Here is a 69882-nt window from a genome sequence, read left to right as displayed (position 1 = left end):
TAGCCATCTACTCGCCTTCAACGACATTGTTTTGTTTACACGAATACCTAATGCTAATTATCAAGAATGAATTATAATAACTTATGCACTAGTTGCGTGTAGCCATCTACTCGCCTTCATGAACATTGTCTTGTTTACCCGAAGACCTAATGCTAATTATCAACAATGAACGATAATAACTTATGGAGTAGTGTGAACCACTACTACAAAAATAATTTTGCGAGGCACTGCCCAAACATTAACGCAAACAGTCACTAAATGCAACCGTCTAATAAAATACCTAAGGATTTTTGGAGACAGGACAATTTATTTATAGAGGCGGTCACCATTGCCTGTCTCACAAAATGGATCTATAGAGACATATGTTTTATTTACGCAGGCAGTCGGATATTGCACGCCTCCTAAAATGTATTTACAGAGGCGGAACCCGCCTCCGAAAATGGAGACCATTTTCAGCGGCGGTGCTCTTAAGAGGCCCGTCTCGGAAAATTAACCCGAGGCCCAAATATGCCCACAAGGCCCGTTAGCCATGTTACGTATATATAGCCGAGTTAGGGTTTGGAGGCCTCATCGTCCCTTTTCTCTCCACTGTCTCTCTCGTTCTCTCAGCTCCCATCGGCGGTGTTCTCTCTCTCTCTCTCTCTCTGTGTGTGTGTTCTCTCCCTCTACTCTCTCTTCTCTCCTAGCGGTAGCGGCGGAGGCCTCATGCGTGCACCTGGCGCCGGTGGCCAGAGGCGGCGGCGCTCCTCCCACGCGGTGGATCTGGCTGACGAGCTCCTCCCTCTCCCTTGAGCTCCTTCGGTGGCGGATCTATCCAAGGAGCTCCTCCCTCTCACTCAAGCTCCTCCAGCGGTAGATCTAGCCAAGGAGTTCTCTCTCTCTCTCTCCTTCGAGGTGGCAGCATGGCGGATCTGGCCAAGGAGCAGCATCACCTTTGGTGGTGCTACGGCGAGGAGCAGCACCTCTGTCATGGTTATGATACCCCGGGTATCTCAAGACACTGATTAGTTAGTTGCCCGGACGGCCCACGGTACGCCAGCTAGTATGAGCCCAAACGATCGAGGCATAGTAGAGTTACGCGGGCTAGGCAAGCACTAAAGCATGGGATGGCCATGACCCCTTCCCTCTGCCTTAGCCGCACGCCACGCAACAACTCACGACCTCCCGCCGTCCCGACCCCTAGGAGGAACGGGGAGAGATCGAGTACCACCAAGCGCGCCTGCTTGACAAGAGCAGGCATGCCGCACTGACCCCACAAGGACCGATGGGACAACAGTCCGGTTAGATGCCATTCCTGCGCCACGCAGCGATGACAAGACAACATCGCCAAGCGGTGACGGCCAGTACAGAGACCCACCATCCAAATACGGCTCCGACGAGACATATGTATAATTCCACCCACTACGGGATGGGATCCATGACGGTGGCCTTGACTTAGGAGGCCATCCAAGCCAACAAGGGCCACGACCCCAAAGCTCGGGATCATGGCCATAGGCAGCAAGGCGATCAGCAATCCGAGGGGCAGCTACCAGCTCCTGTACGATGCCCCCAGATGATCAGGAGGCGATGATGAGGCCACAGTGAGACCACGCCGCATAGGATGGCTAGCAAAACACGCACCGTGCCCACAGTGCCACCATGACTAGCACTGTGGCACCACGCTACACCATGCCGCGACATGGGCATAAGCCCATGACAACAGCCACGCCGGGACAAGCACCACAAGACATCGCTACTTGCAAGCCAAGTTAGCTAGGCCCCCTCCCTCAGGCTCATGACCCCTCGATCGGGAGAACCTTCTTCTTTGTATGTGACCTGGCCCCAGGACTCTATATACGGGTAGCCAGGGCACCCTTACCGGAACATCTTCATCTCCAGACTCTCGAAGCTTTCATTTGGGCAGTCCATCTCCTAGCTCTAGCTCTCCTACCTCTTCCACCATTCATGCACCCCCCATTGTAAGAACTTTAGAGCATTCAAGCGAGGAACACGCACTCGATGATCTCTGAGACTAGACGTAGGGCTCCGGCCTGAACCAGTATAACTCCTCGTGTCTTTTGGATGCTACCATCATCTTCCTAGAGCAGCACGACTTTCATATAAATTCACTAGTCGATCTACAAAACACCGACAGTTGGCGCGCCAGGTAGGGGGCAGTCGCGCACTCTCATTGTTGAGAAGGAAGCGATGGCTCCCTGCACCTATGTTAGACTTGCTCTTGGTGCAGCCCCCGTTGGCCGCATCCACTTCGAAAGCCTCGAGTTTGTCGACGTCGACGGGCCAGCACCCGTTAATGGTCTTCTCCCCAGGCCAAGCCCTGCGCTTTGGGGATCTAGACTTCATAGTCGATCACTTGGGTCAGCTATGCCTCAACAAAGGGAATGCGGCCTCGCCACATATCCCAATGCCTGATCATGGATCGGCCGTGCCGGTCCCACGATCGTCGACTCTGATGCCAGGGCAAAGCCGACACATTTTCGACGTGCTGGCGAACGCCTTTGCCCAGCTCTCCGGGAGTGGGCCTATGCCACCAAAGGTGAATTCTGGGACCCCTGCACTACGCTGCCCTCCGACATGAGGGACGCAATCTTACTCTTCGAGTGAGAGCTTGCCAGGCGCAACGGCCCTACGACGATGCCGAGCCCCTTCGGGGTTTGTGGGGATGATGGAGTGGGATCTAGAGTCTGTCTATGACCTCCTAGTCTTAGACCCCAGGGAACACGAACTTCGAGTCTGATTCCGAGGGGAGCTGTCATCCGTCAAGAGAATGCAACATGTTGCACCTCTTAGAGTATGGGGTGGCAGCGGTAGGAGGCGCAGAGGACGATGCCTATCCGATTCCATGCACCCTAGGGGAACAGGCTGGAGTATGAGTAGGAGCACCTAGAACAAGCCAGGGCCCGTGAACCTGAGCAGGCTGATGAACACCGCGACGACGAATGCCTTAGCCAGTAACACCTCGACGCTGAGGGCACACGGACGTGGGCACGCTACGTATACGACCAAATCCAATAAGGCAAGAGGGAGACGCCCATCTTCGCTCAAGCTAGCCAGAATGTCGTGGCGGCCACCATGATCTTGCAATTGGCCCCTGAACCCTCGACCGACGAAGGAAAGTGCATCCACAAGGAGCTGCGAGACCTGCTAGAGACCACAGTGGTATAGCAAGATCAAAGCTCTGTGGAGAGGCGACACCTCGAGGCTAGCCTCATGCATATCTTCTCCATGCGTGGCGCCCCTGAGGGGTACCATGCACCAAGCATACTCTGGCACGGCGACGAATGGCAGCGTGCTAGCGAGAGCCATCCCTAGCGCGCTGCCACTATGTCGGGAACCACAATGCTCGCCCGGTTCAAGGCGCCAGATGCCCTAGGCCAGACTCAGTGGGTAGGGACCTATTGCACTATGGTGACAGCGACCTGAACAACCATGGCAGACACCCTAGGATCCAAGATGCTCAGCGCAGTCTGAGCCCGGACGCTTGCGGCCCATAGGCGTTCGTGGGAGGATCCGGTAGACGCCGTTCCCGTTGTGGTTCCACGCATCGCCGAACATCGTCAAATACTCTAGAGATACCAATCCCGACGTATGGCTGCTAGACTTCTGGCTCGCCTGTCAAGCAGGCGGGGTGGATGACGATCTCTTCATCATCCAATATTTGTCGTTCTACCTCATGAAAAGCACCCAAGCATGGCTCGAGCATCTCCCCGCGGATAGCATCCACTCGTGGGCAGACTTCAAGTGCGTCTTCATAGGGAATTTCCAGGGCACGTATGTGCGCCCTGGTGAAAGCTCTAGTTTGGTTTTGGTGAATTGATGAAACCCTATGTGCTATCCTAGTTCATCAAAGTCATTATGAGATAGGTGGCACATTCCAAGTGGTGAGCAAGGATGGAGATAATCAAGATGGTGGTGTGACCATGGTGATCAAATGCTCGGGCTTGGAAAAGAAGAAAGAGAAAAACAAAAGGCTCAAGGCAAAGGTATAAGTGGTAGGAGCCATTTTGTTTCGGTGATCAAGACACTTAGCGAGTGTGATCACATTTAGGTTCGATAGCCGTACTATTTAAGAGGGGTGAAACTCATATCGAAATACGGTTATCAAAGTGCCACTAGATGCTCTAACTCATTGCATATGCATTTATGATCTAGTGGAGTGCTAACACCCTTGAAAATGATTGTGAAAATATGCTAACACACATGCACAAAGGTGATACACATTGTGTTTAGCACTTGGAAGCAAGGGTTCGAAACTTCACCGGTGGAGAGTCTTGATCACCGAAACAAAAGACAGGGTTTTGCAAGGGGACCGGACGTGGTCCCCGTGGGACCAGACGCGTCCAGTGGCCAACCCTAGGCGTCGGTAAGTCAGCAGAGACTGACCGAACTCTAAGAAGAAAAGTGATCGGACTCTGGCTGAACATTGTTCAGCGTCCGGTCCTACTGACGTGGTGCTCGGGAGTTTGGTCTGTGTGTTGACCGGATGCTGGGTGAGTCTAGTCAGGCGTGACCAGACGCGTCCGATTGCGAAAAACTTTCTCTGGATGCTTACTAGGAAGTGACCGGACTGCCAGGTGTTGGTGCGTCCGGTCCTACACTGTAGCGCTGTCCGAGTCACAACTTAAGTGCACCGATGACCATTGAGATCAGCGTGGTGTAGATTCAAATGAGGAGCCACGTGGAAAGCATCGGGCGACCGACGTAGGGGTCCATCATTCCGGTCAACCTGACCGGCGCGTCTGGTCAGCCCGTGTTTCGCTGGACAGAGGAGCCCAATGGCTCTATTTCATTGGGGCTCTATTTAAAGGCATGTGGCCGGCTCGAGCTCACTCTCTTGGCCATTTGCATTGACATAGCAACCTTGTGAGCTTAGCCAAAGCCCTCCCACTCATCTCCATCATTGATTCATCATCTTTGTGAGATTGGGAGAGAATCCAAGTGCATTGCTTGAGTGTTTGCATTTAGAGGCACTTGGTATTCGTGTTTCGCTGCGGGATTCGCTTGTTACTCTTGGTGGTTGCCACCACCTAGATGGCTTGGAGCAGCGAGGATCGTCGAGCGGAGGTTGGTGATTGTCTCCGGCTCCGATCGTGGTGATTGTGAGGGGTTCCTGACCTTTCCCCGGTGGAGAGCCAAAAGGTTCTCTAGTAAATTGCTCGTGGCTTGTGTGGTCCTCAGTCTTGTGTTGGTTGTGTGGCACCCTATTGAGGGTTTGGCATGTGAAGTCCAATTAGCGATGTGAACCTCCAAGTGAGTGTATCGCCACAACGAGAACTAGCTTGCCGGCAAGAAAGTGAACCTCGGTAAAAATCATTGTGTCATCATTTGATTCCGAGGTGATTGGTCTTCATTGGTATTCATTCTTGTGATTGATTGGTCCATTCCTCGACTCGGCGGTATAACCATCTTGCTCTCTCTCTCTCTCTCTTTACATTACCGCAAACTAGTTGTCAAGCTCTTTAGTGTAGCTAGTTGTGAGAGCTTGTTAGTTTGGTTAGTGTGGCTCTTTAGTTAACCTTTGAGAACACACTAACTTAGTGTAGTGACATAGCCATTGTGTGGATAGAAACTATAGAAACTAGAATTGTGGTAGGTGGCTTGCATTTTTAGTAGGCTAGCGCAACACTTGCTTCGCCTCATATTTGTCTAACCAGTTTGCTAAGTGTTGTTGTAGAAGTTTTTAATAGGCTATTCACCCCCTCTAGCCATTAGGACCTTTCACCTGGGAACTCCTAGGATGTCAAAGCCTGCAAGCAGAAAGTGGGAGAGACTCTGTGCGAGTACATCCACCGCTTTTCCAAGCAGTTGTAGGGTCGAGATGGTGGACTAGAGGTGGGGTGAATAGTCCTTTCTAAAATTAATCACGTCGGCTAACCGAAATAAATGCAGAATTAAAACTATTGGTCTAGCCAAGACTACACCCCTCTATCTAAGTTCACAAGCACTAAGATCCTAATTAGGCAACAAAGGTGCCGGGCTAGCTAGAGCTCATCTAATTAATTATAGAGCAAGGTCACACAAACCTATGCACTAGTACTTCACACAACCGAGGGAGCTCCTACACAACTAGTGAAGCAAAAGCACTAAAGCCCCTAAGCTCACTAGCAATGCTCAATAACAAGGCTACACAAGCCAAATTAGAGAGCGTAAATTACTTAGCTACACAAGCTAAGCAATGTGACTAACAAGGTTACTAAAACCAAATTAGCCACGCAAGGGAGCTACTTCTATGCTACACAAGCAAGAAGGCAACTAGCAAGCTACAAAGCTAAGCTAGTCACAAGAGCAACTACACAAGCACAATGTAAATGAAAGTAATACAAGCTTGTGTTTCACGAAATGCAAACCACCGAGAAGATTATGAAGACAATGTTGACACGGTGATTTTCTCCAGAGGTTCACTTGGTTGCCACCAAGTTACGTCCCTGTTGTGTCGACCGCTCACTTGGTGGTTCAGCGGCTAATTGGCATCACCCGCCAAGCCCGCACGTTCGGCACCGCAAGAACCTTGCCCCGAAAGTGAGGGTAGCTCAATGACACGCTCAACTAGAGTTGCTCTTCGTGATCCCCATGGGGTGAGCACAATCCCCCTCACAAATCCTCCTCCGGAGCACCGCGCAATCTTCTCGCGTGCTTCAACGTAGTCGCAAGCCACCAAGCCATCTAGGAGGTGGCAACCTCCAAGAGTAACAAGCACCACCGGCTTGCAACTCTATCACCTAGTGCCACTCGATGCAACCTCACGATGCAAAGCACTAGAATCACACTCACTAACAATTGGATCGCACTCTTGCAAGCACAAGTGAGTTAGAGGGCTCCCAAGCACACCTACACAAGTCACCAAGGCTTAAGGGTGCTCAGCAGCCAACCCAAGCCCAAGCTCCACCTCTATTTATAGCCCCCAAGCCAAATAGAGCATGTGAGGGTATTAACCCCTATACCCTTACAGCTAGGCTTGGGCCGGCCTGGATCAGGGGGTCTGGCCCATTAGATGACGACGTGTGGCCCGGCCAATCTATTCGGAATCCCGCGCAAGGAATCAAGACAGATTTGGAGGTCAAGCAAGATCCTGGTCGGTTAGAATAGGAATCCTTATCCGGCCACCTATGACAATTGTAACTGGCTAGGATTAGTTTCCAGATCTGTAACCCTGCCCCTCGGACTATATAAGGTGGGCAGGGGACCCCTATAAAAAACATCTCTCATTGACATACAGCAATACAATCAGACGCAGGACGTAGGTATTACGCCTTTACGGCGGCCGAACCTGGATAAAATCTCATGTCTGTCTTGCGTCACCATCTTGTTTGTAGCTTGCGTATCTGTCTGCCGATAATCTACTACCTTGGGCATACCCCTAGGTAGACTACCGACCGTATTTCGTTGACAGAGCCGTTGGAGCAAAGTTGCTGGTTTCTGCGAGGGCACCGGACACGGCGGTTACTGGCACCGGACACGGCGGTGCCCCTCCCAACGGTCGAATTCCAACGGCTTGAAACTAGCCATTGGTCACCAGACAGGGGTGGCGGTGGCACCGCCCTAGGGGTTGCGGTGACCACCCAGGCCAACCCCATGAAGTCACCAGTCTCGGGTAAAAAGGGGCGGTGCACCGCCATAGGCATGGCGGTGCCCAGACGGTGACCCCCTCGGCAACCCCTCCTTTCTGCCGAAAAGCGGCGGTGCACCGTACAGCCCCAGCGGTGCCACCGCCCTCCATAAGGTGGTGTACACCGTTACTTCCGGTGACCACCTCGGCTCCTGCTGCGCTCGGCTAAGTCCAGGTGGGCATCGCCCTAGGGGTGGCGGTGCCACCGGACAGCCAGTGGCGGTGCCCTTAGGGCAACACGTTGCTCTTGGCCTCCCAGCCGGTCACCGTCACTAGGGTGACGGTGCACTGGACAGCTAGGGGCGGTGCCCCTAGGGCAGCAGCCAAAGCCTAGTTTTGCCTCCTTTCTTTACCTTTCGACTTCTCCTTTGCAAATGTGCCAACACTACCAAGTGAACTACACTTTGTGCACATGTGTTAGCTTTTCACAAACATTTTTCTAAAGGATTAGCACTCTTTTCACCACGCCACTCAATCCTAACACGTATGCAAAGTTAGATCGCTCAAGTGGCACTAGATGACCGATATGCAAACAAGTTTGCTCCTCTTAATAGTACGGCCTTCTATCCTAAACACGGTCATGCACTTCTCTACACAACCTTTGACCGGTGAAATGAAATGCCCTACAAATATACCTTTGCCTTGCGCATTCCATTCCATCTCCTTCGATGTCGATGCAACACATGCACCAACCAAACACCAAATGATATGATCCACTACATATCATCACGTGACCAGTATTGGTTCATCGATCTTGACTTCACTTGCTCTTCACCGTTACCTCGGTCCATCGGCGCCAAGTCATCACTCAACTTGCCCTTCACTCTTGCAACCGGTCCGTCGAGCCAAGTCTTGTCTTGATCTTCTCCACCTTGATCACATGACTCCATGTCATGTCTCATATGCAATGAGCTCCTTCATCACATGTGTGAGCCTTGCAACAAATCCAAGCCATCTTCACCGTCATGGCATAAGTTGCTCACACAAGTACCTATGGACTAATCACCTGTGTATCTCACTCAAACACATATTAGTCCACCTAAGGTTGTCACTCAATTACCAAAACCAAACAAGGACCTTTCAGCAGTGCAATGAGCTTCCCGACATCGTGGATGCGGACAGTGATCGGAGCGTTCATCTCCGGCATGACCAATGAAGCACTCGTCCATGAGCTCAGACGCAGTAAGCCGCGGATGACGCGGGAGCTGCTCGACCTCGCTACAAGCCATGCCTCCGGCGAGGAGGCCTGTCGGGCAATCTTTTGCAAATACAAGAGCAAGGCCCACGCTGAACCCACGGACGAGGCTAAGGACCGCAATCGGCGAGGGAAAGGCAAGAAGCACAGCTGGAGGCATCGCGACAGCGAGTTTGTCATGGTGGTCGACAGGGTCCACAAGCAAAAGACTAGCAAGCTCAACCATGTCAGCTTCGACAAGATAGTCAAGATGCCAGTGCCACAACCACGGCTTGCCCGGTCAAACACACCCTTGAAGAGTGCGACCTCATCAAATGCTACTTCAAGGGCGGTTATAAGGCAACCGGCATGGACATGCCATCCGAATCCGCCGGCGATGAGGGAAAAAGGGATGCGTATCCCGACCCAAAAGGGTGCCTCATGATCTTCGGTGAACCATCGGCGTACGAGTCCAAGAGCCGACAGAAGCTCACGGATAGGGAGGTCAACGCGGCCGCCCTGGGCGAGGCCGTCCCGGCCTTCCTGAAATTGTCAGAAACTGCGATCACTTTCGACTAGAAAGGATCACCCCGACCACATTCCGCAGCCGAGACGTTTTCAAGAATGTTTGCTTGCATACCTACAACTATGCTTAGGTTAACTCTGATTTTACATTTCTCTTTACTTTCTTTTTTCTTGATATCAAATTATTTGATGTACTACATTTAGACTGTGAAACCAAATATACTTCCGTATATAGGAACATGTCCGGTTAGATATAATATTAGATAGAGATAGAAAGGTAGAGATACTTTAGAATATTGGTAGGATGTAAGGATAGTATCTCTACAACTCACGGTGGCCCGTCCCCCGCCGCACCGCCATCCCAAGCCGTGCCACCATCCCATGACGCGCTGCTAGCTTCGAGAAGAAGGGGAGGGGGCAGTGCCCACCTACACCTCTAGTTTGGATGCTCAGCCGGTGCCGAGAGAAGATGAAGACACCGAGGCGAGGCAGCCGAAGGCGAGGAGGAAGCGAGGTGCAACACCCGATCTACTTTTAAAACATCCAAATGCAACACTTACAACAAATGTCTTAAGACAGATAAAACACTTGAAACATGCATCTGAAACACTTGCAAAAACACCTCAAAACCATTGTAAAACATACGCAACATCCAGATAAAACACTTGCAACATATATGTGAAATATATGCAATATCCAAGTAAACACACTTGGAACATACGTATGAGAAAATAGATGAAACATTGGGAACAAAGCTGCAATAGACGTGTACAACCATTGCAACATATGCAACATCCCGATCTACTTTTGCAACATTCTTATGAAACATTTGTAACATACCTATGAAACATCTAAAACACCTGAAACATAGGCTTACAACATGCGTTTTTCACCCTTCTTCTTCCATAAGACGTAGCACAAGCGGGGGATGGGCAGGCCGAGGGTAGCACCATTGTGGCCCCTTCTGGAGGCGAGCGGAGGGGGCGGTGCGGACAGGCCGCCAGCGAGCTTTTTGCCGGGATGCGTGCTGTCATCGTCGCAGGTGGGCGGAGGGGATGGCGGGGATAGGCCAGCGATGGCGCTGTTTGCCGGCCGGGAGGAAGGGGCCGGCCACAGGTGCAGGTGGTTGCCGACGAGCTCTGGCCGGGCTGGGGCGAGAAGAAGGGGCCGGTGGGGAGCTCTGGCCGGGCGGGGGACGAGAAGAAGGGGCCAGCGGCAGGCGCAGCGACCAGCGGCGAGCGGAGGCGCCGTGGGGGATGCGCAGGATGGAGGCGCTGTGGGGAGTGGAACGAGCGGACGGGGATTTTTTTAGCAGGAGTGCATCCGGATGGGAGTGATAGGATGGATGTCCTCGTCGTATCATTATCGATAGAAAAGACGCCGACCAAAATTTGAAACGAAAAAAACTGAACTACTCATGATGACCCTTTTGTTATTTTTTTTTAAAAAAATGAGTAGACATAAACACGGAAAACATACAGCCAAATGTGGACTGCACGGAGGTATCTGAATATAGATTTATCTTATCGTTTTCTACTTAGATTCTTCTTAGAGTACTTAGAGATGAGTTTGAGCGGGTCGCCGGAGAGGAACCAAGATCAGCGCAAAGATGGCCGGCAGCAATCTAGCTGGACGTAGCAGCTCTGTTCCGTTGTGCATTGTGTGAGCAAGAGCCAGGGGCAAAAAAAACCTGAGACTACACTGTAGCCCGTTTCACTTGAAAGAACGTTATTCACGCAACTGAACCACTAAGAGAGTAGGTCTAGGGTACATCAAAATCGAACCGTGGAAGCTGTTTTTTTTAACAAACAGGAGGGGTTTTTTTAGACCCCTACTGGAATTGATTAAGGAAAAAAAAAGGTTCAGTACAGACAGGAAAGAAAGAACAAAAGAGATAGGGCAGCAGCAGAGATTAAATCAAAACCCAACTCAAACGATCGAACCATGCGCTGGCTGTTCAATTAAAAATATCTTATGTAGGACAGGTCATTGATGGTGTTGCTTATGAAACCTCATGACTCAACGTCACTTCTAATTTGTTTACCGTTTCTTTGGAGCAATCACCGAACCGAACTCTACCCAACCGAACTGTGTAAGGCCTTGTTCCGAATCGTTTTTTTTTTGACAAACTGGTAAGGCCTTGTTCGGTTCTTTCGAATGGACTCCTGGAACCATTCCCTGGTTCCAGGGAGTAAATCCGAAGGAACCTAAACCGACTAGTTCCATTTGAGCTGGAATTAATAATGTTTTTCTACTTTTTTTACCACTACTACCCCACTATCTATTGTATTCAATATAACGCGATGCATCTGTGGATATAAAGAATAAATACCCAAGAAGACGACCTCGGCCTCACATGAATGGAAATTATTTCTACATCATCATGGCATGGGTACCCAATAACCATAGATCTAACCTTCCGGCATTGTTTAATTGTCTCTCAGCTACAAGGAGGTTGGTTTGGAACTGGCAATAGCAATCACAATCGCAAATCGCCTAGTACACAGCTCACCGGTTCCTGACATCGCCTGTCAGCAGCTACTGCGTCCAAGTAAGTACAAACTGCTTGTTTCATTTATTTCAGTGTAATAATAATACAAAAGCGTAAGTTGCTGACAGTTAACTCTGTATTGCATAATTTGTAAACTTCAGTCATTTTTCTCAAGAATAAGAGATAGAATCCTCAACTTCTAACAAGCGTGAAAGGGTGTGTATGGTTTCCCACATCATATGGAGGAACCAGAAATAAGCTTAGCTGAAATGATGCATATATCATATATTCCTTTGAGTCCTTCTCATGACCAAGCTAGAAGAAGCTACAACTAGCATGACTGGTTTTCTGTTTATTTTCAAATAATCTGGCAACAATACACACGAATCATACTGAATCATTGTAAAATGAAACGAGCAAATAGATCCAGCATGCTTGCCTCCGATTTTTGTTTCTTGGTTCAGTGTTTATTATAGCTAATTTGTTTGCAAAACGGCCTTGACCATGCAGGCATCCCTGAGCGATCGAGGATGGTGAGCCTGCATGATATCCGCGAGCATGTGGCATCCCTGTTCATCATGCTGAACAAGAGGACAGTCATCTTGTTCCGCATCGAGTTCCTGGTGGTCCTCGTCACACTGGTGTTCTTCGCCATGTTCCTAATGGACTTCTACCGCCGCATCATCCACAACTCGTTGATGAGGGCCGTGTCAGCGTGTTCGACGCCGTCTCCGACTCCATCGTTGTCTACCTCCTGGGGGCCATGCAGACGGCGCCTTTCAAGAACCAGCTGTTCCCGGTCTGGGCGCTCGTGCTCGTCAACTTCCGCTACAGCGCAGACTACATCTCCGGCTACGGTGTCCCCGACCGCCGGGGGCGAAGGTTCACCGAGTGGAGGAACGTGTTCAAGCTGCTGGGAGCCGCGTTCCTGAATTGGACGCGCGGGTCCAGCTTCTCGGGTCCGCTGTGGCTGGTCTGGGGTCTGCAGATAGTGAGGAGCTTCTACAGATTTCATTCCCATACACTGGCGTCCCGCGCCGTCTGGCATGGCGGGAGCTCGGAGCTTGTCGCAGAGCACATGCAGTGCCATGCATGAGCATGGTGACCAAGTGAGCAGCAGCAGCCGAGGAGAATTATTCAACCCAGTGACGATGGAAGGCTACAGGTACTTGGTGTACGGAGAAACAAAGCAGAAGAAAGGAGGATTCAGACTGAAGAAGCCTCAGTATGCATTGTCTACCGACCAGGATCAGCAGGATGCTACCAAGAAGAATAAGAAGACGTCTCCGCCGCCACTGATCACGCTGGACAAGATCTGGGAGTACTGCCCCATTCAGCAGCAGCCACACGACCAGCAGGTGCAGGGTAATAAGGTCGTTGTGAAGAAGGACCTCCCTCTGGCCTTCGCCTTGTCCAGGCTGCTGCGGTGCAGGTTCGAGGATGTCACACTGCAACGGTGTATATTTGACACAAACCGGGATCTGGTGAAGAGCATCATTGCTGGGAAGGTGGGTGCCAGCGATGCCCTCAGGATCATGGAGCTGCAGCTAGCCTTCGTCCATGACTACTTCAACACCCGCTACCCCATGATCTTCTGGTGTGGCCTCCCATCCCTCTTCTTCAGCCTGCTTCTGTCCGTTCTGACCATGGGTGCTGTCGTCTGGCTTGCTGTGGACATCCGTAAGGTCTTTAAGCCCCCCAGTGGCGAGCTCGCCAACCTGGTGAAGGGTTTCAATGTCGACACGATCATCACATGGTTATTCATTGGCTTGATGATTGTCAAGGAGATATGGGAGATGCACACCTACTTACGTTCAGACTGGACAAGCTTAATCAAGGCGTGCGAGCATGTGCAGCGCAAGTCCGAGACCGAGAGGACCAAACAATCAATAGACGATACATGGATGTACTGCATTCTGCTATATATTTCCAGATCTAATAAGGTCACTGATAGGAGGTGGCATGGACATATTGACCAGTATGTCTTCGTGGAGTCCTATGATGACAGGCCAAGGTTTTGGAACCTCATCCACAACCTGACCACGGGCATTGTTCCAAAGAAGGAGGATGGCGCAAAGCTCGGCAGCGCCGTCCAAGTCCCGGACTGTGTCAGGCAGAAAGTCCTGGAGAAGCTCAGCGAGCTGACCGAGGATAATGGAGATGGACGGGCAGGTCGTCGTGGCCAGCTGCTGCCCGGGTTCATCAAGACGTTGTCCGACACCAACCTTAGCATGGAGTTGCAGAGGTACCGGGCGTACACTGCACGACCGAGCAGTGCAACCACTGGCGGCGGCGGCGGCGTCGTTCAGCCGGCCTCCCACATCATTCTTGTGTGGCACATCGCGACCAGCCTCTGTGAGATGGAGCTGGCAACGACGCACGGCGTTGACCTGGGCAGCCCTGGGTTCCCGTGCTCCCTCCTGTCTTGGCTCTCTTCTCTCTGCTCGTCCAAACCGTATCTTATGGACGTGGATGATAAGAAAGGCTGCTGCAGCAGCAGCAGCTTGTCATGGTTCACGTTCTCAAATTGTTGCTGCTCATCGTCCAAATCAAGTGATGGCAAGACGGAGGAGAAGAAGCAGCAAGTGAATGGGAAGTTGCCTGCAGGCAACCTCCGGAGAGCATACATCATTGCCAATAGCTTGTCACGGTACTGCACGTACCTGCTAGTATCAAAGCCGGACCTGATCCCTGATAGCTTCCTTGTCCCCAAGATAGTCTTCCAGAAAGCCGTGAGGAGTGCTCGTGATGGCATTTTCAAAGGCACTGGTTCATTACAGGAAAGGCACAAGGCACTCAAGGCACTCATGGATGAAGCAGGTAAGGCACAAGGCACTCAAGCACTCAAGGACGATGGCGCAGAAAGAGATGAGGAGGATGTGCTGAAACAAGGCGTCGCGCTGGGCAAGGAGCTGCTGAGGCACCCCACCGAGGAAGGCCGCTGGGAGATCCTCGCGGACGTGTGGACAGAGCTGCTCATACACACTGCGCCCACGAAGAATGCACTGGCACACAGGAAGTGTCTCTCTGCAGGGGAGTTCATAACCCACGTCTGGGCATTGCTCTGGCACTGTGGCATCCAAGAGAGCAGCTTGTGGCCAAAGGATACTAGCCCTGAAAACAATGAGCCACAGCCACAGGTGGGGAACGGTGGCGGTGATGGGGCTGCTGCTGGGATGATCGAGAAAAGGCGAACTGGAGGAGATGCTATGAGGGAGAGAGACCACATTGGGATCACCATCGATGAAGCACAAGACAACAAGGACAAGGAGAAGGGAGCCAAAGATCTTGAGGCAGGCGACTCAAGTACTACAAGTACAGGACTACTGAAGATGGAGGGAACTGAAAGCTCGGAAATTGAGGAGGTCTATGGGGATGCGACCACAAATGTTCAGAGAGGCATGGCTAGGCAAACCCAAAACGAGCGGCAGTGAATTGAACAAGGTGGAAGAAATTATTCCAGAGATGATATAAGCAGCGCAAAGTGACCTCAAGCACATGTATGCGACCATATAAGTTCCGCAACACAACTTGGACGTGTGCTGAGGATATGTGTTGATCTTCAATCCAGGGACTTGATTGGTTATTGTGATGGTGGGAGATTAGTCTGTTCTGCATTTTTCTACCTTTGTGTACTTGCACTGTACTGTTCAGTAAATGAGGTTGTATCATTGTTGTGGTCATCAGTTTATAATTGGTAACTTGATTCCTTAGTGGCAAATAATGTTGTCGATGCTGCCGGCGCCCCTCGCCGGTGACAGAGCGGATCACCCTAATTGAACACCGCGAACTCACAAACGCACAGGATGACAAGTGGATTTGGTGCCGCGAACTCACCCTAATTGAACGACGCTGCACTCACCATGACCTCCGACTGGACTGCGCCATCCCACGGTCGAGGAACATGCCGAGTACCTCCACTACTCATGAACAAAGCGAAAGACACGGACGACCACCGCATGAACGCAGCATGTGTCTGGCTAAAAGAAAAACTAGACGAGCCCCACTTGGCTAGAGTCAGGCACACCTTATTCTAAATATAGCCAAGAGAAAATGAGCTGAGCCAAGCTAGATTACCAACAAATAAGAATCGAATCTGTAACCTGGTTCATGCGCGGGTCCATCATTAATACGAGTAATAACTAGTCTGGCATCCAATCAACCAAATGTAATTGGTCGCTAGGAAAAGGACCCCTGGGCTTGAACCCCAAGGCAACTGCGTGCCCTGGCAGGCACCTCCACCCCGTCGACGGTGGCGCCGGCTGCCGCTCCGACAGCGGCGCCCGCCTCCCCCTCCTCCTCCCTCCCCTTCCTCCTTCCACTCCATGCACCCCTCCTCCCCAACTGGCGGGCTCAACGCTCGGTCGCGCTCACGACAACCCTCCATGCCACCACTGCCAGCGGCTGCTGCCCTGGCTATAGCGGCTGCCTCCCCCTTCCCGCCCCTCCCCTTCCTCCATCCTCCCCGCATGCCCAACTTGCTCAGCCATGCACGACCGCCGGTGGCAGCGAAGGTGGCAGGGTTGCCGCCCGGCCACGCAGTCATCTCATTGTCGGGCGTGACGGCCCCGGCGGTTGTTGGTTCGCTTGCCTCCTTAGCCTTCACAGCCGCCTCTGCTACCTACAACGCCGAAGAAGCCCAGCGGGCCTAGATCTGGGGCCACGCGGCCCGCCACCAGGATGGCGCTCCTTGATACGTCGCGGCTGTAGGCCCTGTCTCCTCTGGTCGCTCCTTCGGCTCTGACCCCTCCAACGTCTTCCTCGTCCGCGCTGGCTCTGACTTGTCAATATCCAGCCCCTCCACCACCGGAGCTAGGCTGTCGGGGCTCGTTTCGTCACTTGATCACCTGGTGTCGGGTATCAGTTTTAGGGATACCCGAAGAAGGGATCTGAGGACCGCGGACGACAAATTTACTAGCCGGTGATCCGAAACACCAACAGTTGGCGTGTTAGGTAGGGGCTTTTTGCGCGTCTCGACATCCACATCAGGCTTCGGATGGCTAGTCGCGACGTCAGCTGGGTCCCAGGCGCGCACGTGCGCTTCTGGAGCCTGGATTTCTTCATCACCACAGAGGGAGAGTTGGCGTGGGCTCCCACGGCCATCCAACCTCTCCACTCCGCTGGCCTCAACTTGATCGTCGAGGCACTTGAGGAGCTACAACTGCACGCCTTGGAGGCCCGTGCCCCCGGGAGCGACCAGCTCCTCGGCTTCGATTACGGGAGGCTAGGGCGCTAGCTCGATGCCTTACTGAGACCCCGACCGTCCTGAGAGGACCTGCGCTGCCTCACCTTCTCGTTCGCCAACGTGATAACGTAGCTTGCCGGAGGAGACCCACTCTCCTCGGAACACCTCACCCGGGGCACCCCGACAGCGTTACCGTTCAGTCTGCGCAATGCTATGAGGACTGTTTGCCACCTCGTGGCATAGCGCATGCACCCATCCCCGACGAACAACGAGTTCATGGAGATGACCAAATATGTCACGAAATCTTTCCACGACCTTCTCGTGAGAGATTCAGAGTCGCTCTCTGACTATAACTCTAGCAGGGGAGCCATCACACCTCACGAGAATGTTTTATGGCAGGTACCCCCGAGGGACGTGTCGAAAGTGTCCACGAGGGAGGGGCTACCCCACCAAACGACTTCGACGATGAGGTCGAGGAAGATGAAGGGGCCTTTCCTCGTATGAGGGTGGAACGGCTAAGGGCGCGGCACTAGGAGCTCGAGGATGCACGACTCCAACTCGAGCATGAGAGCGCAGAGCTCGAGCGAGAGATCAAGCACCGCGGAGACGGTGGGCGTGCACGCGCCATGGCCCGCGACGTGAACCGGAGGATCATCGAAGACGATGGAGCCCTCCCACACTTCGCCCACGGCTTTGCTCTGAGGGCTCCCAGAGCCCACGGCACCAGAGGATCGTTGGCCCATCGCGAGATGCACACGCTGCTCGAGCACGCAGCGGTGTAGCAGGCGAAGAGCTCGGTATCTCGGCGATGCAAGCTCGACGCCAGTTAGCGTGCGCCCTCGGGACGACATGTCAGGGACGTGTCTGTCCACCAGGCACCACGCAACAGCGGGGGGCATGCCATGGCCCCAGTGCATGAGCGTCTCGGCCTCCACCGTGACACACGAAACACCCTGGATTCTCATAGGCGTGGATGAAGCGACGAGAGAGAGGAAGCCAACCGTGGCTACCACCCTCATTGCGGTGGATGCTATGATAGCAGCGAGGACTGGAGCCCAAGCCCTGACCTACTAGGATCTTAGGCCTTCGGCCGACACATCCTCAACGCTGCCTTCCTACCACGGTACCGACCGCCGACCAATATCCTAAAATACTCTAGGAAAACGAACTCCGGACTATGGCTTGAGGATTACCGGCTTGCTTGCCAAGCCGGTGGAGCGGATAGTGATAGTTTCATTATCCGCAACCTCCCATTGTTCTTGGCTGATTCAGCGCGAACATGGTTGGAGCACCTTCCGCCCAACCGGATTCAAAGCTGGGCGGACCTAAAGGAGATTTTTGTGAGAAACTTTCAGGGCACCTACGTGCGTCCTAGGAACCCATGGGATCTCAAAAACTACTGACATAAGTCCAGGGAATCTCTTCATGAGTACATCCGGCGCTTCTCCTGGCAGTGCAACGAGCTGCTCGATGTCGCCGACACCGACGTTATAGGAGCCTTCATGTCCGGGATCACCTGCGAGTCCCTGGTTCACAAGCTAGGACGCAAGGGCCCATGAACCACCAAGGAGCTCATCGACATCGTCACCAACCACGCCTCGGGCGAGGAGGCAGTCAGAGCGATTTTCGACCGTCCCAAGGGCAAGGCGAAGCGGGACGAGGACGCCGGCAAAGGTGCCTCCAACCACCCCAACAAGAAAAAGAACAAGCAATAGCGCGAGGGTTTGCTCATGGCTGCTGCCGACTACAAGGGGGATCGAAAGCCCATCGAGGGTACCCCAAACCACTTCGAGAAGCTGCTTGAAGGGCCATGCCCGAACCATGCCTTCCCTATCAAGCACCTATACAAAGACTACGCCCTCATGAAGCGGTTCCTGTCCAATGTCTCCAATAAGGGGGGCATAGGAAGGAGCCCAAGATGGTGGCCAACGACGCCGAGGGGAAGGACGGTGGCTTTCCGACGCTGGATGGATACCTCATGATCTGTGGGGGGGTTGGCGGCCTATGACTCCAAGTGCCGCCAGAAGCTTACGTGCCGCGAGGTCTATACGGCCGAGCCGGCCATGCCTTCCTTCCTCCAATGGTCAGAGTCCGCCATCACCTTTGATCAGACCGACCACCCTAAAAGCATCCCGCAGCTAGGAAGATACCCGCTCGTGGTCGACCTGATCGTTGGCACAAAACGGCTCACCAAGGTGCTGATGGATGGAGGTAGTGGCATCAACATCATGTATGCTGAGATGCTCGACGCCATGGGCATCAATCGATCGCACATCCGGCTGACCAGGGCGCCTTTCCATAGCATTGTGCCTGGACAGGAGGCCGTGTCGCTCGAGCAGATCGATCTACCCATCACCTTCGGGAATCCAACCAATTACAGGATAGAGACCCTTACCTTTGAGGTGGTCGGGTTCCATGGGACCTACCACGCCATCCTGGGACGTCCATGCTACTTGAAGTTCATGGCCATCCCTAACTACACCTATCTGAAGTTGAAGATGTCGGGTCCACACGGAGTCATCACCATTGGCACCTCCTTCCAGCGTGCCTATGAGTGTGAGGTCGGGTGCTGCGAACACGCCACGGCGATTATCGCCTCCAAAGAGCTCGCAGCCATCCGGGAGGAGATCGTCGAAGAAGCGCCTAATCCCAAGTGGTCGGCCAGGTCTTTCAAGCCCATGGAAGGCGCCAAGGAGGTCCTCATAGACCCTAGCAGCTCTGAGGGAAAAGGTGTGCGCATCGGTACCACACTTTCCTCTAAATAGGAAAGCGCGCTCGTCGACTTCCTCCGCGTCAACAGAGACATCTTTGCGTGAAGACCCTCAAACATGCCATGCATTCCGAGAGAAGTCGCCGAGCATGCCTTGAAGATCAGGCTAGGCTCCAAGCCAGTGAAGCAGTGCCTGCGTCACTTCGATGAGGAGAAGCGCAGGGCCATCGGCGAGGAGATTGCGAAGCTTTTGGCGGCCGGATTCATCAAGGAAGTGTATCACCCTAAGTGGTTAGCCAATCCAGTTTTTGTAGGAAAAAAGAGTGGGAAATGGATAATGTGTGTTACATGAGTCTCAACAAGGCGTGTCCAAAGGATCCGTTTCCTTTGCCGTCCATAGACCAAGTAGTCAACTCAACCTCAGGGTGCAAAACCCTTTGCTTCCTTGATGTGTACTCCGGGTACCATCAAATCGTGATGAAAGAGTCTGACCAGCTCGCGACGTCTTTCATCACCCCGTTTGAATCGTTCTGCTATGTCACAATGTCGTTCGGTCTAAAAACCACGGGGGCTATGTATCAGGCATTGTATGCTCAAGTGTTTTGGGGACGTCATCGGGCAAACCGTTGAGGCCTATGTAGACGACATCGTGGTCAAGACCATACGGCCTGACTAGCTTGTAGCTGACCTAGAGCAGACCTTCGTGAAACTCCAAGCAAATGGCATCAAACTCAACCTTGAGAAATGCATTTTTAGGGTCCCGAGGGGGTAGGCTGCTAGGTTTTATCATCTCCGAGCGTGACATCAAAGCCAACCCATAGAATATCTCAACCATCATGAGGATGGGCCCGATTCAGAACATAAAGGGGGTACAATGAGTTATAGGGTGCCTCGCCACGCTTAGCCGCTTTATCTCGTGCCTTGGCGAACGAGGTCTCCCCCTCTATCGGCTTCTGAAGAAAGCCAACCATTTCGAATGGATGCCCGAGGCCCAGGAGGCACTTGACAAGGTCAAGCAGCTCCTGACGAAGGCCCCGATCCTAGCCCCCCCGACCAACGGGGAACCGCTCCTGCTCTACATTGAGGCCACCATGCAAGTTGTTAGCGCCGCCCTAGTGGTAGAGCAGGAAGAGGAGGGACACGCCCTCAAAGTACAGCGTCCTATGTACTTCGCTAGCATGGTCTTGTTCGATTCCAATTCTCGTTACCCCCAAATCCAGAAACTCCTATGCGCCATCATTATCGCCAAGAGGAAGCTACGTCATTACTTCAAGTCACATCTGGTGACGGTCGTGATGTCCTTCCCCCTCGGCGAGGTTGTCCAAAACTGGGACGCCATAGGAAGGATTGCGAAGTGGGCACTCAAGTTGATGGGTCAGGGTATTTTGTTTGCCCCTCAGACACCCATCAAGTCCCAAGTCCTGGCTGACTTCGTGGCAGAATGGACCGAGATCCAAATGCCACCAGCGGCCGTCGACTAGGAGTACTGGATGATGTACTTCGATGGGTCACTGATGTAGAAGGGGGCCGGCATGGGGCTAGTCATCGTTTCAACCTCCGGAGTGCGCATGAAATACATGGTGCGCATCCACTTCCCTGCCTCCAACAATGTAGCTGAATATGAGGCACTCATTAATGGTCTACACATCACTGTTGAGCTAGGCATCTGATGGCTCGATGTCCAGGGCGACTCCCAGCTGGTCATCAACCAGGTCATGAAGGAGTCAAGCTACCACAACACCAAGATGGCTGCGTATTACCAAGAGGTCCGCCAGCTGGAGGACAAGTTCAACGGTCTCAAGCACAATCACATCCCAAGGTGGCTCAACAAAACAACCGACACACTGGCAAAGATGGTGTCTGACCGACAGCTGGTGCCGACGGGCATTTTCGCTAGTGACCAGCACAAGCCCTCGGTTTGCTACGAGGAGCCAAAATGAATTGGTAATAGGCCACTAACCCTAGGCTCAGGGGCTGACCAACCCTCAGCTCTGCCTAACCTCGAGGTCATGGAGATTGACATAGACCTAGTGGCAAAGCCTGACCTCTTGCTGACTAGAGGATGCCTTACCTCGATTACCTCCTCCGTGAGGTGCTACCAATGGAGAAAATGGAGGCCCAGGAGCTTGTACATCATGCCAAGTCCTTTGTCGTTATTGAGGGGGAGCTCTACAAGCAAAGCCACATCGAGATCCTTCAGTGCTGCATCCCCATCGAATAAGGGAAGCAGTTGCTGAGAGACATCCATGGTGGGGTCTACGGGCACCATGATGCACCAAGGACCCTGGTCAGAAATGCATTCCAACATGGCTTCTACTAGGCCGACCATAGTAGTTGATGCTGAATAGATTGTGCGCACCTATGAAGGGTGTCAATACTACATTCGACAAACCCACCTACCGACCTAAGCACTCAAATGATCCCCATCACATGGTCATTCGTGATCTAGGGGCTTGATAGGGTCGACCTCTTAAGAGAGTGCCCTAGGGCTACATGCACTTGCTTATCGATGTAGACAAGTTTACAAAGTGGATAAAGGCTCGGCCGATCTCCATGATCAAGTTCGAGCAAGCCGTGCTGTTCTTCCTTGACATCGTCCATCGCTTTGGAGTCCCGAACTCCATTATCATGGACAACGGCACACAGTTCACTGAAAAAAAGTTCCTCCGATTCTATGATGAATACCACATCCACGTCGATTGGGCCACCATGGCACACCCCCGCATGAACGAGCAGGTCAAGCAAGTGAACGGCATGGTCCTACAAGGCCTCAAGCCTAGGATCTTCAACTAGTTGAACAAGTTTGGCGAATGATGGGTCGCAGAGCTCCCTGCGGTGCTCTAGAGCCTGAGGATGACCGGCTACACACCCTTCTTCATGGTCTATGGTTTCGAGGCTATCCTCCCGACTGACCTCGACTATGGAGCACCGAGGGTCAGGGCATACAACGAGCAGCGAGCCGAGGTGTCCCCCATGGGTCAGCTCGATGAAGCGCGCGATGTTGCCCTTCTCCGCTCGGCCAAGTACCAGCAAGCGTTGTGCCGGTAGCATAGCTGCTAGGTGCGGCGTCAGGCCTTCAACGTCGGGGACCTGGTGCTCCGCCTCATCCATAGCAACAAGAACCACCACAAGCTCTCTCCACCATGGGAGGGACCGTACATCATCGCAGAGGTGCTCTGACCGGGAACCTACAAGCTCAAGATCATCGAGGGCAAAGTCTTCATCAACACCTGGAACATCGAGCAGCTACGTCACTTTTACCCCTAATCTATGCGTGTGCTTATGAAAATTAAGAATGACATTTTTGAAATGAAAAACACTTTCTCTTATCGATTTCATTATCGTCTCCTCGATATGTAGTGACACCCGAACCCAGCAACGGCATGGGTCCCGGCCTCACTCGGGGGCTGATAAGAGCATACCTATTCAGAAACAACCGCTATGCCTAACCCTTTCTCAAGTTAAGATCTAGAAGCAATGGTTGTGGAAACAAAAGCTAAATAAAACTGGTCGGACTGTAAAAAACCTACGCAACAGCGGCTACGGCATTTTTGCTCACCAGCGTGATCTTAGTTTTTTCGCCCGCAACTCGAGCTTTACAGCCTTAACAATGGAAAGGGTTGGAACACATTAACCTTTTTATACATAAAAAGGGGAGAAGAGCCAAAAGTCAGTTCGGCCATAACAAAAGTTAAGAACTTGTCCACTTATTACAAGTTCGCCACCTGGCTTATCTAACTAACTAATTTTTCGGAGGGATGATCTCATCCTCTATCTTGGCAGATAAGTCATGTGCCAGAGGGGCCACCTCCTTCTCGATGTCCTCCAGCTCAGCGTCGGAGTAGCCGGGCATGAAGCCTTGGCTCATCGTCGCTAGATCAATGTTCTCATAGTGAGAGCGAGCGACCATGAACGATCGGTGAATGCCAAAGCGAAGCGCGTCCCTCACAATCTCACGCGCTTGATAATTCAGATGGTGTGAACCGTGAACGAGCTCGTCTCCTGCTCTGAGGCCAGTTCGAGGTCGTCGTAGACCAGCAGGACAGTGACACGTAGGGTATTGTGCTTGTCACTCTCCTTCAGGAGGGAGGCCTTCACCTCGCTGAGCTCCTTCTCTAGGCCGTGGCTCTTCATCACCTCTGCCCCAAGCTTGTCGTCGAGACCTATCCAAGTCACATATTGGCTATATCAAAAGGCCTACTGCGGACTCTAGGTAGAAAGACAACAAGGGAAACCGGAGGCTTACCATCCACGTTTGCCTAGAGCATGCACACCTCATTGCGCTACCGGGTCACCCCAGCCTCTAGGCATCGGACCTCTTCATGGCGCTAACCGACCTCCATGGCGAGCCTGGTAGACACGCCCTCGGCCACGACCTTCAGGTCCCTCTCCCCCTCAAGCTCACCCTCGAGGAGGTCGATCCGCCGCTGGGCGTCGGTGTGCTCCTGAAGAGCCAAATCAAGCTCCGCGTGGAGCCTCTCTATGGCTCGGAGCAAATCGTCCCGCTCATTCTGTAGCTGCTCGGCCTCCATGTCATCCATGTGCACCCTCTCGATCAGGGCCATGATCTTCTCCCCAGCCTTATGGGCATCATCGCGAGCATCCTTCTCCTAGACTCGGAGGTTGGCCAGCTCCCGGGTGGCGGGGGCAAGCTCAGCCACCTCCTGACAGCCGACAACAAGCTATGTGGCTAGCCCCTCACTTTGCCATGTCTCTTCGGCAAGGCGGTCCCAAACGTCCTTCTCACGACGAAGGAATTGGGACTTCTCCTAGCTGCGAACCTTGAGGGACTGCGGAGAGGACAAGACTTAGAGGCACGGGAAGGGAAAATGAGGGTCAAAAACACGGTCATATCATACCTGGCCAACCGGGGCAATGACATCGCACAACGAGCTCAGCGCGGTGGTCAAGGCGTGAACCGCGGTCCCAACCACCGTGTGGATGCTCCCCCATTCCTTCTCCTCCACGGCATCATCAAGGGCAAAAAGTGTTGCCTCTAGGTCCCACTGATCTACCCACCGGATCTGAGATCCTCCCCACGTGTGCGGGTCACCACCCACCCGAACCAGAGACCGGGATGGTTCTGCACCGATCCCAAGGGGCGTCGACCCCTCTTGGTACAGCAACTCCTCTATAGCGGCCCCTCTAGCGGTAGAGGGGGTGGGTGATATGGATACGGAGGCCTACCCCATCGCCACATCCGCTAAGGATGCCTCAGGTGTGCCCTCTTCCGTCAGCCCCGCCACAGACGCGGCCACCTGCACGGACGATGACTTCGGTTGTGCCGTCTCCGCCTATGATGTCACTGCCACACCCAGCCACGCCACGCCAGCCATGGGTGCCCCGGACATGCCCTCCTCCGCCTACTCTCCCATGGACGCAGCCATCGGCTGTGCCTCCTGGTCGACATCGTGGCCGCCCTAGCGCCACTCTAGCTCACCTCTGGCGTGGCGCCAGCCGGCCCCTGGCGCATCTACTAGAGGGCGAGGCTCTTCTTCGGCGCAAGCCTCAGGAGAGTCCCATGTCCTCCGATGCTGCAAAGGACATGACGATCAGTTTACGGCAAAAATTTGTTAGAAACAAAAGGATGAAAAATTCGTAGCCTACCTTGACGCCATCGAGCACCGAAGTTTCAGGGCCGGCCCACCCGACCTCGGCTATGACTCCTCGTCATGTTGCCGCTTTGAGCCCTCTCTTTACTCGGGAGGCTCGGACGAGGTAGAGCCGCTAGCTTCCCTCGGCTCCGAGGGTGTCGTAGAAGGCCCTGACGGAGCAGGGCGGCTCGCTCCTACCATCTCCGGGGGTTTGTCCTCCTCTTTCTCAAAGAGATGCCATAGGAAGGGCCCTGCTTGCGGTGAAGGCGGGTCCTCGTCCCCGCCGGTCAGATTATCCCATAGGATGGGTGACCTAGAGCTGTCGTCCTCCTCCTCTTCCTCTTCTTCTTCCTCCTCCTCTTCCTCCTCCGACGAGCCTTGGCGCCGCTTCCCTCACCACAGCTTCACCTGCTCCTTTACCCGCCATTTCTTCTCCTTGTCATCCTTATCCTTCTTCCTCTGCTCATCTATGGCATGGTTCACTGCCCTCATGGCCACGTGCTTCGGTACCGGCACGACGGAGGCCCAAAATCCCAAATCCACCGGCAGCTCGATAAAGCCCGGCTCTGGCCGCATCATGGGATGTCCCGGGACTGGAACATGGCGTTGGACTTGTCCATAGCCTCCTTGATGCGCTGCGCAATCTTGCTGTTGCGAAGCAGCCCTTAGGCGAGCACCGTCCCACCGAGTTCCACAACCGACATCATCCCTAACAACAGGAGGGCGCGCGCCATCAGCGGCGCCACCCTCCTCACGTGCTATGATCCAATGACACTGGCCTCGTGAAGGCTGTGGCTCCTCAAGGATGTGACAGCCTCAAGGATGTCACACATCCTCTTCTTTTCCTTGATGGGCGGCCCCCATGGCCATGTCGACGGCGCCTCTTCGATCAGGCGCCCGGTGAAGACCGGCAAGGGGGCGGCGGGGTCGTTCTTCAAGTAAAACCACTGTGCGTGCCACTCCTTGTTGGATCTGGACAGCTGGCAGGGCATGTACTCGGCCACCCGCTGCCCCTGGAGGTGGATGGCCTTGCATCCCATCGGCACTGGGTACCCCTCGCACATCGTGATGAAGGCCACGACGTGCTGGATCTCGTTGGGGTTGAGGTGCTGCAGCTCGATCTGGTAGTGGTGCAGTAGCCCTCGGAAGAATGGATAAGGGGGGATTGCGAACCCACGCTCATGGAAGGGCGTGAAGGAGACGATGTAACCGTCGGGCGGCATCAGCACATCCTTGTGGCTAGGAACCAACCACTCCAACGCATCGGTCCTCCCGCGAAGAAGACCGTGCTTGACAAGTCCCTCCATGCGTGCGTCAATGACGTAGGAGCGGTACCATGACTCCATGGAAAGTGAAGATGGAGGAGCAAGGGCTTTTTGGTGGCGGCGGAGAAGCGAAGGCTACAGATCTAGGATGTTGGCGGCGGATTAGCAAAGGCAGCAGATCTGAACAACGGTGGAGAAAAGGCGGAGAAGGCAAGGTTGCGGTTTAGTGTGCCGAAACATGAAGGGGGAGGCCGCTATTTATAAGGCGGGGTGAGGCGAGAAGTGAACCATCCGCCTAGATTTTTGCGCCTGCTATGCCACGTCACATTGCCCCCCCCAAAGATCATATGCACGCCACCTCTGGCTGCTCCCTCGAAGGATGCACCGGATAACGGTTTGCCCATTCGATGGGACGAGAACCGCCACAAGTAAGGAGGGATACAGAGCTGAAAACGCTCCCACGACCCATTTAGGCCTAGGAGTTCGAAGGTTGGCCCACCGATAGGTTCACAACCACTCTGGGGCACCTTTAGAGTGTGGGGTGGAAAGGGATGGGACCGTTAGCGGCTAGTACCCAGTCGCACGAGCGCCGTAGGCATCCCAGCCCACGTTCGAGTCTTGGTCGGTTCACAGTCCGTGGTTTTTTCTTGAAGAATGGCAGCGAGCCCTTGGGACCGGTCGAATGGACCAAGGAACTATATGGATTGGCCGCCAAGGATCTAGAGTCGGTCACCAGCTGACCCATGCTGGACCCCACGAACAGGAAGCCAGTTCCCCACTCGGACTAGCCCGTTAACAGCTCACCGAGCACCATAATTCATCCATTGAGGAAAACATTGCATGGCTCAGCCCCTCCGTTTTATCGAAAAAACACTTGAGGGAGTACAATCACAAGATGAGCTAACCCCTCGATTGGACCCCTGCTACGCGCGGGGGCTCGAGGGAAGATGGACTCGTAAGGAGACCAAATACGCGGTCGCATGATGATGGCGGATCGATTGGATCCTAGGATGGGATCGGAATCAAGAGAAATCTTTTCTGGCCCCTCAAATGCCGCAACTACATGTTCCCAAGGAGTCCGATCATGACAAAAGGGAATCACAACCCACCAAGGCATCCCGTAGGCAGCAGAAGATCGAAGCCCTCGAAGTCCCTCCATTGGAAAAAGCCTACGAAGTAGTATCCTACTCCTCTGCAGGCTCGTGGGCTACTGTCAGGTATCAATACTAGGGATACCCGAAGAAGGGATTTGAGGACCATGGACGACAAACTCGCCTAGATAATCGAGGACGTATTTCAGTCTCGACCGACCTCGAAGGGACAGTTTCTGCCTCGCCATACCCCTCGGGCACGGGCCCCATGTCGCCCGACCCTGAGGGTGCGGGAGTCGTCTCGCCCACCCCTCGGGCATGGGCCCTGTGTTGCCTGACCCTAAGGGTACAGGAGCCATCCCGTATGACCCTGAGGGCATGGGCTCCAACCCGCCTAACCCCGAGGGCGCGGGCTCTGTCTCGCACGATGGGGATCCATACCACCTCCAACCACTATGGGTCTAAGGGTATGACCCTAGGGTCAAACTTCTAACACCGGGAGGGAAGCGGGCACGTCTCGACATGACCCGTGGCCATGTCAGACCATGCCCGAGGGTTCGCATCGCCAACAGTGACGGGTGCGTGGTCGCTGTGATGCCTACTCCCCGTGTGGCCGCTGACAGGCACGTCGGTTTACCATGCCGTCCGCGCTAGACGGGATGGGACACCATGACCAGCTGATGACGTCGAGGATGGCACCAGTGGTGAATAGGAGCCCGACATGGAGCTATCCCCGTCACCATCTACAGCGTTGGTGGGACCGACATGAATGAGAAGAAGGACGTGGCGATCCTAGAGGCCTTCTTCTCTCTCACTTTTCTCCTTTTCTCTCTCTGTAACCTGCACCTCCCCCTTCACCAATAAAAGGGGAAGCAGGACGCCCCACGGTAGAGGAGCCGCACACGGCTGAGCAGCTGAACAAACTCTCAGCACTCTTCAAGGCCCCGCTACAAGCCCACTGTCCTCGCTCTCTCCCTTTGCCTCCCCCTTCCATCGGAGGGGAGCTTGGGGACGCTCCAAGGCTCTTCGTTGGGCAGAGGATGGTCTCCTTGGCACCTCTTATGCGGAGTGGTCACCGACCACCTCCGCAATCCCCTACCTCGACGCGATTCGTAGGGAGAAGCAACCACCGAGGGTGTCGCCACTGACTGAGAGAGCTCGGCCATGCTCCATCGTCATTGGAGGCAGGTGCGGTGATGCCGCTGGTGAGGCGGGCCGCTAGGTCGACAGCGACGGGGGGCGGTACAAGCACCCCAAGCATCTTCAGCCACACTCGTGACTCGTCCACAGGCTCCCTATCTGTGGCTAGGACGTCGACGGCGGGACCAACCGGGTTGCCTGTGATCGTGCACAACATGTGCCACTACATTTGAGGCTCAGGCCACAGCCTACCTCCGATGCCTGCACGCATTTCTCTGCTCCAGACGTCGACAGTTAGCGCAAGGTCATGTCGCAAGGGCTGTCAGACGGCCGTGATGGGGCTCGACCTATGCGTCCAGTGAACCATCGTTCCTCTACCCGCTTCCCGCCAGACCTACACGGGAAATGACTCAATTGCCTCTCCTCCTCGCACAGGTGGCAGCTTGCAGGTTGGCCTAGCGCTGCTTGCATTGCAGGGTTTCCGGCATCACGCGCGCGACTGCAAGCGACCGTGGGTGGCAGCCTCTGGCAGGTTCGGCGTACCTGGCGACGAGGGTGATCTTCCTCAATGAGCTACCTAGGGCCATTGTGATGAGCTCTCATGAGCTCAACCACTGACCCACGGAGGTCCATTGTACTCAGGTGGAGCTATATATGCTAGGTAATGTTGGGCACGTCAGCGGAGGACGTCAATGCCGGCGTCGGAGACGCCCAAGGAGTGATGGAGCCACGATGGCATCGATTGCTGTCGCCAAGACAGTCACGACGAGCCATCCAACAAGATGCGGTTTGTATGGTGCCTCTTTGAGCTTGATTCGTTGACACTGGTGTCATACCTGAATGCCATACACGACGCTCTTAATGTCTTAGAGGACGCCATGCTCTGGAGGAGTTTGTAGCCTCGCTCGCTGTGAGTCAGACCGCAATTGGCCATTCACTAGGATGCCTCTCCACAACTCCAGCATCAGCCTCTCTGAAAGACGAGATCCTGTCAAAGGCCACATGTGTGCGCACCTGCGGCCTTTCGGTAAGGCTGCAAGTGTCCGCCAAGCACGACGACCGCCTTGGCACTTCTCCGACAATGTGTGCCGCTCCCTCACGCCCGTTCTGGTGGCATCAGACTAGGGATGAAAACGGATTGGATACGGACGGATATCACCGATATTACATTTGTTTTCATATTTCTGTCCGGATTCAGATTCGAATATGGATAGTATCAACTATGTCGGATAGGATACGATTGGATATCGACATCATAAATATGCGATTTGAGTATTCGGATACGGATACGGTATCGGATGTTGGATATCCGGACTCGGATACGAACAGATTTCAACCCCTCTAAACGGATTCGGTTTCGAATACAGTCCCTACATCAGACTCATCTCCAGTGCCGCCCGAGCAAGGGCAGCCACATGTTGCATCATCATCGGTGGTGCAGACCATCACCTCGGGAGTCAAAAAAAAAGACCATCACCTCGAGAGCTGATGCATCTACGGAGGACGAGGTGTGCTATCCGCCAGGCTTTAGTCCGGCCGAGCCCACGGTGCATGCTGACCTGCTCAGTAGGCTGCTGCGGTCCGGCCACCCGGCTGAGGATAGCTACAGCTCTGCTGCACGTTGCCTCAGGAGCTTCACCAAGCGAGTGCTAAAGAAGGTCGACTCGTCGTTAAATCTTTAGCCTCCCAGGCAGTCATCACTGACGTCAACACAACGTATGCTCTGCTCTTCGCGGCTTTAGCAACACTTGATGAGTGCTGAAGAAGGTCGACATTGTGTGCTGCTCTTCGCGGCGAGCCACAAGAAGCATGAGTACAGCAGGTGCAGCAGAGTCGACGTCAACACGACGTATGCTCTGCTGTGCTTCACCGTGGCGCTGGATGTCTTCGGGATGTTCCTCAGTGAGATGGTGCACTGGCTGCTGTCGGGCTACGAAATTAGACTCCCTGCTACTCCCTCCGTCCCGTTAAATTTGTCGCTGAAGGAATGGGCGTGCATACCAAGACAAGAGAAGAAAGGCTAGCAAATCGTACGTGTTCGACAGATTCCAAGTTTTGTGCTGCAACATGCCTTACATCATGTCAATGCTACAGATACGTTCACCATATCAAAACTAACCACGACACTAGTACAGTAGTATTCACCGATTAAACAAATGGGCACAAATCGGCAAGCAGTGAAAAGTAGCTGGGTCTCTGTTGCTTTGCTTTCCTAGGTGTGGGCCCCTCGTTAGCTAGAACGACAATCTCGGTGGGACAACAACCGGGTGCTTCAGCGACAAACTTAACGGGACAGAGGGAGTATTTTTTAGCCCGTGCTAAGCTGGCGCTCCCCTTGTGGAGCAAGCAGCTGGCAACTGGCAACTTACACCATCTCTCGAGTACCTGCTTCCAAACGAGGTGAGGTTCTTTTCATACAGCGTCTGGGCTTCGCCACGTGTCGCGACGGAAGTCCTACGAGGGGCTTTTCTATGGTAAGCTGACTGCTTCCAACAATCCAACATCGAAGTACTGGACACGCTCTTTAAGGACGCTGGTAGCGGATTGTGCGTGAAGCAGCGGATATGTAAGCCTATCACTTAGGTTGCATTGCTGCGCATTTCTCGGTTGTATACCATTTGTGTAATATCAAAACTTGAATTCGCATGTAGGACGGTCCATCCTCCCGCTATCATCCTATAGACCATCTATGGTATTCACAAGAAGCGTGTTGTTTGTATGATTAAATTCTTCTATCTTAATTATAATAATACGCAAATCTTATGCGTATCCGAGAAAAAATAACTAATCCATCAACCCTTGCTCTTGTACGGGCTAAAAATTTAGGAAATATAAAATCTTCTGTTAGACGTAAAATATAGGTGCAACAACAGTGGGTGCGTGCCCGACGCTCCCACCCTCGCTAGGAGGTCGATCTCCATCTGGATCGCGGATCCTCGGGATCGACGCGGTAGGAACGCCGGTTCGTGCTAGGGACGACGTTCCAAAAAAACACCGGATCGTCAAGGAAGAAGACGACGGAACACCCAGAATTCTAAAACGCCCATTCCCAAATCCAATGAATAAACTTACTTGCATGGTTCTAGGAATCAGGACACATCAATGGGATATATAAGGCCCGACGGCCGTAGGCAACCGGCGTCGGCGACGCAGTGGAGGCGGAGAGGCGCGGCACTAGCGCTCGAGCTGGGCGGCGTGGCGCGGCAGCCTGGCGCTGGCGGCGGCGCGTTTCATCCTCTCCAAGACCTAATGTGAATGGGCCTACGGGCTGCAGCCCACACGCTACAAGCTGAAATGGATTCGTGTTTTTTCATCACGTCTATACACATTCAGATCTATTCACATTAATGTTCTTTGTGCAATCTAAAATTATGTTGGTAAACATTTATGTAAAAAAATACTGATACTCATCTTGTACCTTTAATTGATTTATTAATTATTTTATTTATAATCGGTCGTCGTTCCATAGCTACGTTTCAGGTACATCGGTCCAATTATCTAGGGTCGCATTTCAACTCTCGAACCAATAGTCTCGAAGAGGTATTATCCATTACAAATCAGCAACTTGAAATTGTCGATCTCGGTACCACATACCCGTTCATGCGGGAGCGAGACAGAAGTGGCCGTGACGCCATGGACGAAGTGGGCCGCGATGAGGCCAGCACGGAGGGAGCCACGATATAAGGAGGCGACAGAACAAAGTAAAATAAATAAGAAAAGAATAAAGAAATAAAAAAATAAAAATTGAAGGATACTATCGACATTTTATCGTTGTCAACAAATTAGGACAAGCTATTTACCAAATGCTTCTGTAAAACACCTTCGACTCCACCGGTGAAGCTGCTCCACCGGCCACTAACCAAAGCAAAAAAAAAAAAATGCTCCACCTGTGAAGCAGAATTGTACCCATGACGTAGTTTGTGAAAAATCATAGTAGATCGTGTTACTATACACCAAGCTGGCAAGAAAAATCGATTTTGAGACTGAAAGGGCCGGATCAAGCTTGTTTTAATTGGCAGTCCAGAGTTCACTACGTAAAAAACGGTTTTTAGCAACGGGAGGAATTTTTTGTAGGGACGGCTGATGATGGAGCCGCTCCTACAGTGGCGTGCTCGGGAGTCCAGACAGCAACCGCCCCTACAAATGGAACAGCAGGAGCGGCTGGTGATACGAGCCGCCCCTACAAATGAGTCTGATTTGTAGGGGCGGCTCACTCACCCGTCGTCCCCAAAGTTGATATTTGTAGGGGCGACTGGTGATTGAGCCTCCCCTACAAATGCCCTCTATAAATAGCTCCGATTTGTAGGGGCAGCTCAATCATCAGCTGCCCCTACAAATCACCCACGTATAAAACAAATGCAGCACCTTCTTCCTGCTCGGGTCACTCACTCCAACCCGTGAAAGAAAGGTAGGGAGCCCATGGGCACCTCCCAAAAATTACTCTACTAAGGGGGAAAGGTTTTGGTCTCAAATCCTTTGGTGGAGAGGTTGTAGAAGGTAAGAAAATGATATTCCACACTTTTTTTTGAAGTTTTAATGGTTGGTTAGTGAGTAATTAAAGTTTTATTTTTCTCTCTCTTCTATGGTACTTGAGCTACTTATGAAGCAAATTAGACCCAAGTTTTAAATGTACTAGGGTAAATTAGGGAGTGGAACAAGATCATACCCTTATTTGGTCCATGTTTCTTGATTTTAGTGAACAATTAGTTAGTTTTATGCATGTTTCATGTGCATGTAGACCTTGTAGCTGCATCGGATGTCCTCCTCGGCTCCTCCAGCGTCATTAAGGAAAAAACACAGCACTGACCCTCAATCATCCATGTCCGATAGAATCATCCTCCACTCTGAGCTTACGCATCTGCATCCTATCTAGTTTTGCTACGAAAACCGGATCCCCGTGTCAGCGGCCGATATGATTTTTTATTGTTTTATGTAAATCCATCGCCATAAGTGTCAACAAGAAATGCATGGTCTCAGTGTGTAAGTGTCAACAAAAATGTATAGTCCCGGTGCAACGCACGGGTATTTATCTAGTGTATGTAAAAAACTCAAAATATCTTATAATTTGGAATAGAGAGGAGAGTAAATCTGACTAATAACTAGTCCATATTTTTTCTGATTATAAATTGTGATAGTTTAAGGGCCTATTTGGCTCAACGGCTTCATGATATGTTGTGAGCTATTATTTTCTTTGCCAAACACTCATTTTCAAAACAGTTTTATTGGGGAAGCTGTTTTTCTTGTCATCTCACAAAGACATGAGTTAGAATAAAACTAAAAAAAAGTAACTTATTCCAGCTTCATCTCCCATATATGGGCTCCACTGTGCACAAAAAGACAGCTTTTGACCAAGCCTAGAGAGAGAGAGAACACGCTCGCGGGAGGAGGGAGGCGACGGGGCTTGGCCGGCCAGTGGCACGGCTGCTAGCTAGGGTGCCGCCCCCGGGCATGGCTCGCCGGGCCATGGTTCATTGGGGCACGGCTCGCCGGGGAGGATCCATCCACTGATGTCGCATACTCGGTGTCAGGAAGAAGACGAGGAGAGGAAAAAAAAGCGTGGAAGGAGCCGCCGTAACCGCTGGGGCCAGCGAGCGTCGTGTCCGTCTGAGGCCAGCGAGCCGCCACGGCCGCCGGGGACACGAGACAGGGCGCGTCCGCCAGGGCAGCGCCAGGGTGCAGCCTGCTGAGGGCACGGTCACCGGAGTGCGTGGCCACCGGGAGCAACCCGCAGGGGCGTGCGGCCACCGGGGGCACGGCCGCTAGGGCGTGTTGCCGCCGGGGCGCACTACCAGCCGGGGATGTGGCCACCGGGCGCGAGCAGCTCGGCCGCCGGAGCCATTCGCGGACGCCGCCTAGGCCACGCATCGACGCATCGTGAGAAACGACGCCGCCAGATGCATTCGGGAAGAAGATGGGCGAAAAAAGACCCGTGAGGAAATAAGGAAAAAAACAAAAGAAAAGAAAAATAAAGGGCATTTTAGTCATTTATTTCATTTGCTTCATCTTATGAAGCTGTTTTGTCAAACACTTTTTCAAAACAGCTTAGCTTTACTAACATAGTTGCTTTTACCGGTGAAGCTAAACTGTGCCAAACAGGGCCTTAGTATTTATTTTTTTAGCATATTTGGTGAGAATTAATGTGGAGATTCTCGGTTTATGTCTCTAAAGTAATAGTATAAGATAAGATTTGATTGCATTTCTGGGTCGCGGTTGGACGATCGATATTGTGACCATCACGAAAGGAGGGAAACAAAATCATGTGCATATATCATCTCTAATACGTGAGGCACTTTGGAATATTGCCACGGACATTGAAGGGGGAAGCAAGGTATAGAAACAAAGCTGCAACTACTAGAGTGCGACGGCTTTTCTCTTTTCTCTTTTCCTTTTTTCTTTTGTTTTTGACAAAGTATGTATTATTACTGATAATAAAAGTAAAAAGCTGCAACTACTAGAGTGCGACGGCTTTTCTCTTTTCTCTTTTCCTTTTTTCTTTTGTTTTTGACAAAGTATGTATTATTACTGATAATAAAAGTAAAGTAGGATACTTAAATGTTTGTAACACTGTTCATTAGAAGGCGTGTAAGGGGACATGTATGCAATATAAACACTAGTAATCGGGAGGTCTAACTTCGTTTCAGTGGTACGTAGTGACACACACACAAAACTGAAAGAAAAGAGAGTTGTGTGGTCTTATTCATAGTGATGCAAATATAGACATAGACCCATAGACTCATCAAGAGCTATTTCGTCTGGGAGAGATGAGTGACATCTGGAGTGCTGTGCAATGGTGGGACGAGTGGCAGCTGCGCATCCTCGTCCTCGGCAGCCTGGGCCTCCAGTGGTTCCTCGTGCTGGTCGTCCCCCTGCGCAACTACACCATCCAGCGCTGGCTCAGAGCATGCATCTGGCTGGCGTGCATCTGCGCCGACGTCCTGGCGATCTACGCGCTCGCCACCCTCTTGTATCGCCAGGCCGCCGGCAGGTGGATCAGCAGCTTCGACGACTACTACAGCAGGGCCCAACAAGGGAGGTCCCTGACGCTGGAGGCCCTGTGGGCACCTCTCCTCCTTGTCCACCTGGGCGGGCGGGAGGAGCGCACCGCCAACAACATGGAAGACACGGTGCTCTGGGTCCGGCACGCCGCGGTCCTGGTCACGGTCACCGTGTACGCCTTCTCCACGTCGTTGCGCTACTTCAGCGACAACAGCGACGGCAGGAGGCTGCTGGCGTCGGCGGTCCTCCTGCTGGTCGCCGCGGTCGTCAGCTCCTGCGGGAAGCCGTGGCTTCTCAGGAGAGCCAGCGTCCGCCGGCTGGTGGCCAAGTCGTCGCTGGCTAAAGGAGCGAAGCAGCCTAGCGGCGGGTGGTGGGAGTGGTGCTTCACCGAGCTGGGCGACAGGTACAAGTGCTGGAAAGAGCTGAAGCCCCGCGGCACCGCACCGATGCTGTCGCAGGGAGACAAGGTGCATATGCTGCTCTCGGGCCTGTCGCTGCACGCCGCTAGAGCAACGCTGGAGACGCGGAAGAAGAAGCCAGATCAGAAGATCCTCGAGCCTCTCAATCCCTGGCGGCGTGAACAGGATCAAGCCCTGGAGCCCTCAGAAGTTGACAAGATCATGAAGCCCTGGGTGCGCCAAGCGTTCGGGCTCATCTACACGAGGGAAGCCGCGATGTTCACGCCGGCGTACCTGGCCTGCCACGCGCTGCTGGTGCCGTCCCTGTACGTGGCCGCCACCGTGCTCTTCTTCTTCGCGGTGGACTACAAGAAGCATGGGTACAGCAGGTACAGCAGAGCCGACGTCAACACGACGTACGCTCTGCTGTGCTTCACCGCGGCGCTGGATGTCTTGGGGATGTTCGTCAGTGAGGTGATGTACTCGCTGCTGTCGTCGTCGTCCGGAGCCAAACTGCTTGGAGCGTCGTCGTGCGAGAACCTGCCGGGGCATAACCTCATGGACTCGGTTCTCTGGACGATCAGGTGGCCAATGGTGTCCATGCTGCTGCTCAGGTGTTACAAGGGGGGTTATTTCGTCAAGGACGAAGATCGCCTGTACGTCCGTGTCCTGGACTCCATCACAAACAAGCTCGAAGACAAAGACAAAGGCAAGATTTTCGACCTCGACCTTTCCAGTTACAGAAGCTTGAGCAAGCGCAACTGGATTCTCAGGGACAAGGAGCTGAAAGCAGTTAGCAGCATCAAAACCAACAACATCCGGGACAGCCTGCGTAAAAAGCCGTTCGACGCGAGCGTCATCATCTGGCACATCGCCACCGACCTCTGCTTCCGCGTCAAGTCTCCCGAGTACTTCCGCTTCAGGCCCCCACCTAATGAAGAGGTGGTTCGAGAAGTGTGCACGGAGGCGATATCCAATTACATGGCGTACCTCCTCGACTCTTGGCCCGAGATGCTGATGGCCGGCAGCAGGCAGCATCTCTTCACCGAAGCCATGGCAAACATGGAGCGCGTCGTCGGAGATGCCACCAAGGATTTGAGGCCCAAGCTCGGAGAGAAGCAGCCGTTGGATGACGTGATCCTAGGCAAGATCAAGGAAGAAGCAGCCAGAAGCCTCAAAGAAAAAGAGGCGTACACCGTCATTGACGACGCTTGCAAGCTCGCAGAGGAGCTGCTGGGCATCCCGGACCACGAGACCCGGTGGGAGTTCATGCACCGCGTGTGGGTGGGCATGCTCTGCTACTCTGCCAGCATGTGCAGGAGCGACCTGCACGCCAAGAGCTTGGGAGAAGGCGGGGAGTTCATCTCCAATGTCTGGCTCCTCATCTCACTGATTGGGTGTAGGACCTTAGAGGACAAACTCCAGATGCCTGATGACGAGCCAGAAGCAGAACCAGAAGCAGCAGGTTCAAGTGCTCCTAACTCTTATTTCAGACAATGGCCTTGGGCATTTTTGTAGGAAATTATTTACCTGTTTGCTTGCTTCCTGTTTGCAGGCAAGGTTCAGACGCCGGGGTCAGAACCAAAAGACAACCGTACGGCTGCCAATTTTTTTCAATAGGTGCTCCTATTCCTATTTCTTCAGAGTACGGCCTTGAGTTAGCTTTTTTTTTTTTTTCATTTATTGACCTATTTCCTTCTTATTCGCAGATAAGGTTTAGATGTTGGACCCAGATACGGGGCACGGGGATGAGCTCCGCTATGTGTTTTTGGTTGATTTACCTTACATGTTTGCTTCCCTTATCCCTCAAATTGCTAATATTTTGTGCCAGTGTGCTACATATGTATTTGCTTTTTTGTTTAATTTGTTGCCGGCCGCAACTGCATCATGCACGTCCTTAGCTTGCTATATGCGTCATGTTTGTGGCCGTTTGCGTGTTCATTCAGTCGTGGCCTAATAATCTGAGCCTTTAGCTCTGGTTTTGTACCCGCGGCCAGTGAAGAGTCACAATTACAATACGGGTGATCCTTGTTCTCTTCAATGCAATAGTTAGAATCTGTTACCAATTGTTCAGAGCAAGTCTAAGAAGATTAGAGTGTCCACATGGCCGGTGGTGACAACAAACCTGAATGAAATACATGCAAGTGGCATGTTTGTGAAAAAAAAGAACCACCGGCCAAAGTTAAGGTTACCCAATAAACAGAGACTCTAAGTTCTAGTACTATTATTATAATATCACAAGTTTTCACATTAAAAGATGACATGAATGTGCCGAGTGTACTGCTACTTTTCCACCCTTCACGCAAAAGCAACCTGAGCGCCTGTAAAGATAGAAAAATGGTGTGAGATATAAAAATCTCAGTGAACACACATGAAAAGTTAAGGACGAATTCTATTTCTGCCCAATGATGATGTAGAATTAGTGTAGAAGAATGTTATATGTTGTATGTTTTAATTTTGACCATCATTAAATTAAGGCATGCAATTATTAAGTCATATTTTCTCACTATCTCTGACGGTGTTTTTCAGAACTCAACCCTATGGCATTATCTCGCACATACCGTCTCTTGAAGAGGACAACTATCGTGTATGGTGAGAGAAGTTTGAATTAGCACTTGCGCTGTCCGAGAATGACCTAGCGCTTACCTCTCCGTGTCCTACTGAACCAGTGGACCCGGTGAGGGAAGAAAATGAAACTGATACTGATTTCATTGCTCGGCAGCGAGATCATGCACAAGTAAGAATGAAATATGATCTCGAACGTAAGAAATGGGATATTTCAAACCGCAAGTGCTTGATGGTGTCTAAGTCCACTATTTCAGATGCAATAAGGGGGTCTATCCCAGATTGTGACACCACCACAGAGTATGTCAAGAAAGTGGAGAGTCAGTTTACTGGCTCTTCAAAGGCTTATGCCAGTACCCTAATAAAGAAATTATTCAATTAGAAATACTATGGTGGAGGGATAAGAGAGCACATACTGAAGATGAGCAATATGGCTTTCAAGCTGAAGCCAATGGATCTGGGGCTCAAGGATGAGTTCCCGATTCATTTGGTTTTTGCTTCCTTGCCTAAAGAATATAAAACTTTTGTTGTAAATTACAACATGTAGCCCAATAAATGGGATATTGAGAAGCTCATTGCAATGTGTGTGCAAGAAGAGGAGAGGCTGAAAAGCTCACAAGGTGACTCTGCTAACCTTGTGAAGGACAACAAGAAGAATAACTTTAATAAGAATGCCAAACCTCAAGGGAAAGCCCCTTAGAATGACCACCATCAGAAAAACAACAATGCCCAAGTTGAAAAGGATCAGTGCAAATGGTGCAAGAAGCATGAACATTACCAGAGGGACTGTCCAGATTTCCTGAAGAGCCTTTTGAAGAGAGGTAATGACTTCATTACATTCATAGATGAATCCTTGTATTTAAGTTATGCAAAATCTACTTGGTAGATTGATTCATGTGTAACTATTCATGTTACAAATTCATTACAGGGATTCCATACAAGGAGGACCCTACAAAGAGGAGAAAGAAAAATTAAAGTTGCAAATGGAGTTGAAGCTGAAGTTGAAGCCATTGAAGATCTCTCTCTAGAATTAGATGATAGTTTTATACTTCAGCTTTCAGATATTCTTTATGTACCCTCTTTGCGTAGAAACTTAATAAGTGTTTCACGACTAGACGATGATGGATATGATTGGCATTTTGGTAATGGCAAATGTTAAATTGTGTTTAATAATAAGTATGTTGGTCTTGCCTTTCGACAAGACAAGCTTTATTTGTTATCACTTCCTGAGAATGTGATTACTGTGAGCACTAAGAATGAGAATGCTTCCTTGTCTATGAATACAACAAATAAGCGGAAGATAATTCATGATGTATCATTGAAATTATGGCACTATCGTTTAGGCCATATTTCGAGGGGGAGAATAGAACGATTGATTAAGAAATCAATTCTTCCACCTTTAGAATTTTTAGATTTAGAACAATGCATTGATTGCATAAAAGAAAAGTATGTTAAGAAAATAAAGAAAGATGCCAAACGAAGCGTAGGAATTTTAGAAATAGTTCACACAGACATCTGTGGTCCTTTTCCTGTGAAGAGTGTGGATGTTTATGATTCATTTATAACATTCACATATGATTATTCTCGTTTTGGCTATATTTATCCAATTAAAGAAAGATCAAAAGCATTGGATAAATTTAAGATATTTAAGGCTGAAGTAGAAAATCAGCACAACTTAATGATTAAAGTAGTAAGATCCGACTGTGGGGGAGAGTACTACGGTCGACAGACCCCATATGGCCAAATTACTGGACCTTTTGCAAGGTTCTTACAGGAAAATGGCATAGTTGTCCAGTACTCTACACCGGGTGAGCCTCAGCAGAATGGAGTAGCTGAAAGACGCAACTGTACCTTAATGGATATGGTGAGAAGTATGATAAGTTACTCTACTCTACCGATAAGTTTATGGATGGAGGCGTTAAAAACCGCCATTCATATTTCTTAATCGAGTGCCAAGCAAGTCGGTGCCCAAAACACCATATGAGCTATGGACATAAAAGGAACCCTCACTTAACTATTTACGTGTGTGGTGTTGTCCAGCTGAGGCTAAAGTCTTTAATCCAAACATAGGGAAGCTAGACTCTAAGACAGTCAGTTGCCATTTCATTGGCTATCTAGAAAAGTCAAAAGGTTATCGCTTCTATTATCCTAACAGACATACGAAGTTTATAGAAACGAGACACACTGTGTTTTTGGAGGATGATATGGTGAAGGGAAGCATGGTAGCGCGAGAAATTAATTTTGAAAAGAAGCGGGTATACGTTCCCACTTCGATGGTTTAGGTACCATTCTTCACGCTACTTGTTATTGTTGTACCAACAGTGCATGACATTGTAGTAACAACACTTGTTGTTAGTTCTCCTGTGGCAACAATGAATGAACATGAGGAACCTGTCGTTCAGGATCCCATAGAACCCGTTGTCACACATGAGGAAGGGCAACAATAGCCTCATATAGAACAAGCGTCAACTAACAAGGCCCCTAGAAGGTCTCAAAGAGTCAGGAGATCAGCCATTCCTGATGACTACGAAGTCTATGAATGTGAAGAATTTCAAATGAAGGGTGATCCCACCTCATTTGAAGAAGCCATGAGAAGCGCTCACTCATCAAAGTGACTTGAAGCCATGCGAGATGAAATAAGATCGATGAATACCAACGGTGTTTGGGACTTAGAAACAATTCCTAAAGGAGCCAAGACAGTAGGTTGTAAATGGGTCTACAAAACTAAACATGACTCCAAAGGGAACGTAGAAAGATTTAAAACGCGACTTGTGGCGAAAGGCTTCACGCAAAGAGAAGGCATAGATTACAATGAGACATTTTCTCCAGTCTCATGTAAGGATTCTTTTAGAATTATAATGGCGCTTGTAGCACATTATGATTTAGAATTACATCAGATGGATGTAAAGACGACGTTCCTAAACGGGGATTTGGAGGAAAATGTTTACATGGCACAACCAAAAGGTTTTGTTGTGGAAGGAAAAGAACATATAGGATGCCGCCTGAAGAAATCCATTTATGGTTTAAAACAAGCATCAAGATAGTGGTATTTAAAGTTTGATAGTACAATAAGAAAGTTTGGGTTTCAGGAAAATGTAGAGGACAATTGAGTTTATGCAAAGTTCAAGAATGGGAAATACATTTTCCTAATCTTGTATGTGGATAACATCTTACTTGCTAGTAATGATGTTAATCTACTACTAGAAACGATGAAGTTCTTGTCCTCGAAATTTGATATGAAGGATCTCGGTGAAGCTTCGTTCGTTCTAGGAATATAGATTCACCGAGATAGAGAAAAGGGGGTTTTAGGACTATCATAAAAGGCATACTTAGAAAAGGTTTTAAGGAAATACAATATGCAAAATTGTAAGCCTTTACCTACTCCCATAGTCAAGGGCGATAGATTTGAGGAATTTCAATATCCCAGGAACCAATATGAGATCGATCAAATGAAAACGGTTCCATATGCTTTAGCTGTCGAAAGTTTATAGTATACTCAAGTGTGTACACGCCCTGACTTAGCATTTGTTACCGGGTTACTTGGCAGATATTAGAGTAATATAGGAATAGAACACTGGAGACTAGTAAAGAAAGTTTTGCGTTACTTGCAAGACACAAAAGGTCTCATGCTAATGTACAGAAGATTTGATTCCCTACACATAGAAGGGTATACATAGCACGAGGACGGAGCACGGAGGGCGACAGAGAGAAGCAAGTTTGCAGGCTGATGGTGATGAAAGACTGGGCCTCACGCCTAGCACTGGTGCTTTGTTACTGGGCCGGCTAGTCCACCTCTTAAAAACTATTACTGGGCCATGAAAAATTAAACAGCATAAAAGGGTAGGCCCAAATCAGCCCATGTCCGCATGTTCTCTAGCTTTTAGTTTCGCAACCTACAATAAGAGTATTTCTTTTGCCAAACTCTGAGACAATATAGTTTCATTTAGATTATGGTTTATTTACAAGTTACAATTAGTCGATCATGCTGTTTAGCAAGACTAGGAATACTTAGATGGCTATACAAACACCATGTGTATATACATGGAAATATCATGGAGGGACATGGCTGAATTCTTGTATTGTACACTATACAGTGTAACACAGTAGATGGGATTATAGTTCCCTCACATTGCATAAGAAAATAGATAACCCAATTGTTATCCGATATCGATCCATCCACAATAAACACCTTCAGTAGTAGAGATGAAGCATGAAGGCCAACTTCAGGAGGTTTGCTCTGGAATGGCTAGAAATGGCTTGAATGTCCAAATGAGCTCAACAAAGATGACAATGTCCAGAAGGAAGAACACCATCTGATCACCTGTGTATGTACATAACAAATAATGCAATGATAAATTGAGTGGTCGATATAAAAGATCATAACTGATTATGTTCTTTTATCACAATATAACATTATTAATTCTTTTCTGTTAGCTGTTTGGACATCGACGTGGTCTATAAATACATAGTATCGATAATAAATAAGTAGAATGGCTTTGAAAGTATATATGAGTTTCCTTACATATCTAGTAATATCATGTTTTTTTAGCAAACCATAGTACTTTTGTGTATCTTAGTAGTCAATCCATAAAATTTGACCATATTTAATATATAGTGACATTTATTTGAAAATGAAGCCAGTATTGTGATAATTCTTAAGGACCATCTACTCATTCATGTCTTGGGCCGGATACAAAAAACATAGAATACAAGGCATAATTTCAGAACAATCTTGATTCTTTGTTTGTTCCTTTTGACATATTAGTATATATATATACTAGATGCCACATGGGCAAATTTTCTAGAACAAACAAATGGTTCTTCATGGTGGAACAACACAATCAGAAGTGATTGGGTTTTAAGTAGAAGTCAAGTACTAGAGATATACAACTCAAATAATAAGCATCCAAAGAATGGATCAAGATATATTATATGACAACGTGACAAGTTAAAAACAAAATCAAAGTTCAACTAGCTTTTATCTGGCTCATGGTAATATAATGTAGCACTCCTCTAGAATAATTCTTGTGAATCACTATACAAAAACAAGTGAGGTTTTCATGAAATGGTTTCTCAATTATTCTTTCATGAAAAAAGCAAATATAGTTTTAAGAAGTTTGATCTTTTTGTCATATTGCATTGTTACATGGAAAGAGGAAAGCATGTTGGCGTTTTTGTGCCCATGAAAATCTGCATTAATATATCACTTTGATGTCAAATAATCATTTCTGCATATATTCAAGGATGGTTCTATATCTAATAGCATGTCGTGAACTGCATATCATCAACATGTGCACCTCACTTCTAGAGTAATTTGATCAAACACAATACTGAAGCCTCGAATTAATTTAATACATTTATGGACAAGCTAAAATGTCAGTGGACATGTCGTGTGCATGTACTTGAGTGCAACCTTTCATAATAACCGATATCCCAAGATAAAAGGGAGATGAACCATTGTTAGCTTTAAAACATTATCATGGGAGAAAGAGATGTAACAAGGTGAAAATCTATCAATGGTAGATACTCCTATAACTTTGGACAAAATAACAATGCCTTTTTTTTTATCAAACATATAAATTTTAGTCACCCCATTAGTTTGTATGGAATTAATACTACAAGTTTTTTTCTATTAATGTGTATTCCTGTTGGAATGTAAAGCCAAAACTTGCAATATGCGAACCGAGGTGCTTCTAACAACTTAAACTATGAAGAAAGATTGTAAGGTATACTGAGAAAATACCGAAAAGGAAAAATCCATTCATGTGATCTTGAAACTTCCAAAATATATTTGAAACTTAGTTCTTGCAAAAAGGTGGCAACAAAAAATTTACTTACACAATTCCAGCTCCTGCTGGGGCAAATGCCTTGAAAAAGGACATTAACGTAGTTGCTAAGCCATTTGCAGTTGCTCTTTGCTCTTGAGGCTGTTAGTCCATATAATGGGGTATTTTTAAAGTTTGCACATATAGGAAAGTTTAATTAAATTTAAATAAAATGTTAAGGAACATACCACTGAATTATTCTGAAGAATAAAAGAGCATGTCACAATGGTAACCTAAAATGTATACAACAAACTAATGTTATATGATTTGATAAAACATGTAGCTAATTCTATTTTTTGTTGCCTCCATTTACAATAAGAAACATAACCTAGAACATCATAAATATCTGTGAATGCAATACACGTACTCCCACTAATTTTCTCTTTATCATTATGAATCATATTAATACTTTATCATTACTATGTCTATCATATAAGAACTCACAAAATCTTTAACATATTAAAGTTAATTTTTTAGAAATGAACTATTTATATCATTAAGATTCATAAGTTTTATGCGATACTAATATTTTCAGCAAAAGAAACAACTAATGAAAATAATTCAATATATATAAACCATATCTTGGTTATAATGTAAAGAGAAATAGAACAAGCATGTATCGTAATATCAATCGATGCTTCATGTATGCATGCATAAAGGGATTTTAAGGGTACTCACAACTAAATTGTTTTTCAACACTGATGCAATATTCACTACAACTGATAACCACGGTTTTGACAGATGTGTTATTGGTGGACAAGTGAAAAGGAGTACCAAAGCTAGAATCTGCAAAAGATGATCAAACTAGCATGATTTTTATTTGATGTGCTTAAACTAACATAAAAAATTGGATATTGTTCATACTCACAGCTGCAATACGGGAAGCATTGACTGGCCCAAGGACTTTTACAATACGTGGATAAACAAATGTTTGGTACAAAAGGATGCTAGCACCTAAAAAATGAAATCATCAACATAAATGTTATTACCAAATGTTGGCATTAAATTGAAGTAGTTCTCATTAGCTTTTATCAATAATGAAGTGATGCCATTTCAACATATCTTACAAGACTTGCATGGCTCTCTATTCTCTCCTTAATTTGCATTGTGGAAACGTTCTTAACTTTTTGGTCAACACATTCATATTTACATAGAACTCATATATTTCATTTTTTAACATTGGTAAATAACTGTACCACACTAAGCATATATGGGATATTTATTTCGTGGAGCTACCTAAAAGAAATTGTAACACCCTAAAAATTGCATTGTTTTTAAATAGGAGAATTTGATTTAATTATGTATTTTTGTTAGCATTTAAACTTAGAAAAGTAATAACTTTTGTTAACTTAAAAGCAATTATAGGGTTTACCTACATGTTTATGCATTCATGCTGCTGCATATTATTTTTGAATTGTGTGGTTTGAAATCAAACTTCAAATTGATTTGAATTTGGATTTGAAAATTTCTTTGGAAATTTAGAAAAGAAAATACAAGGAAATTTCCCTCCTCTTTTTCTTTCGGCCTGCTGGCCCAAGGGCAGCCCCTTTCCCCTCTCTAGCTTGGCCTGCTAGCCCAGCCCGCTAGAGCTCCCACTCCTCCCACTCCCTCTCTCCCCGCATGGGCCTGATGCTGGCCCAGTTCCCCGCAGCCAGCCAACCCAGGCCGCAGCCCACCTTCCCCTCTCTATTCTCCAAGCCACAGGCCCGCCTCACCCCCTCAGCGTGGCCTGCCTCCTTTCTTTCTCACATGAAGGACGAAGCCCAGCAAGCAAGCTGGCCCTGCAGAGCCACGCAGCTGCCCCTTTCCCCCTCCGTTCCGCTGACAGCCGGGCCCACTCCCTTCTCTCACCGACATGACGATGCTCTTAGCAGGAAGAGTTATGCCAATGAGGTACACTATCATCCTGGAAAGGTGAATGTTGTTGCCGATGCTCTTAGCAGGAAGAGTTATGCCAATGAGGTGCAAGTGGCATCTATGTCAAGTGAGTTGTGTGCTGAACTTAAGCAACTAAACTTGGGTTTCGTCCCTAATGCAGTAGAGTTGGTGAATGAGCCTATATTGGAGCTAGAGATACACAAGGGCCAGTTACAGGATGCGAAGTTGAAAGAGATAGTGGAGAACATAGTGATTGGCAAGGCACCAGGTTTCTATATGGATGATAATGGAACTCTGTGGTTCGGGAAAAGACTATGTGTACCTGAGATTAAGGCTATACGAGATGCAATTCTTCGTGAGGCACATGAGTCAGCTTACTCTATTCACCCCGAGAGTACCAAGATGTACTTGGATCTAAAAGAGAAGTATTGGTGGTATGGACTTAAGAGGAATGTGGCTGAATATGTTGCTTTATGTGATACATGTCAGAGAGTCAAAGCTGAACATCAAAGACCTACAGGATTATTACAACCAATGAAGATACCTGAGTGGAAGTGGGAAGAAGTTGGTATGGATTTCATTGTTGGTGTACCACAGACTCAGAGTGGTTATGATTCAATTTGGGTGATAGTGGATCGGTTAACTAAAGTTGCTCACTTTATACCGGTCAAGACTCATTATAAAGGACCGAAGTTGGCCCAATTATATATGGAGAGGATAGTGTGTCTACATGGAGTTCCCAAGAAAATTGTGTCGGATCGAGGTACTCAATTTACGTCTCATTTTTGGCAATAAGTACATAGTTCATTGGGAACAGAGTTGAATTTTAGTACAACATATCATCCTCAAATAGATGGACAAACTAAGAGGATTAATCAGATATTAGAGGACATGTTGAGAGCTTGTGCATTGCAGTACGGTATAAGTTAGACAAGAGTTTGCCTTATGCAGAGTTCTCGTACAACAACAATTATCAGAAGAGTCTCAATATGGCACCTTTCGAAGCTTTGTATGGATGAAAGTGTAGAACCCCGTTGTTTTGGAATCAAATGGGAGAAACTCAAGTGTTCGGACCAGATGTTTTAAGAGACGCAGAAGAGCAAGTAAGGATGATTAGGGATAACTTGAGAGTGGCATAGTCTCGATAGAAGAGTTATGCTGACACTAGGAGAAGGGAATTGGTTTTTGAAATAGGGGATTATGTTTACCTGAAAGTATCACCTATGAGAAGTGTGAGAAGGTTTAACCTGAAAGGAAAGTTAGCACCAAGGTATATTGGGCCTTTCAAGATTTTAGAGAGACGTGGTGAAGTGGCTTACCAGTTAGAATTACCTGAGAGTTTGTCAGGTGTACATGATGTGTTCCTTGTGTCTCAACTAAAGAAGTGTTTGCGTATACCTGAGGAGCAGATACCGTTAGAAGAGGTTACAGTTAAGGAAGATCTTACCTATGAGGAGTTTGCGATAAAGATTTTGGAGACAGCAGAAAGGGTTACGAGGAGCCAAGTTATAAAGATGTGTAAGGTTCAATGGAATCGGTATATAGAAGATGAGGCTACTTGGGAAAGAGAAGTGGATTTGAGGAAAACATACCTGAAGTTTTTTGAGTAAGCATCGTCCGAATGTTGAGGACGAGATTCATTTTAAGGAGGGTAGAATTGTAACACCCGAAAATTTGCATTCTTTTTAAATAGGAGAATTTGATTTAATTATGAATTTCTATGAGCATTTAAACTTAGAAAAGTAATAAATTTTGTTAACTTAAAAGCAATTATAGGGTTTACCTACGTGTTTATGCATTCATGCTGCTGCATATTATTTTTGAATTGTGTGGTTTGAAATCAAACTTCAAATTGATTTGAATTTAGATTTGAAAATTTCTTTGGAAATTTAGAAAAGAAAATACAAGGAAATTTCCCTCCTCTTTTTCTTTCGGCCTGCTGGCCAAGGCCAACCCCTTTCCCCTCTCTAGCTTGGCCTGCAAGCCTAGCCCGCTAGAGCTCCCACTCCTCCCTCTCCCTCTCTCCCCGCATGGGCCTGATGCTGGCCTAGTTCCCCGCAGCCCAGCCAACCCAGGCCGCAGCCCACCTTCCCCTCTCTATTCTCCAAGCCGTAGGCCTGCCTCACCCCCTCAACATGGCCCCCCTCCTTTCTTTCTCGCACGAAGGATGAAACCTAGCAAGCAAGCCAGTCCCACAGAGCCACGTAGCCGCGCCTTTCCCACTCCGTTCCGCTGATAGCCGGGCCCATGCCCTTCTCTCACAGACACGATGGCCCCAGCGGTCAGTCATCTTCCTCCCCAACTCGTGCCTGAGCCGGACACTACTCTGACCAGGAGTCTGCTGTCGTGCCGTCTAGATTTGGCGTGCCGCCCAAGCCGCCCCGCTCCCTTAAATAGCGCCCGACACCGCGCCGCCTACCTATCTTGTCCTAGAGCCAGCGCCTCCCTTGCTCAAGCCCTAACAGCACCGCCGCATGCCCTAAAGACACTGCCACTGGGTGATTCATCGAGCCACTGCTTTGCCGTCCACTAGAGCCGTCCGCCAGTCTTCGTAATCTGGTAAGAGTGCTCACGGTGCCCCGCGCTTGCTCCCTCCTGCCTTCTACCGTTCGCGTGACCTCGCCGTACCAACCGAGCCACCAACTCAAGCGTGGCATCACCACCGTGCCATCGTGACCCCCTACAAGACCCTAGATGAGCTCACCATCTTCCCCTCTTGCTCCCCGAACTTTTCTCGAGTCTAACCGTGGCCCGTAGGCCCTAAAACCGTCCCGCCGATGAGCTCCTCGCCACCATTCATGGAGGACCGCCGCGCCAGCCTTTCTTTCCAGCCGGCCGCGCTCTCACTCTCCCTCCTTTCTAGTATCAGCCGTCTAGATTAGATCCAATGGCTGTTATTCGCCCGTACCCCTTCGGTTGGAACATTTGTTAAAGAGCCCCTATACTTTTCTGTATTAGAACCCGTCGTCCCTGCATTTCTTCTAAAGAGTCCCTGCGCTTTTCTATATTATAACCCGTAGTCCAATGTGCAAATCCAGAATACGCCTTCTTCTTTCAAAAGCGTAGTTTTTTTCGGTTTAGATCCAAAATACGTTTTCATCTATTTACAGTTTTGCCACTAATCTTGTTTTAGCCATAAAATCTTCGTTTTAACTCCGATTTGATCCGTTCAACTTGCGTTAGGTTCATAATTCCATAATCTACATGTTCATACTATTGTTAGGTATGTTTTCAACTTTTAAAATTCAAGGTTAAATTTAATCTATTATTTTATTAAAGAAAACCTTGCTTATTTCATAACTTCTTCGTTTTAGCTCTGATTTTTGTGATCTTTGCGTCTGTGTGTTCATAATGAGACGTAGATTCGTTTTACAAACTTTTCATTTTGATTTTATGCTGTTGGTGTACTATTCTAATCTATAGCTTTTGTTTGGTATGCATGATTGCTTCTGGATGCTTGTATGTTGCTGTGATTATCGAGTATAGACGGTGAGCAATTCGTGGGTGATCAAGAGTACTACTTTGACGAGCAGGATCTGAAGGAGCACTTTGTTAAAGGCAAGTATGGCATGGGATTATCCTTGTTTCCTATCAACTTCAATACATTTAATTCATGTTGCATGTGTCACCTTGATAGGGATTCCCTAGAATTGAACTTATACCTTGTCTCCTATGGGATATGCATTGGGTAGCTTTGCTAGTGCTCAATTAAACCATGATCTTGTAACTTGAGTAATGGTATATGCAATAAACGTTAAAACATGACTTTTTAGCAACTTGAAAACAGGGGGCTGGAGTGTTTAGCTACTTTCTAAATGCTCTAGATTCCTCTCCCTAAGGACTTATCTATGAGCAAACATCCAGGAATTACAGTACAGTTGTGAGGGCTACATGTCTCTGGATTTAGCTCAGTACAAGGACCTTTTCTAGCTTATTAGAGGTTACCTTTATGGCACAAGAGGGGTGTGTTTCGGGTTGGGTATAGTGCGGCCTCTGCCCATCAGTGTATAGGCTGTGTGTCAATGTGCCTGTCGGAAGAGGGGCCCTACATTCATAGGGCACAGAAACCTAACGGCCCTAACTTATTAGATGAACCTTTGAAAGGCTTCATAGTGACCCCTGCCTGCTCACCTTGGAAGTGTTTTCGGAGTAATTAACCCAGGCATATGGGTATCACGACTCACAGTGAAAGTGTACAACCTCTGCAGAGTGTAAAACTGGTATATCAGCCATGCTCACGGTCACTAGCGGCCTTGGACCCTTATGGAATAGATGATCACTAAGAATTATCCGTTTATGCTATTCATTATTCTTGATTACATTGATCATATGTTTTACTTTGGGATTGAAACAACTTGTTGCTACTTTTATGCTAAAATGGTGACAACTAAAAGCTGAATGCTGTTAAACCTGTGTCAAGCCTTTTGAGCCTCATGAACCCCATGTTACACTTGTTGACTACGACAAGTACTTACGCTTGTTTATTTTCATTATTTGGATAAAAATTCCAGATGGGTAACAGATGGCTATGGTAATGACGACTTTCCTGAGGATTACTAGACTTGTGGTCAACCAGTCGACGTCCCTTTGATATGGAGCTTCTGCGAGAGATTTATCTTTATACTTCCACTATATTTATGTGAAGACTCTGTCTTATTATTCATGATGTAATAAACACTTGTGATGGTACTATTTATAATTTGTCGGCTTATGTGTGTGACTGATCTCTGGGCGCACATAACATTATGCCTCCCATTTTATCCTTAAAATCGGGTGTGAAAGAAATCACAAAATCTACTTTATTTATCTTTGTAATAGATGAAAAGAAATATGTAGACGTTAATGATTTGGTATAGTTGTTATACAATCATGACACCTGTAACTGCAAGCATTTGACCGACATCCTCAGATGAGAAGCCTAGTCCTCCATACTTTTTGTCGCTTTTGGCCCATAGAGAAAATATCTAAAAAGGTAATTTTGAAATATAAAGTGAGCTCATAAAAGCAAATAAATTCTTATGCACCAAGGGGTTTTGGTTCCTAAGGGAATATAAAAGAACTAAAAGTATGTAATGTGCTAGTTTTTTTATTATTGTTGAATTTGGATTGTAAACAACAAATAAAGGTAGTCAACATCTCTTTCTCTCTCTCACACACAGTTCATTTGTGTATATAATCTAAACAAACCTCTGTGTAGGCCATATCATCAAAAGAGGTGACAAAGAATAAGATAATGGATGACATCAATGGCCAGTTCTTAAGCAAGCTCTTATTTGTAGTTGAACTATTTTGTTGCTCAGCAAACTCTTTGATTCCTTGATCTTCAATTTTGTGAAGTTTGTGCTTATGCAACGTATCCTGCAATTTTATGAAACACACTCTTTTAACTCAAAACAATCAATATAGTGAGTATAAATTATCAAATAAATCATCAAGGTCTGACAAGAACACAAAATTATGTGCAACAATCCATATAGATAAATTTAGTCATTTTACTAAATAATAGATAACTACAAAAAGGGTATTTTTTTTCCTACATGGTATAGAAAAAGGCTTGCGTTGATGTAGCCCTTATTGAGATGATGAAAATGAACATATGGAGTGCCTAATTCAGAGTTCCCACGAGGAAGTTATAGTGATTGTTGGATCATCTCACATGCCGGCAAGACAGGACCACCCAGTTTTTGATACTGGACCATCCGGTTTTAGCAAACTAGGTTATCATCTAGTTTTGTATTCTAAGTCACCCTGTTTTGGCAGCATAATAGGTGAATTGTAGATCTGTCCCAAGTAGATTTATAATATGTTTTGGGCATGATTTTTGGGCCTCTCTTTGGACAAGACCTTCCTGTCCTATAAATATAAGGCCAATTAAAACACACTTGATCAAACCAATTTATGACCATAGATGGCTTCCTAGGAGGCTAGGACCCATTATCGTTCATCAACTAAACTCGATGACCATAGGTGGCCTGCTAGGATTGCTAGTTGACTTAGGGCACACTAGCGACGTCGACGCTCTGATGGGTCCCTCCTATGCGAGAGCTTTGACGGTCTTTTCTAGTTTTCTTGTCAATTAGACTAGCCTTTTTTGGTCACGTAAACATGAATTTAGCTCTTAGGTTCCCACTAAACCTAGCTGTCCATCACCACGAGTTACCCCTTCTTGGGAGCATCCTGAGAAAACCTGGTCATCCGGTTTTGGCAGACAAAGCCATGAAGTTCATTTTTTTGTTACGTACGTACCAATGCTTTAGTGTTTGACCGAACTTTGTGTCAACAAAAATATAATTTATATAGGATTTTGTGTGATTGTGTAGTGTTTCATCATCATCCATTGTTACCCCTCCACTCTGGTCTCTATATGTTAGATGATGCGTTAGTGGTATAGTATTTTTAATATCCTGATGGTAGAGGTGGTCATGTAATGGTAATTCCCATTACAATTGTTGAGGTTTCAAGTTGTAACAAAATCTCTACAAAATGAAGGTCTACAACAGATGGTTAAACATGGTACGGAATAGGGAACTGGAGCTTAGGGTGGTGGATGCGTAAGCTTGTGACTTCAACTACTAGTTTTCAAATCTTGGTGCAAATGTTTAACAACATACTAATGTTTTTCATATGTTTAGATTTGTAAGAATCACACTTGTGAGCATATGAGTGTAGCGTGCATGGTGTATATATGCATGCCTATAATTAATATAAAGTATATTAATAAGAATAAGCCAGCATAGTTACACATACCGGGAGCCAAATGCAGCTTATGAGGATAACCAAACAGAAGAACGATACACACAAACAAGGTAAGAAATATGGGAACCTGGAGAATACACAAAAAAATTAGGGAGTTGATGAAACAACTAACTTAACTATAGTATAGTAATTATGGACATGCACAATAAAAAATTGGATACCTCCCAAATATTGAATTGGCTGGAAATAAATTTGGGTATTTTTCAACTGGCTGCCAAAGAAAATAGTACCATAATATGATTTATGTAGAGACAATATGAAAACCTTAAATAGCAAACATCTCTCATGGATACCTGTGCGAGGTATCCACCAATAGCTGGCCCAATAATAAGACCTATTGCCCATGATGTGCTAACCTAGTCATAAAATTAAAGAAACGTAAGTACAACGGCCTGAAATGTTGTGTTAAAATTCAATAGCATGATATGTAATATTTGAAAACTTACAAGTGTCAGTCCAATAGCTTGCGCCCTGTTCGCTTGGGCTTATTTGGCTTATATGCCATGGCTGAAAGTACTGTTGGCTGGTTTGGTGTGAGAGAAAAATACTGTTCGTTGACTGATAATCCATGGCTTATAAGCCAAATACGACTAAGTGAACATGCTGCTTGTTCAAATACTTATGCTGAGAGGTTTAACACACAGGAATACCTTGTTCAGATACATTGCACATGAGAAAGGGTAGAAATCTACCAAAAAAATTAACATACAGGAATACCTTGTTCAAAATACTTGTACCAACTACCAACGGTGTGGGGACATGGCCGTCGTGATCGGCCCATTCAACGAGGGCCTTGACGGCGCATGCTCAGCGCAGGTGATAGGAAAAAATCTACATTACCTCCCTCAACTTTTGCGAAAGTCTATTTTTCCTCCCTGAACTCTAAAACCAGGTAAACCACCTCCCTGAACTTTTAAAACCGTTCGTTTTATCTCCCTGACCAGTTATAAGCGGTTTTCAAAAGCAATTTTATCTCCCTGACCAGTTATAAGCAAAAAATCCCTCCCCCTCGGTTTGCTTCCCTGGGTTAGTTCCCCCGATCTACCAAAGTACCTGTAAGATGGTGAATTCTAACCCCGAGTCAAGCAGCCGCCTCTAATAACTACTTCGCGTAGTAGCAAATGACAAGGCCAGCAACAAAGCAGATCTGCAATACAACCATTGGTGTTCTATGGCATCAATGGCTTTGCACAAGTACTAGCGTAACACGTATGCATCATAGCAAAAATTTCCATTTAAGTTTAGCAAGACACTAGAGCTTGGTGACACCAATGGAAATTTTTTCTAGCTAGGTCCGCTCCTGGCTGGCAGACCTGCAATGCCGCCATCCCCGTGTTCCTACAACATCTACCACAAATCAAAGCAGAGCGGATCTTTATTAAAAGTTAAACAAGTTTTCATGACACAGAAGACGGCATCTTTGTTTGGTACGTAGCCAGTACACTAGTTAATTAAAATGCATGTGCACCAAATTATGAGTTCTAACCAACTGATGGCCAGCTGCTGACGCTGTTATTTTTGTCATAAGTGTATATTAATATATGAAACTCGATGAAGACCGTGGGATGCGCATGATTCCTTCGGTACCCTACAACGAGAAGAAGACTACTACGGCAAGGACAAACTAATAAATAAGAAGACTAGACCGACTTTTGGTTTATGTCAAAAACTAATGAAGAAGACTAGTTTAAGGATCAACTTGGCTTAATGAAAACAAAACGTAGTCCAGGAAATATATATGGGCCGGCTTAGAGTAATTGGGCCATATTCATGGAGTGGATGTGACATAGCTGAGCCATGTGCCCAGCTCTCTGTCCCGTGGAGTTTTGTATCGAAGAATAATAGAAAATTGAATCTCACCCACCCAGCCAGCCAGGTGCCTCAAGCATCATATGTTTGCCATCATCCACGAGGAGCCCAGAACCGGAGCCAGTATGTCCCTCTGAATAGAACTTGCAAACACGTTTTCGGGTGACATTTATTAAATACTGTATCATTCCTTGTTAGCCAAATTACTTAGCAAAGGGCCGCAGCCCTAATCAATAAGGCTAAATTATGGTTTTTGTCCCCCAATTTGGACCAATTGCAAAAAAGATGGTAAGATGGCTATATGCTCACTCATCAACAGCTTCATTTGTACTAGCTATTTGAGGTTGTCTCTAAACTAGACTGAGCTTTGTTGTTTGTCTAGGATTCTTCCTTCTCATGATTCTGTTGTGCAATCATGCCTTTTAAAAAAAATTATGGCAAAACAATTAAAACTCGTCTTCCTCGGCTCTCATGGTGTATGGTATGTATCCATAGCCATAGCCACATCTGCTGGGAAAGCTAGCTAGCAATCATGTGTGTTCTTATTGCTCTCACGTCTTCATCCATCATTGTTCGGTCAGCACCGTGAGGGTAGCAGGCCGGCACGTCTGCTGAAATGCAATTGTGTCGCCACGACATGATTCCCCGAGCGATCGAGATCGCGGTTCCATTGCAGGCTCCAGCCATCGGAAGAACATTGATTTTCCATGCCACAAGCAGGAAACATGAAACTTTTGGAGGGAACTAGAAACGAGAACATTGATTTTTCACGCCATGAACTCTTGCTTTTCTTTGACACCAAAACAGCCAACCAACAAGTGGCATTGGAGGAAACCAGAAACTTTGGCATCATGGGTATTTCGTACTTTTCCCACCGCAGTTTGACACCGTTAGAGCCAAATCTGATGACAGTGGCATGGAGGGCAAAAAAAAAAAGTTCGGACCAGTGACGTGGCTAGGGGCATACGGCATGGCGGCGGAGAAGGAGCACCGCAGGGGTGTGGCTGGGGGTATACAGCACGGCGGCGAGGTCCTCGCCACCGACCACGCGGTGGTGGTTCGTCCATTTGCTGCCATGCTCGTTGAGGTGTTAGGTTGTCCCTCCCGACGTGCAGAGATGAACATGTCCACCAGTTGTTCGACCAAATGCCTCATAGGAGGTAAATTTACCAGCTCAAAAAAAGGTGATTCTATACAAAGCAAACCTGGCAACCATGCACACCATTTTGTCAGCTAGGCTTAGACAATACAGACAACTAAACAACTGAGAATTGGCTTGGTGGAAGCACGCCAAGGTGGCCTAGGCTTAGACGGCTAGTCAGGCTAGAAGGAGGACAGGAAACCAAACACACCCTATATACACGGTTCAATCCAATCCTGAAGCTGTTTCGGTTCTCATTACGACCTATTTAATGATATTGATGATTTTTAATTGAAGTCATTGTGTTAGTGCACTATAAAAAATCATCATGCTATTGCCAACCGGAGGTTTCCAACGGAGCACTTTAATCCTTATAAGACATACTAGAAAATATGATAAATTATACTCCCTCCGTTCCAAATTATAAGCCGCTTTGACTTTTTTGGTACATCCATTTTGCAATGCATCTAGATATAATAATATGTCTAGATACATATCAAAATGAATGAACAAAAAAAGTCAAAGCGATTTATAATTTGGAACAGAGGGAGTATATACTTCTCAGCCAAATCATAATTATATATCCATGAATTCAGTTGACTCTAATTACCATGGAAAATTTTGATTAGATCTATTTTCTAAAAATTTATCCGCCTCAACATGGTTGGAGTTTTCACAGCATGCATCTGCGATGAGCTTGTCCACACACACTACTGGAGGCGCCCTCTTTGCCGAGGGCCCAGGGCACTCGGCAAAGGCTTTGCCGAGCGCCGCCCTCGGCAAAGGCTTTGCCGAGCGCCGCCCTCGGCAAAGAGCCGTCAGAAAAAAATTTAACGGCAAAGAGGCTCTTTGCCGAGGGCCATTTGTCGGGCACTCGACAAAGCCTTTTCCGAGTGCCAACGGTGACACTCGACAAAGAAAAGCAGCCGTCAACGGCGCTGCTCCTTTAACGGCGCCTTTGCCGAGTGCCGACAGTTGGGGCACTCGGCAAAGACATTTTTTATTTTTTTTCAAAAACTCTTTGCCGAATGCCACGGCGGCGCGCACTCGGCAAAGCCATTTTTTAATTTTTTTTAAAAAGCTCTTTGCCGAGTGCCTCCCCAGCTTGGCACTCGGCAAAGATTTTTTGCTTTTTTTTTTAAAAAAAAATCTTTGCCGAGTGCAATGTCCTGGCACTCGGCAAAGTTTCCCAGCTTTGCCGAGTGCCATGACCATTGCACTCGGCAAATCAACCGAAATTGCAATTTTTTTTGTTTTTTGCATTCCACTTACACAAATAATTCAAATATATATCACATGTCACATATATATCACAAACATCACAATAATCACATATATATCACAACGAAACCATTTTCACACATTATATCACAACCACAACTCAAATAACAACATATGGCAACCACAAGTCAAATATCACAACCACAAGTCACAAATTCACAACCACAGTCCATCAAGTCCAAGCACAAGTCACAACCACAAGTGAAGCTCAAGTCCAAGCACATGACGAAGCACAACTCCTCAAAAAAGCGGCCTATGACACGATGGTGAAGCAAAGGCTCTATCATTCGGTGACGCATGAGCGGGGTTATTCGAACCCGCCGATGGAAGCTGCAAAAAGGATAAGAGGTTGCATGTGTGAGATTCATCTAGTAAGTTTCTATGTGAAGCATTAGTGTATGTCATAGCTAGTGCAAGCATCTAGTAAGTTTCTATGTCAAGCATCTAGTAAATTGAGAATGTCAAGCATGGTTGTATGTCATAGCTAGTGCAAGCATGTAGTAAGTTTCTATGTCAAGCATCTAGTAAGTTTCTATGTCAAGCATCTAGTAAGTTTGTATGTCAACCATGGTTGTATGTCAAGGAAGCATCTAGTAAGAGTGAACTTTCATACTTACAGGAGTGGCTGTAGGAGTAGGCGGTGGAGGAGCTGCCAACGGCAAAGGTACACCCCCTTGCTGGACACTCCGCATGAAGGCCTCCATTTCTTGCATCCTCCTCTCCTGGGCCACGAACGCTTCCCTCTGGGCCTACAGCTGCGCGCTCTGAGCCTCGACCACGAGCTTCTAGGCCTGCAGCTCGGCCTGCAATACAAACTTCAATGTTTTAGTAATGCAAATGTAACTTAGGTGTGCAAAGATGAACGTACGACGAGAAAAACAGGACGTACCTCGAGAGCGTCGACCCGCTGCAGTGACGGAGTAGGCCGTGGGCGTATGGGCTGGCTGGAGCTCGTGCTCCGTGCTCGGAGCACGTCGAGAGAGGGAACAGTGGTGGAGTCGATGGCGCCGTCTGCAATCCACAGCCGCCCATGCTTCTTGCCTCCTCCTAGCCTCATGATGGTCTATGCATCAATGGGCTTAGTGCGCACATCGTAATCTTCCCCATGGACCTCCCTCACCTTTGAGGTGTACTCTTGGACCTTAGTGTGCACGGTCGGGTCGGAGTACACATCGCGTGGGGCAGACGGGTCGAAGGAGACAGAGGAAGACGCCCTGCCCATGTGGGACATAGCCCACGCAGAGAACTCCGAGACCTCCACGCCCGAGTGTGCAGCCTCCTGCGAGTAAGACGGCAAGATGGTGAGAAATAAGGCAGATCTCAGCGTCAAATAAGATAAAAGAAATCACTTACATATGCTTGTTTGTAGGCGGGGAGGCTACGGCTGCCTTGATGGTGAGTAGCACCTCGCCTCAGTAGACGTTGGTCCCGCTGCCTCGCGTGGTTCTCAGCAAAGTCGTTGGACAACCACCTGTCCACGATCATCTCCCAACACACGGAGTGGGATCGGCACCACCAGGGAATCACCTACAAGTCATCGATTATTTGACATAGAAAAAGATAAAATTAAACCGACTTAATCTCAAAACAAATCATTATTAATGTTTTTTGTCTACCTCAAGGTACTGGGCCCGGGACAGCTCCACCTGTCTTGCATCAGGCTTGCTGATGGACTACTTCAACACCACGGCGTAGTAGTCTCTGTGGGCCTGCACGCGCGCCTCGTGGTGCATGTCGGTGATGTACTTCCTACAGACGGCGGCAGCCGCCTGATCCGCTCGGGCCTCAAGTCCTTCTTCCGGCTTGAAATACCTCTGCATACAAAACCGATGTATCCATTCATTATTTCAATAAAAGACTTGCCCAATGAAAATGTTGTGCGAGAGAGACTTACCCAAAACTCCGCCAGTACCCGCTCCTGCTTGTTGCGGTACCTGTCGTCAGGGGCCAACTGGTACCTGTCCCACATGTAGGCCAGCTCCCGCACGTCCTCGGACACGTTCACAAGGCCAGGGTACCATTTCCTGCACAAAACACCAAGGATGCTCGCGGGGGAGCGTGCAGAAGTACCTGACAAAACCAACCAGGCCCTGCACGAGTGATTAAGAAAATTTATCAGTTCCTCTTTTGATTTCCAACATTATCATATGAAGTAGTTGTGATAACATCTATAGTTACTTACCTCTTTGCCATAGGGCGAATCAGTGCCCGGTTGCGAGGAAGCGGAGGCTGAGGGAGGCTCGCGGGACCTCGCTGGTAGACAGTCGGGGTAGCGGAACTGTCGCCCTCAGCGGCCTCATCCTCGGCTGCCTCGTCCTCGGCTGCCTCGTCCTCGGTCTATCGGACGTCCTCGTCCTCGACCTCGTCCTCGGACATGGCCGTCACGTGCTCCTCCTCCATCACCTCGTCTGAAGGTGGCGGGGAAGGAGTCCGCTGCTTCCTGCTGACCCTGGTCCTCCTCCTCTGACCTCCTGTGGACGCTACCCCTAACCTCGACCCCTCGTCTGAAATGGGAGGGCGTGGTCTCCTGTAAAGGGAGGCTGTCTCACGTCGTGGACGGCTGCTCGCCATCACCTGCAATCACAAAGAATGAACAAGACTTATTAGTATATATATTAGAAATAGATTCAAAATAAATAAAGAAAACACAAACTTAAACAAATGTAGTATTACATGTATTAGGAATAATCTTCATGATTAGGATCATAGGTGTCGTCATCACTATCAAAATTGTCCAAATGGGCAACACTATCTGAAGGTTCTATGTTGTCTTCGTCATCATTGCCTAGCCTTAATTGGTCAAGCATTTCTATGTCCTTGGCATTTTGCACCACATCTCAATCAACCTTGTCATCCTCCGTTCTGTTGTCTACTTCCATTTCGATCGCTTCGGGTAAGACTATCTCAAACGTGCCTGGTAGCCCATCTTCTTGATAGAACTGTCCATCATATGTGTTTGCGTTGAAGTTGTAATCGTCATCGTTTGGGGCAGGTAGTTTACCATGTGGAGACACCCTGTGCACAATAGCCCAACCCTTAAGATCCGCTTTGTCTTGGTTGGCATATCGTGTATAGTACACCTGCACGACCTATTGAGCCACAATGTAGACATCTTTTCCTAGATAGACAGAATCTTCTCGAATCTCGACTAGCCCAAGATGAGGGGTCCGTCTTGTTTCTCGAGGATTAAACCAGTGGCATTTGAACATGACAGGTTTATGTTTGTGACCATGAAATGAGAGTTCATAGATTTCCTCTACCATGATAGTCGAGGCCATCAGTGCTGGGTGTGCAAACTCCGCTATTTGTGGTTTTCCGTTTGGGCCAAGTCTGCTCATATCTTGTTGTGTGGAAGCGATATCCATTCACGTCATAACCAGTAAATGACTGCACCCTAATGTCATAGCCGCCTGCAACCTATCTCAACTCCTCACTCATGGATGAGTCAGTCTGGGCCTGCAAGCTCAAGCTTGATAGGTCGTTATATTAATCGAACAAACGAGAAACTTGGAATATGGAACGTGGGAGCTAAATTGGACATTACCTTTTGTTTGAACCAAGAAATGAAATCAGGCCTCCCCGCACCCGCACCCCGAGAAAGAAGGGTGTCATGTTCCTGCGAGGTAGGATCCCTTGATTGATGCCAGGACTCACGAACAAATTCCCTGTCCGAACGAGAATCAGTGGGGTTGCATGAAGAATATTCAGGGCATATTGAAACAAGTTCGTTGAGAACTTTTGCGGGGATCGTAAGCTGCCTCTTCTAGCCATCTCCAGAGTCTACCTCTAGGTACCTTGAGGATTTATACTTCGGATAGTACTTTACATCCTTGTGATCTTTCCTAAATAAGACGCACCCCTTCGGACAAACATGTATCTTGTCATATGGCATCTTAAGCATATGAAGTAGTTTCTGTGACTTGTGCAAGTTCTTCGGCAGAATGTGCTTCTCCGGTAGCATACTGCCAAACACGGCCAACATCTTATCAAAGCCTTCGTGACTCAGATTTAACTCGGCCTTCAACCCCATAACACGTCCAATGGCATCCAACTGAGAAACCGTTGTACTCTCATGAAGGGGTTTATGTGCCGAGTCCAACATTTCGTAGAAGGCCTTAGCGGCTTCCTCCATCTCCTCCTTCTCACATCCTTCTACGAAGTGAGCTTGGTGAGTGTCATCTAGCATGTCTGCTACTCCGGCATCATCATCAAAAGCCTCGAGGCGTGGTCTCACCACCTCCGCTCTTATACAATCTGCTTCACCATGGTGGATCCACCGGTGGTAGCTAGCCATATAACCATTGTACACAAGATGTTTACCCATGGTCACCTTGTCTACCCTTCTGTTGTTGTCACATTTGCTACAGGGACACCAAAGTTTAGAATGTCCTTTAGCTACACCCGAGCTCCATGCATGTTCCAAGAAAGCATCTGTCCCATTCACCCACTCAATGTCAAAGTCACTTCTGCTTCTCCGGCCCGTGTACATCCACTGACGGTCTTCCATCCTTCCACATATACAACACATAGTAATGTAACCATCAATTGCATCTACGCGGTGTTCCTACTCTCTAATAGGTGAGGATAGGTCCTAATCCCACCCGCGGATGCATAGATGTGGTTAGTTTCCATGCTCCGCTCCCTATCCAAGACAGAATTTTGGCAGCACCTCCCCGCTGTTCTCTCGATGCACGTCCTGCAAGGGAGAGTGTGTATCCGAAGAACAACAGAGGGTGATGCCGAAACACCATCTCGGACCGGAGCGGACCATGGAAACTAACCCATCTACGCATCCGTGGGCTGTCCAAAAAACGTGGACAATCCGAAACAAATACGGTCGTAGATATACAAAGATCTGTATACCTCCAACCGTATCTCTTTCGGATGGGAAACACCTAACTAGGTTATGTGACCAAAGACCACATACGGATAGAGGGGTTATACCTAGGGTGCCGGTGAGGTCAGGGTAGCGGGGCGGTGGAGAGTCGGTGCAGTGGCGAGTCGACGTGGTGCAGGAAGACCCGCAGCGCCGACGAAGACGATCGGGGTCGCCGAGTCCCTCCCACAGATCCTCCTGCAAAAAAGGGCAAAAATGGTTAGTGTCAACTCAAAATTTCGGCAGCACCTCCCCTGCACGGGGAGGTTCCCAAAACCTACAAAAAACATGGCACAAAGGCCAACAACCACATATATACCAAACATGGGCACGAAGGCCAACAACCACCAATATATCAAGAGGGGCCATGTACTTTAGTTCTCTTTCCATGCAGATGAAAGTATTGAAGTAGTACAACAACAATTACTACTAACCCTACAACTACTACTAACACTACTACTAACAACTACTTAACTACTAACAGTACTAATACTAAGAACTACTTAACTATTAACAACAACTACTACTAACCACTACTACTTACTAACTACTACTATTTACTAACTACTACTACTACTACTAAGCCTACAACTAACACTACTAACTACTACTAACAACCACTACTACTTACTAACTACTACTACTACTAACCCTACAACTAACACTACTAACTACTACAACTAACACTACAACTAACACTACTAACTACTACTACTAACACTACAACTAACTACTACTAACACTACTAACTACAACTACTACTAACACTACAAGGGTAGGGCTTACCTTGGCGGCAAGAACGGCAAGAGCGAAGGCCGGCGACGACGGCGGGGATGACCGCAGCAGCGTGAGGATCAACGGGCGGTCAGAATGGCGCGAGGATCGACGGGCGGTCGAGTCGGCACCTTCCTCTTCTTCCCCCCCTTCTCTTTCTTCCTCTTCCTCCTCCGGGACGGGGGCGAGGGGCGCGGGATGGGGGCGGGGGCGTCGGGGCGGGCCCGGCAGGACCTCGCCGGAGGGGGACGACGGCGGGGTCGGCGACGGCGGCGCGGCGACGCGGGGGCGGGTGGGAGACGAGTGAGGAGGGGGTGGGGGTGGGGTTGGGCCAGCCCATTCTGGGCCTTTAGGTTAAAAGATTTGCTGAGTGCCAGGCCCAGCGGCACTCGGCAAAGGTTTTTTTATTTTTTATTTTAAAAATTCTTTGCCGAGCGCCCTGTGACCTGGCGCTCGGCAGAGGCTTCTTTGCCGAGTGCCAAGGTTGGTACTCGGCAAATTAATTTTTTTGTTTTTTTCACCCCATTTTTTTTCTGGGGCCTTGCTACAGTAATTAAAACTCCATTTCAAAATTTGGGACAATTTTTAGTTTTCTTACTTTATTTCCTTAATTAGTTTTGTTTCGTTGAATTTTTCCGACTATTTCAAATTTGAGCTGCAAGTGCATGGAATATTATAATCTAGTGCTTCGAAAAATGTTATTCATGGTATTTGGTGTATGTTGAGTCTCTATCCACGAACTCGCATCAAATTTCGCGCATCTTCTTTACGTAACATGACAAGCCACTTGCCGGAAAAGTGTTTTAAAATTATATAAAGTCCATACGAAGTCCAAAAATCACGAAACTTGTCGAGGTGTCATGTTATCGCATGTGTAGGCTGTGGTAAAAAAATTGAGAATGTTTCGAGCAAGTTGCGACGTCAGATGCATAAAACCCAGAGCATGTGTAGGCTGTGGAGATGTCTGGGTTTTATGCATCTGATGTCGCAACTTGCTCGAAACATTCTCAATTTTTTACCACAGCCTACACATGCGATAACATGACACCTCGACAAGTTTCGTGATTTTCGGACTTCATATGGACTTTATATAATTTTAAAACACTTTTTCGGCAAGTGGCTCGTCATGTTACGTGAAGAAGATGCGCGAAATTTGATGCGAGTTCGTGGATAGAGACTCAACATACACCAAATACCATGAATAACATTTTTCAAAGCACTAGATTACAATATTCCATGCACTTGCAGTTCAAATTTGAATTATATATAAAAATTCAACATAATCAAATTAACCAACCAAATATAACAAAAAAAACTAGAAAAAGAACCAAATTTGAACATGAAGTTGTAAACAATGTAGGCGGGCCCAACAAAAAATTTGGGGTCAAAAAAACAAAAAAACAAAAAATAAAAAATTTGCCGAGTGCCAGCTTGGCACTCGGCAAAGACTGTCTTTGCCGAGCGCTGGTCCAGGGGCACTCGGCAAAGAATTTTTTAAAAGAAAAATTTCAAAAACGGTTAAAAAGTCTTTGCCGAGGGCCTAACGGTGATGCCCTCGGCAAAGATTGACGGTACGGGATGGACATCGTGTCAGGCGGTGTTGCCGAGGGTCGGCCCTTTGCTGAGGGCTTGTTGACGTGTGCTTGTCTTTGCTGAGGGTCTGGCCCTCGGCAAAGAGTCTTTGCCGAGGGCTGTTCTTTGCCGAGGGTCAGGCCCTCGGCAAAGACTCTTTGCTGAGTGCCCGAGCATTTTCCCTCAGCAAATCCTCAAGCCCTCGGCAAAGATGCTCTGTCCAGTAGTGACACCACGTAGTTTACATGTTAGCGGTCAGTTAGAGTTGTATCCACTTGAGCCATGAAAACGGCATCTTTGTTTGGTAGGCAGTATACTTGTTAATTAAAATGCATGTGCACCAAATTATGTGTTCTAATCAACTGGCCAGCTGCAGACGCTGTTATTTTTGTCAAGTGTATTAATATATGAAACTCGATGAAGACCTTGGGATGCGCATGCAGATTCCTTCTGTACCGCTACAACGAAGAAGAGACTACGGCATGGATAAACTTGGTTATATGTAACTTATAAATAAGAAGACTAGACCAACTTTTGGTTTATGTCAAAAACTAATGAAGAAGACTAGCTCAAGGATCAACTTGGTTTAGTGAAAACAAAAAGTAGTCCAAGAAATATATATGGGCTCAGAGTAAATGGGCCATATTCATGGAGTGGATGTGACCTAGCTGAGCCATGTGCCCAGATCTCTGTCCCGTGGAGTTTTATATCGAGGAATAATAGAAAATTAAATCTCACCCACCCAGCCAGACGTGCCCCGCTTCCTTCTCCGTTCGGCACAGCTATTGCTTTTTTTAATAATGGAAAATTCCGGCTCCAGTCCTCTCCAAAAAGAGGCATCAGTCCATAGCTAAACAAATACACTGACTTTAAACGTTTATAGCAGTTCTGCAATATTACTGTAAACGGAAAATAAAAGACCATCCACTGGATGCGAAGAACCGCATGGAGCAGGACTCAAAGACTTGGCACGCCTCAAGCATCATATGTTTGCCATCATCCACGAGCTGCAATAAAGCCCAGAACCAGAGCTAGTATGTCCCTATGAATAGAACCTGCAAATACGTTTTCGGGTGACATTTATTAAACACTGTATCATTCCTTGTTAGCCAAATTGACCAGCAAAGAGCAGCATCCCCAGCCAATAAGGCTAAATTATGGTTTTTGTCCCTCAACTTTGACCAACTACCAAAAAGATGGTAAGATGATGGCTATGGCTAACGCGTCAATAGCTTCATTTGTACTAGCTATTTGAGGTTGTCTATAAACTAGACTGAGCCTTGTTGTTTGTCTGGGATTCTTCCTTCTTCTCATTGTTCTGTTGTGCAATCATGTTTTTTTGAAAAAAATTATGGCAAAACAATTAAAACTCGTCTTCCTCGGCTCTCATGGTGTATGGTACGTATCCATAGCCATAGCCATAGCTGCAAAGCATGCATGCTGGGAAAGCTAGCTAGCACTTATGTGTTCTTGTTGTTCTCTCATCTTCATCCATATCATCTCTCGGTTAGCCCCGCGAGGGTATGAGGCCGGGACGTCTGCTGCAATGCAACTGCGTCGCCATGACGACATTCTTTGCTGAGCGATCGATCGTGGTTCCATTCCAGGCTCCAGCCGTCGGAAGAACATTGATTTTCCATGCCACAAGCAGGAAACAGGAAACTTTTGGTGGAAACCAGAAACGAGAACATTGATTTTTCACGCCATGAACTATTGCTTTTCATTGGCACCAAAACAGCCAACCAACCAGTGACATTGGAGGAAACCAGAAACTTTGGCATGACATTCATACCTGAGGGTATTTCGTACTTTTCCCACCGCAGTTTAACACCGTTAGAGCCAAATCTGACGAGAGTGGCATGGAGGGCAAAAAAAAAAGTTCGGACCAGTGACACATGTGTCTGCTTAACTTTTGTAATAATTGTTGACAACCAAAATTGTCCAAAAATACAAAATGGGCTCCTCCATCATATTTCTATCGTCAAGACAGCCAGAGAGCATATTTGGATCATCACATTTGGAGCCTGGCGAAGAAAACAGCTTTCGGGAACTGACCCAGCTAAAATTGGCTTAGCTGACTCCCAAATTGGGCTAGGCCGACTTTCCCAACTTTCTCAAATGCAAGAATGATATGTACCATTGCATTTCTCTTGTCGAGCTGATTGAAAACTTATATGGATCCCCTCGTTTGGAGTCTGGACAAATTAATTATGAATTTTGGAAGCATTTTGCCCGGAACCCGCAGAAGTCAGCTTAGCCGAGTCCAAGTCAGCCAAGCCAACTTTGGCAGGTCTAGAACGGATCTAAAACGCATTTTGATGCGATTTGGAAGGAGTTTCGACTCCTTGAGGGATGAGGTCACCTCCAACTTATAAATATAAGGGCCACGGCTGATTGAGGTGTCCAACACACGCAATCGATCAAAAACCAATATACTCTTTCCCTTTGTTGCCCTAATATCTCTCCCAACCCCATGTTGTTGTTCATCGCTTGATCCGACGATCAAGGATGGCACCCTAGTCTTGCTCGCCGACCTAGGGCAACCCGACGATGTCCTGGCCCTGACAGGGTCCCTCCCGGGCCAGAGCTTAGACGATTCCTTTGCTATATTTTACTCTTAAACTAGTCATTCTTCGTCACACAAGCACGATTGGTTACCCTTTGGTGGTTTGCTCGTAAACCTCTCCGTTCTTCTCCTTGTTAGTGTGATATCCTCGCTACCCTAGGGCTTCAAACAGTCTCAACCCAAAAAAGTCGCTAGGCCAATTCCCCAATTCGGCTAGGTCAGTTTTGGCTAAATCGCGTCGCCTCGGTCCATTTTGCGACCCGTGTGTTATAAATCTAGTGGTTTCCAGCAGATGGAACGCAATGGAGCCTTTGCCCGGTCGAGTGCTCTGGGCGAAGGTTAGAAAGAGTGGAAGGTGGGCCTAGGCTTAGTTAGGGTTTCATAAATGCTCTCATCAACCAACCCTTTGCAGAATTTGAGTCCCCTTACTAAGGCTACTCTTTATAACTCTACCCCTTGTCGGTCGTGGTACATTCTCGGAATATTCCTATGCTAGCACAAGCCGCTACGGGTACTTTGGTTGCCCTCTTCTTCAACTGCCCTTGCTTGTCGAGCCACCACCGATGGGCCATCACCGGCCCATGGGCCAATGCTATCGTCGAGCGAGAGCTCTCCTAAGTTCTGGGTCCTCCGCTAGGGGCGCCTTCGCCGGGACCTCTGCCTCCGTCGCCTGGACTGTGGCCTTCAGCGCAGCTCCAGGCCTTCCCGGACCATGGCCTTCGCCTCAGCCTCTAGGCCTTCGCCCGGAGCGATCGACCGAGCGGAGGTGTTCATCTCCTTTCCCTACATGTCGCCCATGAAACTTGCAAAGCTGTTAGTTCTATACCGTCATCGCGAATGTAAGGAAAATGGACCCTAGGCCCATTTACTTTGGATTTTGGTGTTTGATGACCAACACAACCAAATTGGACTAATGAATTTGCATGTAATTGTTTTATAGTTTAATAAGGTGCAAGACGTGACTTGGACGAAGGCGACATGATGATCCCATGATCAACACCATAAGCAAGACCCTAGAAGCACAAGAGAAGACCCAAGATATCAAGCAAAGTCCAAGCACAAAGATAGGAACCAAGCCAGACTCAAGACCATGAAGAAACTAGCTCGACAGAGGTGACCAAACGCGGCCCTATGAGGACCGGATGTGTCCGATCAGTTGCTCAGCAACAACAGGCATCAACAGCAACGATCAGACATTGAGCAAGGCAGTGACCGGATGCAGGAACTTCACTATTCATCATCATGCCAACAACTCAGTGAGGACTGGACGCAGCGGCACTGGATGACCGGACGCACAAAGTGTAGCATCTGATTGAGTCTAGAGAAGTTCTAGAGCGGCGCCAGTGTGACCGGACGCGTCCGATCGAGTGTGACCGAACTCGGCCTAGAGTCTGATCAACGTGCGCGCTCCAACGGTCAGGACGACAGCAGCGTCCGGTCAGTAGCAGAAAGCTGGGTTTTGCCCCCAATGGCTACTTTCTCTATGGGGCTTATAAATAGACCCCCAACCGGTCATTTTAGTGGTGGAAAGCTGAGAAAACATATCAAGGGTGTTGGTACACCATTTTAGTGATCTCCACTTGCATAGTGCTTAGTGATTCATTAGGTGATTAGCGTAGGTGCTTTGCGAAGTGCTTAGGTTGATTAGACCACCGCTTATGCGCTTGCTCTAGGTTTAGGCCTAGTGTTTAGTGAGGTTTGCATACCTCTTATCTCTTGGTGCTTGCACGCACCATTGTTGTACATTGGAGGGGCTTGTAGTCTTGCGAGATCACACCAACCGCGTTTGTGGTGTGGCCACCACCATATACCAAAGGGAACAAGGCCCTCGATAGTTCGGCCGGAAGCTTGATAGTGAAGACGGCGGGGAGCGGTCCAGGAGAGGCTTGCCGGAAGGCACACCAGAGACCCACTTGCGAGTGGGGAAGGCCCGGGGCTATCCACAGAGTTACCCGACCAGGAGCTGGGCCCTTACGAGGGGCTCCAACGAGGACTAGGGGAAAGTTTACACGCTTCTCGATACCTTGGTAAAAATACCGGAGTCACCGACATGAGTTTGCATATCTCTACCTTACTCTTTAGCTTCCTCATTTATATTGCAATATTGGTTTGTGCTTTACTTTCCTAGCTTAGTGATAGGCTAGTTGATAGGTTTGGTACCTAGGTTGCATAACCTTTTTGCGGTAGAGATAACAACACACCTAGCAAAACCGTAGTAGCACATCTAGATAGATTACTTTCTTGTATAGGTTTTGACTAAGTGAAATTAGAGGCCTTAGTTTAGAGTTAGAGTTTTAAGTTGCTTAATTCACCCCCCTCTTAGGCATCATGGTCCCTTACAAGTGGTATCAGAACCGGTTAGCTCAATTAGGACCTTTGGCTTAACCGCCGTTGAGCCGATGCTATTTAGAGTGGTTGGGATGGATACCTCTAGGCCTCTGCACTTTGACGGCACTAACTTCCCCTACTATAAATCTAGAATGGCTTGTCACCTTGAGGTGGTAGATTTGGGTGTTTGGAGAGTCACTCGTGATAGGATGAAACCCATTAAGAATCCCGATAAACCCACAAAGAGTGAAGAAAAAGAAATTCATTTCAATGCTTGAGCTAAAAATTACTTGTTTGAATCTTTTAGCATGGATGTGTTTAACTAAGTGTTCACTT

General features: G+C 48.2%; 3 protein-coding genes, 1 long non-coding RNA gene and 1 pseudogene across 4 annotated transcripts; 3 read left to right on the top strand and 2 right to left on the bottom strand.

Moving 5' to 3' along the window:
• Positions 1-12326: 12326 nt before the first annotated feature.
• On the top strand, positions 12327-15270 carry LOC136506930 (uncharacterized; annotated as a pseudogene).
• A 3774-nt stretch (positions 15271-19044) lies between these two features.
• LOC136506929 (uncharacterized) lies at positions 19045-19746 on the top strand. The gene has a single exon (XM_066501812.1). The coding sequence runs from the start codon at positions 19045-19047 to the stop codon at positions 19744-19746; it is 702 nt and encodes a 233-aa protein (XP_066357909.1).
• A 15689-nt stretch (positions 19747-35435) lies between these two features.
• LOC136509167 (uncharacterized) lies at positions 35436-38083 on the top strand. The gene is made up of 3 exons (XM_066503998.1): positions 35436-37640; positions 37731-37795; positions 37885-38083. The coding sequence occupies exons 1-2, from the start codon at positions 35543-35545 to the stop codon at positions 37793-37795; spliced, it is 2163 nt and encodes a 720-aa protein (XP_066360095.1). The 5' UTR covers positions 35436-35542; the 3' UTR covers positions 37885-38083.
• Positions 38084-42788: 4705 nt separating this feature from the next.
• LOC136506928 (protein ZINC INDUCED FACILITATOR-LIKE 1-like) lies at positions 42789-46470 on the bottom strand. Its single transcript, XM_066501810.1, has 7 exons — positions 46392-46470; positions 45434-45519; positions 45244-45351; positions 44754-44798; positions 44579-44667; positions 43887-43930; positions 42789-43061 (listed from the first exon to the last, which is right to left on the bottom strand). The coding sequence occupies exons 1-7, from the start codon at positions 46468-46470 to the stop codon at positions 42964-42966; spliced, it is 549 nt and encodes a 182-aa protein (XP_066357907.1). The 3' UTR covers positions 42789-42963.
• Positions 46471-52773: 6303 nt separating this feature from the next.
• LOC136507948 (uncharacterized) lies at positions 52774-53666 on the bottom strand. Its single transcript, XR_010771795.1, has 4 exons — positions 53646-53666; positions 53493-53555; positions 53361-53410; positions 52774-53266 (listed from the first exon to the last, which is right to left on the bottom strand). It is a non-coding gene; the product is annotated as an uncharacterized lncRNA (long non-coding RNA).
• Between the last annotated feature and the right edge of the window lie 16216 nt (positions 53667-69882).

Source organism: Miscanthus floridulus, chromosome 15, assembly GCF_019320115.1.
Source record: "Miscanthus floridulus cultivar M001 chromosome 15, ASM1932011v1, whole genome shotgun sequence".
Classification (NCBI taxonomy): Eukaryota; Viridiplantae; Streptophyta; class Magnoliopsida; order Poales; family Poaceae; genus Miscanthus; species Miscanthus floridulus.
Note: the sequence above shows the minus strand (reverse complement) of the source record. Positions and strands in the feature narration are given on the sequence as shown.

Excerpts from the sequence above, each read along its gene's own strand:
- LOC136509167 (XM_066503998.1), top strand. The coding sequence starts at position 35,543 with ATGAGTGACATCTGGAGTGCTGTGCAATGGTGGGACGAGTGGCAGCTG. Across the intron at positions 37,641-37,730 it reads AGCAGAACCAGAAGCAGCAG|GCAAGGTTCAGACGCCGGGG; the intron begins GTTCAAGTGCTC and ends TCCTGTTTGCAG.
- LOC136506929 (XM_066501812.1), top strand. The coding sequence starts at position 19,045 with ATGCCTTCCTTCCTCCAATGGTCAGAGTCCGCCATCACCTTTGATCAG.
- LOC136506928 (XM_066501810.1), bottom strand. The coding sequence starts at position 46,470 with ATGATAGTGTACCTCATTGGCATAACTCTTCCTGCTAAGAGCATCGTC. Across the intron at positions 45,352-45,433 it reads ATGCTTCCCGTATTGCAGCT|ATTCTAGCTTTGGTACTCCT; the intron begins GTGAGTATGAAC and ends CATCTTTTGCAG. Across the intron at positions 44,799-45,243 it reads TGTTGAAAAACAATTTAGTT|GTTACCATTGTGACATGCTC; the intron begins GTGAGTACCCTT and ends TATACATTTTAG.